This window comes from Amborella trichopoda, chromosome 4, assembly GCF_054954075.1.
Source record: "Amborella trichopoda isolate Santa Cruz 75 chromosome 4, AtrichopodaSantaCruz75HAP2 v2.0, whole genome shotgun sequence".
Classification (NCBI taxonomy): domain Eukaryota; kingdom Viridiplantae; phylum Streptophyta; class Magnoliopsida; order Amborellales; family Amborellaceae; genus Amborella; species Amborella trichopoda.
Genome location: NC_142339.1, coordinates 5245454 through 5315477, shown reverse-complemented (window position 1 = coordinate 5315477; position 70024 = coordinate 5245454). Strand labels below are relative to the sequence as shown.

At 34.4% G+C, this 70024-nt stretch overlaps 2 protein-coding genes and 1 pseudogene across 6 annotated transcripts; all 3 read right to left on the bottom strand.

Annotated features, from left to right (window-relative positions):
• Nucleotides 1–13878: 13878 nt before the first annotated feature.
• Nucleotides 13879–18007, bottom strand: LOC105421066 (transmembrane 9 superfamily member 3-like; annotated as a pseudogene).
• A 7725-nt stretch (nt 18008–25732) lies between these two features.
• On the bottom strand, nt 25733–30404 carry LOC18439252 (transmembrane 9 superfamily member 3). 2 transcript variants are annotated; one of them, XM_006849421.4, is made up of 7 exons: nt 30034–30404; nt 29176–29216; nt 28504–29080; nt 27942–28082; nt 27488–27644; nt 26917–27401; nt 25733–26272 (listed from the first exon to the last, which is right to left on the bottom strand). In XM_006849421.4, exons 1-7 carry the CDS (start codon nt 30183–30185, stop codon nt 26053–26055), a joined length of 1773 nt encoding a protein of 590 aa, XP_006849484.1. In that variant the 5' UTR covers nt 30186–30404; the 3' UTR covers nt 25733–26052. The 2 variants fall into 2 exon arrangements, with proteins under 2 accessions (XP_006849484.1, XP_011625258.2); XM_011626956.3 differs by lacking the exon at nt 29176–29216.
• Nucleotides 30405–35227: 4823 nt separating this feature from the next.
• Nucleotides 35228–41795, bottom strand: LOC18439253 (transmembrane 9 superfamily member 2). Of its 4 annotated transcripts, none has more exons than XM_011626957.3 (9): nt 41584–41795; nt 41145–41324; nt 40298–40338; nt 39513–40107; nt 39275–39412; nt 38839–38995; nt 38265–38749; nt 35852–36115; nt 35228–35689 (listed from the first exon to the last, which is right to left on the bottom strand). In XM_011626957.3, the coding sequence occupies exons 2-8, from the start codon at nt 41294–41296 to the stop codon at nt 35896–35898; spliced, it is 1788 nt and encodes a 595-aa protein (XP_011625259.1). In that variant the 5' UTR covers nt 41297–41324; nt 41584–41795; the 3' UTR covers nt 35228–35689; nt 35852–35895. The 4 variants fall into 4 exon arrangements, with proteins under 4 accessions (XP_011625259.1, XP_006849485.2, XP_011625260.1 ...); XM_006849422.4 differs by having other exon boundaries at nt 35228–35536; XM_011626958.3 differs by having other exon boundaries at nt 35228–35530.
• Nucleotides 41796–70024: the final 28229 nt, after the last annotated feature.

The window sequence follows — 70024 nt, the reverse complement described above, 5'->3', positions numbered from 1 at the left end:
AACAGATTAAGATAAACACATCAACTTATAAATAACATGTATTGGAATACTTACATAAAATCAGATACACCAGCACACCAACACACTCTAAAACTTGTACAAGATACACCAGCATTCTAAAACTTTTACAATCTTTTTAGAGAATAGAGAGTAGGAAAGAAAGCTAAACTAACTTCAAACTTAAACACATTCCAAGAGATGCCTTCTTCAAAGGATAAATCCTCTATTTATCATCTCGAACTTCAAATTTTATTCATCCCAGTTTTCTTAAACACTGATGTCGGTCCATTGATTTCCTGCCACGTGGAAAAACGATGGTAGTGGATGTCGGTAATGTCGATCATACTTGCTACGTGGAAAGGTAGGAATAGTGATAGATGGCGTTGGTGGCAGCATCTTAGTGGGGACATCTGTCCTTTGGTGTGACAAAAAGGTGTCGACAGCATCTTAGTAGGGACACCTATCAGTATAGTAGGGACATCGATCTTTTGTTTTGTCTTAAAGGTGTCAGTACGATTAGTGGGCCTCGTGTCCTTGATAGAGTGGAGTCGGGCTGGCCCAATCGTCTGCTTTATGTTTGATGGATTGGGGTAGCATCCCCGAACTGTCATCACCGTTCAGGTTTCCTTCTTCTTCACTGACTGACATTGAGTCTTCTTCGAACATTGATAATAGTTTTTCTTTGAGTTCTTCTTTAGACAAATTTGGATTTTCAGTCTGTAAAAGCCTTAAATATGAGGTTGTACCTGTTGGCTGGTTAAGCCCATGTGTATTGACTTTAATTTTGATGATTTTAATGATTTCGGGAACTAAATCTTTAATATCAAAATTGTCCCACCATTTTATTTGTATTATTCATTCAAAATGGGGGATATAATCCCAACTTTCATCATCTTCAGTAACAGTATAAGACCATCTGAAGATCCAAGGGATCTCATATAAGATGGTAAATCAGACTAGGATCTTCATTTTACACCAGTTTCTGTTAGCTGCTTCAAATTTTGACAGCGAGTATTTCTAAAATACCTTAGCTTAAGAGGATCGAATCCCCAATCTTTATAGGCCAATATTCTTTTTATTCGGATTTTTTAGTAGGCCACAATGTCAGCCCTCTATATTTTCGGAAGACTTCTATTGATCCTTTTTCTTTAAGGATCGTTTCATAGAACATTTGATACTTAAATTCGTCTCTAGGATGCATATGATTTATTAGGTAGATTTTTGCAATCTCATCTGGATTAAGATGTATATAAATATTATCTATTGGTAAGATGGGAAGATAAGATTTTTCCCTACATTCAGATGACTGAATTAAGTCTTCACTTGTATTTGGACTGTTTTCTTTGTAAGCGGTTTATCTTGAGGTTTCACCGCTCGATTTCATTTGGATTTTTCCCCTGGATTTCCTGCAAAAACTCTCGTATTAAGAAATCTAGTAAAGAATTTGTATTACTTGAGATATGTTCAATGTTGAAGTCAAATGTTGCTAGGATAGCTTGCCATCTGGCAAATATTTGTTTTGAAACAAGTATTTTAACATCTTTTTCTATTACATCTTTTGCTGCCTTACAATCTGTTCTAATGAGAAATTTTTGATTAAAAATATCATCTTCAAACTTTAAGACACAGCAAACAATAGATAGAATTTTGTTTTTATTGTGGAATAATTCTTTTGGGCATTATTCTATTTTTTAGACATAAATCTAACTAATTGTTCTTTTGTTAAATTTAGCATTCTTTGTTTTAGAATTCCTCCAAATCCTAATTTAGAAGCATCAGTATCTATTATTTTGAACGCCTCAGGATGAAGGATTGCTAGGCATGGTAATTCTTTAGATTTTATCTTGATTTTCGAACTACTTGGGTATGTTCTTCTCCCCATTCTGGTAAAATTCTTTTGAGCCTATCATAAAGAATTGCACAGTCTTCGGCTAGGTTTTTATAAAAATCAGCAACATAATTAAGACTTTCAAGGAACCTTTGAAGTTTTGTTTTATCTTTAATTTCATCAGAAAAATGTTGAGCAACGCTTATTTCCCTGCCAATGGGAATAATTGATTGGTTATGGATATTATGTCCTAAAACTCTGATTTTGGTTTGAAATAATTGGATCTTTTTTCCGGACGAAACGAACCCTGCATTTTTTACTGCCTGCAAAAACTTTGTCAGATGTTTCCAGTGCTGATTTATATAATTAGAGAAAACTAAAATGTTGTCAATATAGACAATCATAAATTGAGTATAAGGCGTAAAAATATCATTCATAACATGCTGAAATTCGGAGGGAGCATTTTTTAATTCGAATGGCATCACATTTCATTCATAATGACCGAATGGTACAGTGAACGTTGTTTTATATCTATCATTTTTTGAGATCTGTATTTGCTAGAAGCCTGATTTCATATCAAATTTGGAAAATATTTGGGTTCAAAAAGTCTATTAAGCAAATCCCTTTTATTAAGGATTGGGTATCTTATCTATCTTAAGGCTTTGTTCAAAGGCTTATATTTGATGACAAGTCCGGGCACTCCTCTTTCCTTTTTCTGAAGCCTTTTCCACATAAAATGCTAGGTAACTCCAAGGAGAATATGAGTTTCTGATTAATTTCTTTCTCTCCAAGAGTCTACTATTCATTTGAATTGGTCGAGATTTTGTAGGAATAAATTTTTCATTGAAATCAAGTTCATAAGGTAATTTAACAATATGTTTTTTTTTCCTCAAAAAACATTTGGAATATCAGCACAAATTTCTTTTTCAAGTTTATTTCTAAACTGCATGATTTTCTCTTGGATAACGAGGCTATGAATCTTTTCATTTATTTGTTTGGTTATGATCTCTTGGTTAAGTGTATTGAGTAGAGATTCTTTATTCTTTCTTAAAACCATAACTTGATTAATTTCTTTTAGTTTTGGTTTATCGATGAATTCAAACTTGACTTTATGACCCTAGATCTCAGATTCTATTCCTGAAGAGTCTAAAGATTTTATAGGATAAAGAAGACTCAGGAAAGGGGTTCCTAAAATTATATCATGAGCAAGACCTTTTATCATAATGAATGGCATTAGAAAGCAAGCCCCGTTATTACAAACAACAGCTTCAGAAAGTTTATAATTTATTAAAAGCCTCTTACCATTGGTAGTATTTAAGACTTGGCTAGTCATATCAAAGAATCTTGACGGGATAAGTCTCTCATTGATGCAATTAAGATCAGCACCTGAATCAATAAGAGCTATAGCAGAAAAACTGTATTCTTTGGACACAACAATTGTGATTTTGGTATACCATTTTTGAGTAATAACTTTATTTACCTTGTTAATGTAACTTAGTTGGTTAAGGTCAATTTTCTCAATTGTGTTAACAATCTTGTCTTCGTCCTGATTTTGTATATTTTCAAATTCATTTATTAGGTTCTCAGGTGATTGTGGATTTTCAAGAGTTTCTAGTATAGTTACTCTATTATTAAGAGCATGTAATTCTTCTTTTAAATTTCTTATTTCAAACCTTAGTTCGAAAATAATGGTTTCACGCTCAGAGAACACTTGTTTTTTATTAACTCTATCAATTATTTGTTTGAGGTCATAAGTGAGTTTAAAGACTTGACTTTCAGTCTTTTCTTTAGCAAGGTATTTAACAAGAGCATCCATTTTTTCAAGTGGGTTAATAATTTTATCAATTATATCTAGAACAAATTTTGTTCCTCAGTAAGCATATTGAGACTAAGACCTTGCATATTTAGCAAGGCTTTATAATGATCACTTACAGTCCTCTTCCGTCTTACTAGTATCAGAAGTTTCAGTATTGGTGTCCAAAACTTCATCTTCTGAGTCTGTCTCATAAATAGATAAGTCCTCATCAAAGGAATCTCCTATAAGGAGGATTTGCTCTAAATGTCTTATTAGTCCTTCATCAGAAATTTCAATAATTTTTGTTTTGTTTTACATCTATTTGCATAATGCCCATAACGGCCACACTTTTTACAAATAAGTATTTTTCTTTTTGGTTTATTATTCTTAGGTTCAGAATCTTCCTTACTTGAATTGAATGTTTTCCTTTTTTGTTTTCTATGATATTTTCTGTTTTTCTTATACTCACCTCTTTTTGAGACATTTTTATATTTTTTTGAGTGAGTTTTTTCAGGAAAGGGATGATAACCAAATTGTTCACAAAAGTCTCTCATTTCTCTTTTACCAGTGATCCTTTGTTTTTCAAGCTGTCTCTAAGCTTGAGGTCAATACAAAGTTCCAAACCGGTAGCACAAATCTCATTATCAAGTTGGCCTAGAGTATAATTCTCATAGGGAATTTTTTTTCCTCCATTAGCATTTTTTAGCTTGGTCTTAACTTTTTCTCTAAATAGAGGTGGGAGTCCATTCAAGAATTGAGACTCTAATGTATATCTCTGGCATCATTTTTGGCAAGTAATTGGATATGAAAAACATCTTTGTACAATCTGTACTGATAAAGGCCGGGACATTTGAGATCTCCAAAAGTTCTCTGGTTCTTTCATTCCAGACAGAGGTATCTCCTATAAAGTGTAGGGCAATAATATATATTAGTGTATTGACACAATCATAGTCCTGAGAAGGTATTTCTTGTTTGAGACCTTGATTATAGACGATAGTAAGGGTCTGTTTTTTAGCATTCAGAACTGCATTTCTCTCATTCATCCCTTAGGTAAAAGTCCCACCATCCTTTTAGTTGCCCTGTAAATCCATTGATTATGGATCTAGCAATGTCAGGGTCCCCATTTCCATGGTTAGCGGATGCTTGAGCATACATAATCATATGCTTGATTAAACTCATCTTTTGATATTTTGACAAAGCATCTATGTTCCACTCAACTATAGATCTTCCGTCATATTGAACGGCATTTGGGAATATATCCTCTTCATATTGAAGATGGACAGGAGAAGGCCTAGGGCAATACATTTTTGATATAGCAGTAGGCCTAGTCTTTGTTCCATAATTTATCCTATTAATCTGGTCTGGTTGATCAGGGTTTCTAAACATATCATCAAGTTTAGGGATTTCTTCATTACTAATATCTCCAAGCATATTTGCAGCTAGACTTTTATCTTAATTTTTGCTACTTTTTCATCACTTATTTTAAGAGTAACAAGTCTGTTAACCAATTCATCGAAGACTTCATTCTCCTCTTTGAGGGTTGGTCCAAGTTCAAAAGTTTTATTAGAAAGAGGAATAGCAGGTTGGAATAGGACGGGTTTAAGTTTCTCTTTTTCCTCAAGAGGTTGGATTTGTGTTGAAGTAGATGGCCTATTATTTAGGCTTTCTTCTATTCTTGTAGTTTGTTGACCTATACTTTGTAATAATATATTAGTATAATTATTATGTTCAATCAGATGATTAAGACTCTCTAAATTTGCAGGTCTTTGTAACATCCCCTCATCTTTAGCGGTATAGGTTTGCTTATAAGGAACAACCCTAGATTTAGGTAAATCAACGGCTGCTTCAGGAGGATGGATACTTTCTTCATCTCCATTCGGAGTCTTATAAGTTTTATATATCTTTGTAAGGATGGCAATAGTTCAGGATTCCTAATTTTAGGAGTATACAAGTTAGCAAGAAATTCTTTTACCATTTGAGTCCATATAATATTTCAACCAGGTAAAAAACCTTATATTAATTTTGTTTTTTATCATAGTCCTGATATATTCATCATCAAGGAATTTTTTAAGGGGTTTGCTATGCTTAAGAAACCATTCTCTTATTTCTTTATTTTCTTCAGAGTAAAAATCTTGCCCTAAGAGTTTGTAGTTGATTTCGGATTTTTCAACTTCAAGCATATTAATAGACCCTTCAGGATATGGGAATTGTATCCCATGTCAGAAAAGTCGGTCCTTGTGAGCCATCAGAATCTTTATCATTCTGTGTTGAAGGGCTTTCTACCTTATAAGTAGGTTGGACAATTTGTTGGTTTTTAAGCTGATCAAGCCCTTCTACGACAACATCTTTATTATTTTTTCCCTTTGCAGCTTTTGTCTATGGCACAGAGGAGAAAGAGATTCTAGGGGGCTCATGCATCCTAGATGATTCAGAACTAAAGGACATTCTTGGAGGCTGCCTTGAGTTCTTGTTTTGATTAAGGAAAGTTCTAAGGAGATGATTGAATTGAATTTCTAGCTTTCCTTCAGCGTATTGGGTTATTTGGCTGGTTTCTTGATTTTGTACAGGCTTAGGAGGGACAGCACAGGGTAAGGACCATCTTTCAGGTAGATTTACCTGATCCCACGAAATAATTCTGGGGATGATTAAATTGTACTTTTCAACATTAGTCTGGAAAAGAATAGTCTGACCCTTAGAGTCAATCCTCATCACATTTGGACAGATAGTAGTCACAGCCTTATATCATACCCTATAGGTAACAGCTATATTTTGTGACCTAACATCCATATCAAAACCATTGGTTAAAAAGTTGAGAGTAAGGACTTTCAAAATATGGGGGTCGGTTAAGGAAACAGAGAATCCTGGGAAGCAGTTAAAATAAATTAGTCCTTCACAGAAACTAAATTCAACAGCTCCTAATAAGGAGTCCATAAATTGTCTATGTCTACTATCTCTTAAACATAAGATGATAGCAGTTTAAAGCCCAACCCTAGTTAAGGGTCTAATACCAACTTGAACAAGACCAATGTGTAAATAATTATATTTTCTGTGGTGTTCAGTAGAGGGTTTCAATCATCTTGGAACTTGTGATGTTGATATAATCGTGTATTGGATGTAGTATTGAACAAGGTTACAGGTCTTTTGCAGGAGCCTTAGCTGCTGTCTTAGCATGGACAAAATGATGCAGTAGTGTGGGAACTCGATGCGGGAGAAGTTTTTATGGTGAGATCCTTATACACGTGGTTGTTGGCTAATAGATATAGATGGTCAAGATTTGTTTTGAGTAAAATTTTGAAATGGCGAGTTCCGCATAAGGTGCAGGCTTTCTTTGATCACTATAGATGAACCGAATATTAATTATGTTTAATATAAAAGGTGTTAGCTAATGTAAGGTGCAGGCTTTCTTTGGTGACTATAGATGAACCGAATATTAACTATGTTTAACATAAGTGAGAGAGCGAAGGTGTTAGCTAATGTGTGCATGTTATGCAAAAATGATGAAGAGACTAGGGATCATCATTTTCCTTTCCTGTCATCATTTTCCTTTCCTGTCAGTATTCTTTTGGAAGTGTGGGAGTGGGGTTCAGGGTTGGTTGCTTACAGATTGTTCAGGCAGGGATAGCGGCGACTATAATTGAACGTACAAATTTCCCTTTATTAGCAAAGGTGGGTAAGTTGGGTTGAGGATTTTGAGTGCGGCAATGATTTGGAAATTTGGAAGGAGAGAAATAAAAGGGTCTTTGACAATGTTTATTGCGACATAGGGAGAGTTAACATGAAAGTATGGGTGACCTTTGCCCCATAGACTTTGGTTAGGAATGAATGTTGGAGTTTGTCTAAACCAAGGTTTAAAAAATCGGTCCCGATTTGGAATTGGATGATCCGAATCGGAAATTGCCCAAGACACCCCGGATTAGGCCAAAAAACAGAATTCATACAGTACCAAATAGTAGAATCACCAATGTTTTCGTGGAACCACCAATTCCGACCGATTCGCACGAAACCACCGATTCTTCACCGATTCCAGCCGATTCTTCACTGAGTCAAGCGAAAAAAAAAAGATAACCAATTTTTTCTTTAACGATTTTTTTTAAAAAAAATTGACACAAAAATTACCGATTCCGCCGATTCCCCACCAATTCCCCCAATTTGACATGGGTATTGGTGTGACCGATTCGAGTAACCGATAAATTTTTTTTAACCTTAGTCTAAACATAATTTAGGGTTTAACTACCGAGAGGTTAGCCCTTAATTTGAGGGTAATGTTCCCAACATCTTTTCTTGAAACGCATGATTATAATCCTGTGTAACTTCGAGAGTAAAATCATCCATCTCATAAACCATCTTTCTTAGGATATGAAGTTTGATTTCATTTATGTTAAAAAGTACAAAAAAAAAAAAAAAAAAAGGTTTCTTATGAAATAGGGTTTTGCATTGGCAAAACGTTTATACATAGCTGAGGTTCTAAACAATCAAATTAGAACCCACCCCAAAAATTTCATGAAAAAAAGGTGGTTTTGATTCCCAAATATCCTCAACGTCCATAGGAAACGATTAATCTTTCAAGTTGAGGTAATACAAATTTACCAAAGTGAATTTGCCAACTTGGCAAGTACACTTTGGTTGAGACTTGAAAAAGAGATCACTACAAAGCACCACCAATTTAGGGGTGATCGAGCCAGGCTTCTTCGGATATTAGACAATACTTGGCTCCAAATCACTAGGGTCCAAGCCCGAGTCCCCCTCGGATATTAGACAATACTTGGCTACAAATCACTAGGGTCCAAGCCCGAGTCCCCCTCGGATATTAGACAATGCTTGGCTACAAATCACTAGGGTCCAAGCCCGAGTCCCCCAGACAAGGAATTAGAAAACTTCAAAATATTGGAAAACCAAAAGACTCAGGTACGAGTGACAACCCCCCGACCCAATGAAATCCAAATTCACCGGACTTGGACTTGAACCCGACCTAAATATTAAATTATCTATGTATTTAAAATACATTTCATATACTGGGATCAGAAAAATATTATCAGACCCAAACCAAGACAAAGTGTTTGGGTCCAAGATTTGGAACCGGACCAAGACCTGACCTGTCGGGCCCAATTTTTAGACCCATATCCGAACCCAAAACAGGTCTACCCCTCGGTCCCCGGTCGAGACCAGGTCCATTGCCAACCCTAGACTCGGGCAATTCCAGAGTTCCCAAAGTTCTTCCCACCAAAATCTTCACCTTCCCCATCCATTCCAACTCTGCCAAATCCTAAATGAGAAAGGGTATCATCCCTTAGTCTCACTATGAATGTCCAAACCAATGGTTTAAAAAGCGGATCGGTGACCCGGATCAGGCACCTCAAAAACCGATCCGGACCTGAAATCGGGTGAATCGGTCAGATTAAAGCTTCAAAAAAATCCGAAAAAATTATTAAAATTCATTATAAATATTGTTTTTTAGGAATTCAATAGAAAATGAGGGTACTCCATTAAGAATTTTCATTTTTTTCCATGAATATACGAATATTGATATATTCTTTCCATTTACCATGTAATTTTTGTCACACAAAAGGATAATATGTTGGGGTAGTTCATGTAGTCATATTTGTTGTTATTTGTTATTGCAAAATAACTCTATTGACAATAATATTTTCGTACATATCAATTACAAACGTACAGGATAATATAATACAAAATGCAAGCTCCAAACATGGCTACAACTCAATTATCAAGAACATACATTTTTTGCATTAAAAAATTAGTAATAAAATTGAAAAAATGCAGGATAATATAATTGTCATATATGTCACGATTTTTTTACAATGATATTCACTTTAATTCCTCACGATAATACAATTTAACAACATGTATTTTTTGCGTTCAAAATTTTAAAAATTGAAAATACATTTTTAATGCAAAACTACATAAAAAAATTTAATACAGTTTTGCATTAGAAAAATAATAACACGTATGTTTTTTGTATAAATATTCTATCAACATGCAATTTTTTCAACAAAAACTTTAACAATAAAAACTAAAAATATGGTTTAATACCTCATGATAATCAAAACCTGGTCACTATTTTCAGATCTTTTCGGAAAATCATGATTTTTAAAATAAAATCCATCATGTACAAAATTAAATAAATAAATAAAAACAATTCTTAAGCCACCTAACATAGGTTATTCCAACTCAAAATGCATTAACAACAGATTAAAAAAATACAGTTTTGCATTAAAAATATAATAACATGCATTTTTTCGCATAAATAATCTATCAACATACAATTTTTTCAACAAAAACTTTAACAAGAAAATTTAAAATATGGTTTAATACCTCATGATAATCTAAACCTTATCACGATTTTCACATCTTTTCGGAAAATCATCATTTTTCAAAAAATTCGATCATGGATAAAAAAAAAGTACAGCAAATTTTCATTAAATTCGATCATGGATTACAAAAAAAAATTCGATCATGGATTAAAAAAAAAATCACAAATTTTCAAAAAATTCGATCATGGATTACAAAAAATGCGATCATGGATTACAAAAGAAAAAAACAAAAAACAAAAAATTCGATCATGGATTACAAAAAAAAAGCAAAAAAACAATTCGATCATGGATTACAAAAAAAAAATTTGATAATGGGTTACAAAAAAAAAAAAAAAATTATGTTCTTCACAAAGCCATTTTACATCAGCCATTTTAACTAAAAAATCCGCTTCCAAGCGAATAAATTACATCCAATTGAGTACATTTTCTGATAAACAACAATATAAGGAAACAAAACCCTATTTTGAACACATTATCATCTATAAATCAAATCAAATCGATTAAAATGAGCAAAAAAAACAAAAAACGCAGTTCTTCACAAACAACAATCATTGAATCTAAAAAATGAAGCTCAAATTGAATAAATCAGATCAAATTGAGTACATCTGATTATAAACAAGACTACAACGATTAAAAACCCTAGAAATTTAACACATTAATTGTAATATATCATGAACAAAAAATCGAAAGGCGGAAAAAAAAAAAAAAAAACAGCAGAAATTTTTTTTCACAGACATCACTGTGTTCATCTAAAAAATCAAGCTGTAATTGAGCAAATTAAACAAAATTGAATATGTTCAATGATAAAAGACACAATAACGATTAAAAACCGTATAAATGTAACTCATTAATTTCAAAATATGTAGTGAAATTGATCATATGGCGGGAAAAAAAAAAAACCCAAAGTTCATACCTGGTTTCGTGAACCCGAGCCTTCAATCTCCAAATTACTTTGTTTTTCTCACAAATTCGTAACAGAATGTTTTGATGAACAATTTTACGATCAAAATGCTTACAAATATTCATAGATTCATGCCCTATTTGGCATGAAACACAAGGGAAGGCAGAAACCCTAAAAACCCAACTTTCATGATAAAAAAAAGCGAAATTTCTCCACCATTTAATCCATGAAAAGGCTGAAAAAAGTTGTCTAAAGCCTGCATATTCGATCACAGGGCAAAAAAACAAAAAAAATGATCAAAAAATGACAAATTTTGAAGAATCTCGTGAAGAACATTGTGCAGCCCGTGTTCTTCACGGGACTCACCGATTCCGTACAGTAAATCGGTGAGTCACTGTACAAAATCGCCCGGTTCTCTCTAAAACCGGGCGATTCCGTGTTTTTTGATCAATTCGGCACGTCCAGTGCCAATTCCCGAGTCGAACCGAGTCCGGTTCGACTCGGCATGTTTTTAATCACTTGTCCAAAGAATACCTGCCTCCCTGTGCCAACTTTGATGTGCCCAAATTTGCTGATTTTTTGGGATGGCGAGCCAATAAAATTTTCCAATGCCTTTGGTTATTGCAATTTTGGCATGAAATTGGTTTTATTTTTTATTTGTATCTAAAAAGGACTCGCCGATTCCGTATAATGAATCGGCGAGTCACTGTACAAAATCGCTCGGTTCTCTTTAGAACCGGACAAATCTTTATTTTTTGATCGATTCGACACGTCGAATGCCAATTCCCTAATCGAACCGAGTCCGATTCGATTCGACGTTTTTTTAATCACTCGTCCAAACAATACCTGCCTCACTGTGCCAACTTTGATGTGCCCAACTTTGCTGATTTTTGGGATGGCGAGCCAATAAAATTTTCCAATGCGTTTGGTTATTGCGACTTTTTAGATACACTTCTCTCTCTCTCTCTCTCTCTCTCTTAGAAGAAAAGGATTTTTCCTGGGGAGCACTACTGCAAGATTGTGGTTTCATGAAGGGCAAAAAGAGCTATGTTTCAATCTATTACCTCTAGAAAGAAGAATCGAAGGGTTTTCTTGGAGAGAACTGCAAGCTTCTTGTTCCATGAAAATGGAAGAAGAGGGGATACAAGAAGATTATTAATGAGCAATGTCTAAGAATGAAACAACTTTTCTCGAAATTGATTGATGAGGAAAATCAGGCGAAGCTCTATATGAATGTCTCAGTTTTCTTTTCAATTTGCAAATTTTCAATTTGCAAATTTTCAATTTCGTATCCTGATGTATTGGAGGAGCACGTAAAATTCAACAACCATTTACAATTTAGTGAGAAAAATTACATAAAAATTCATTTCTTCATATAACAAGAATCCGATCAACCCATTTTAGAGAGAAGAAAAGGAGTTGGATTAATTTTTCCATCGTATAATAGGAATCAAGACCGTCCATTTCATTGAGAGAGAGAGAGAAAGGGGCCGGTGTCATGGTTCCATCACGTAACGAGAGTCAGAAACCAGTAAGTTCTCTAATACACACTTGAAGAGTAGAGCGCTTCAGAACCCTAGTTTTCCAATGGCCCAAACCACTTTGCTTCCAAAGATTTCTAAAGCAATTTTTTTTATCTCAACCTGAATATTCTTATTTGGAGACTTTTATTAATGGATGGAACCTTGTGTTTTGTACCTGAAATTTTACATTTTCTACAAAGGCAAGGTCACAATTTCGTCCATTAAAGGAGGTTTCGTGCATCGGATTATTGATGGTATTTGTGTGGGGAGATCTGCATGAAGGTTGATAGGAAGCCATGTTGGGTTTCTTGGATTTGGCTGTTGGAGAAGAGAAGAGTTACGGATTACTTGGGTTGAGGAGGTTGATCTTGCAAAGAGGTGAGAGATCTCTTGTTCTCTCTCTTCCAGTACTATCAAACTGTTCATGTACATAATACGGTAAAATGGCAAGATTTTCAAATTCAGCTTAAGAAAACCTGTCATTTTTTTTGTTTGAGAGAACAACTTTAAATCTTGCATCTATAGGCCCTAAGTCATCTGTAGCAACTCGCTCTCTCACGCACCCAAGGCACATGCAGTTGTTTCAAAAAGTTCATTATGAACAATTCAAACAGAAGGAATAGTGGATTGGAATGCAATAAGTGAAGAGAAACCTCTTTCCAAAAATATATATATGGAATTTTCAGTGGAAATCTGAACATTATCTCAGTTAAGACATCCTCAACACCTGCAGCCAATATTAAGTTATTAGAAACTACAAATCTCGCAAAAAAGCAACAGCTAAAACCACAAACTATACACGTTGCCCCAATTCACCTACTTGTAAATTGTGTGACAATTATACCATTGTCTTGTCTGTGGTGCAATTTTGAAAAGAAATATTTTTAGGGATGACTTCTGCAATTTTTCTAAATGAAAAATAAATCATACTTAACCATAAAGGTAAGTTTCCAATAAGAGTAAAGGTTATGTTTTCATAAGAATATATGCTGAAGTCCATGGACATTCGAGACTTAAAAATAAACAGGGAATACGACAGTATAACCTTTTATATATAGAAAATGCATACAATGAGACCATCTACTTTTGATACAAGAAAGTCACAATTACCATTGATCGTTAGATTAGAAATCGGGTGGTTGAGGTTGTGTCATTGTTTGGGTACAAAGTCTAAAATAAAATCTCTTGAAAGTTGTGACACACATTCAACTATTAGATTTCACATCCAATGGTTAAATGATTGTGATCTCTTTGTACTAAAAATAAATGGTCTTATAGCATACAACCCTTATATATATATATATATATATATATATATATATATATATAAAAATTTCTCTTTTTGCTTTTTTTTTTTTTTTTCCTCCCCCCATTCCTGTTTCAATGTTTGCTCAAGAACTCTCTATGGAAAATGAATTTTTTCAAAATCTATCAATACCCTACATGACAAATTCCTGGGAATGAGATTTGACAATGTAGTTTCTGTTAATAAGGGAGGAAAAAACTCACATTTACAAACTCATATCTACAACCAAAACAAGAAAGATAGGTTATGAGAAGAAAAGTACCCGCCTTTAATATAATCATCGGATTATGCGAAGACCAGAGCTACTCGCACTTGATCGACCGGTATATGTGACGAACAAACAACAAAGATGCATAAAAACCCACAGTCCCGAGCACGAGAAAGAAACCATAACATATGCATGCCATGTACCCAAAGAAGAAGGATAACTGCATAAACCCTGACATATCTGTTTGTATATAGTAATACTAGAAACAGTAGCCAAAGATGAATAAGCCAGCCGAGCCCCCACAAAATACAGATCTTCAAATCATAGTGGACATGAGAAGTAATTAGTCCTCCATTCACCTTTATTCAAAAAAAAAAAAAAAGCAATTAGTCCTCCAAACCAAACTATAATAGATATGCATTACAATGAAGCATTACGCACTCCCAAGACAATTATTTGATGTTCTCATGGCCAATTTCAAATATCTAGGGCTTTTATTATGACACATGGAAATTTGCATATCAGACGGCCAAACCTCAGTTACGTATCACCAAAAATAAGCATTCATATGAGAAAAGGGAACCTTTTATAAACCAAGGACAAGCCAAGTAGATGCGACCAGCAGTTCACAGTTCTAAGAAATTCCATTCAGCACAGACTTGATGCAAATACTCCTTGTATTCTAACCTAAGCTTGGCCAGGAAGTTGTTCATACGGGCAAGAATGGGTTTAGTATGTGCATGGACCGCTGCTCTATGCTGTAAATACTCATCGACACTTTTTCCTTTTTATAAAGGTGACATGTATCATAAATACTCCTGCAACTCGAAAGACACCTAAAAAATCATGATGTGATAAATGGCACCACTGCCAACAAGGGACCAGTTTTTAGCTTTTAACATCACTAGGAAAGGAAGTTGCACATCCAAGGAAAAGAATTAGACCGTTGAATCAACCATAAAGTTGGGGCTGATCTTTCAATTCTGCCAGAAAAGCATTAGGAAAAAAAAAAAGAGAATTAATTCAACCAGATAAGCATTAGGAGAATATTCCTATTCTTTAGACTCAATATTTGTACTCTTTGGAATTCAATCAATATCCCAATAACAACTTCAAAAGCAAATATTCAAAATTTTCCATCAGAACCAGCAATAGTTAGGAGGACAAAGAAATATCCAGTTATTAATACCTGAAATGGTAATGCTTTCATTCTACATAGTGCAAATTCATGGGGGGCCCCCAAACCTATCTGCCCACTTCATTATAAGCAACAATTTGTAGTTCTAAGGGAAGAAAGCCAAATGTCATTCTAGAGGAACACATCTTCCATTATCATCTGGAGGTTCCAGAACGAAAAGAATAGGGGTTTGTTGGTCAGAAGCTCTTTGAAGAGTGAAAAGCAATGGCCGAATATCAGTCAGAGCAGAGATGCTCTCAAAAGGACTTTCAAGGAAGCACTAATAGGGGATGCTATAGACAATCATAAAAGCCTGCAGAGGGTATGAAATGGAATCTGAAAGGGGCTGCACTTGCAAGGTGCCGAGTTCGAATTTGATGAAAGAAAAAAATATGGAAGCACATTCACTAGGGGATCATGCTCTCTTAAGAAACAAACAACAAATAAAAAATTCATGCAGAATGTACATCAAATGTGTGTGAGCCAAATCCAAATCCCGAGAAGATAAAAAAGCAACATAACAACATTTAACATACACGAAAAATGAAGGTAAAATAAAGAGAGGAAAATAAACTCCATATACTAACAAATAACTCGTTGAATCCCTGAAGCAAATGCCTACTAATGTCACAAACAAATCCACATATTGGTAACAAATAAGTGATGGCCTTACCTCCACCACCATTTGTGGTCTTCTGCAGCCAGCTGAAAGTATGTCAACGCAATAGTAACGACTGCAGTGACAACAATAAGCATGATGAACGCTACAACGAGGATGCCATATGTATAGTAAATTCTATGACCCCATATGCTAGCAAATGTGTAATAGAGCTCCATATAGATGGCAGTGGAGGGCAAAACTCCAGCCAGGGCCATCTGTGGAATAGTTTGTCGATGCCACGACATAGGTGGAATCTCTCGTGGATATTTCGTAGTGCGGCAAGGAGCTTGAAATTCAGCCTTGCAATTTTTACCCAGAATCCCACTCGCAACAAGCAGGGGAGACATCACCAAGGACCATATGAGAATAATCACAACAATGGTACCAAATGGAAGTGCAGCAGTGGCATGATACACAATTGCAACAGTGTTTACGAAGCAAAATGTTAGAAATAAAGGTCCGGAAAACAGTCAACACGTCAGCAGGAGATTCCTCACCTGTGATATCAAAAAAAAAACATGGATCTGTGACTCATGGCCCAAAATGATTGCCCAAATAATTATGCAGTCTTGGACAAACTCATTTGATTTTCTCCTGTCTCACAGCTCAGCTTGAAAGGTGAAGTTCTAGAAATTACTTAAAAAAGAATGAAACTGACCATGTCTGCAATGAAATGGAAAATTAAAAGGCACATATCACAAAAGTAGACATGTACCCAGTTGGTTCCTTCAAGTTGACAATAGAAAGAGGTCGCAGTGTAGCCTGCAATGCCAGAAGTGAGTGCATATATGACAACAAGGCAAGTGGATAGAACTCCTCTGTTGTATGAATAGAACACACCAACAAGACCCAGGATAAGGATGAAGATCATACTGTTAAACCACAAACCAAAAAACCCAGAAAGGCTTAAAAAGGAATCAAACAGGCATTCTAATATAGAGAATCAAGCAAGTCAGCATCAAAGTGAATTACACAAGGTAAGCCAACAAGCAACATATTATTGTACATTCCCATGTGCCTTTGGAAATAGGGAAACTATCATAAAACGGTCAAAACCGCTTCAAAAAATCAATGTGGCAGTTAGATAAGCTAAGTTATCATCAACGTGATTTTTTTTTAATAATCATTTCACCCAGGTACCTTCTCAATCATTGTGCTAGAAAATGCCCACCCTTCACGGTTTGGAACCTTGACAAAGTGAGGCCATTTGGGAGGTTTGGCAACTTAAGTTACTGGAGGCAAATAACATAAATACCACTGCTTGTCTTGGGTCCAAACCCATAATAGGTTTTCACTAAAAAAGAGTTTTGTTTTGGGTTTGAATCCTAGAAGATGCAAGGGCATTTAAATATTTTGGCTCCGGTGACTTAATTGGGGCCAAATTACCAAAGTGCCCGCCACTTGTTCTGGGTTTGAAACCCCAAACAATATTACTTAATAATAAAAGCATGTCACAGGTTTGGAACCTAGAACAGGTTGGGGTATTTAGATCATTTGCCTCAAGTGACTTGAGTGAGTCAAATTACCTAATGTCCACACTTGCTCCAGAACTACATCAAGGGAAATTTGGGCCTTTTTTTAATAAAAACATTGAGGAGGTACTTGAATGAAGAATTTTAAAAAGGTAACCACTTCATTGGTAAAATTGTCGATTTAACCACATCAATGATTTTTTGAGGCGACGACACCATTTTAATGAATTTTCCCTTTAAAATATTAATGGCTATTTTGGCAACAGAAGTAGGTATACAAAGAAAGAGAAAAAAGAAAGGGGGAAGGTTGGCAAAGAGAGAAAAGCGAGGGGGAGGGTGGCCGGGAACGAGGGGGACCCTATGTTTCAAAAGTACTTACAAAAAGAGATGAGAGATAAACATCACATATGATAACCACATAAAACAAACTTACAGTTTGAAGAGTTGGGTGCCAGACTCAATAATAGCTGCAAACAAAGACTTATACTTGGGATATCTGAAGACATCCCCATGGATATTCTTCCAACCAGTGTCCTCTAGATCATCAGCATGCTCCTCATTGAGAGAGTATCTTTGAGATCACAAAACATAAGAAAGAAGATAGGTAAAGGAATGAAGCAGATAATTCAAGTACCAAACCAAAGAAGATCATTACTTAACAAAGTCATCCTTAAGAAATCGCATAAGAATGGTAGCAAGAATCCCACTTAAGAGGATGACAATAGCACATGTTTTTATAGTAGAGAACCATTGTATCTTGTTACGGTATGGCCCAAGTGAGTACGTATCCATCCTTCTTTCGAAAGGGATATCAGTTACCTTCCATTTCACAGTATATGTAAAGTCCACATCCATTTCCTTGTCCTCTGCGACATCCACTGAATTAGCTGGCTCATTTTGCAAAAATCTTTATATATATATATATATATATATATATATATTGTGATCACTTTATATATATATATATACAAAAATATATTTTTTGTGATGAATATGAGAAAAATATTTTTTTCTTTTTAATGTTATATATTTTTTATGAACTTCTTGGATTGTTTTTAATGTCATATTTTTTTTTACAAAAATATGTTTTTTTTTTTTTGTGACGAATATGCCAAAAAAAATATTTATTTCCTTTTAATGTTATATCTTTTTGGTGAGCTTGTGAGATTCCTTGTAATGTTATATATTTTTTTTATAAAAGTATATTTTTTTGTTCTACTTTCTTCTTCAGTGTGGAAATGTGGAGTGAGTTTGTGTTGACTGAATAGTATCAAAACATTCACGTTTTTTGGTTAAGTTCGTATCTTTTTCCAGGTTGGCACAATTATATTCATCACAAATTTCCAGCCACATCTAGTTTAGACTTTGGAATAGTTACGAACTCGATATATAACATTTCATTAGGCTAGACTTTATATGTACCGATATATTTATCGCAACACTACTTATTGTTATTAAGTGATAATCTATTGAATTACTGTAGAAGTCTTGTGAATTTGCTGGAATTTTCTATTGCTCTATTGAAGCCCTGAATTGTCTGCACCTTATGATGTTGATGCAACTTGATCCAAATGACTAATATATGACCAGTCTAGAAGATGAAAAGAAAAAGAAAAAAAAGCTCATATATAATCTAATCTAAGTCTTTCTATTTTTTTTATTTTTTAAAATATTTTGGGGGTTTTTTACCTTTTTTTAAATAAATAAAAAATCTACTTGATCGGTTAGTCCGGTTAACCTCCCCGGTTAGTCCGGTTTCGGTTCGAACTGCTCCTAGGCTCATGACCAGTTAACCGTTCTGGTTCGATTTTGCAAACACTAGCTTATCCATAGATTTAACATTAAGAAAAAAAAAATAGATTTCAATGTTAAGAAGTCATTTGTAATTTTATGGATTGCAAATGAGTGCCCCATTGAAGAGAGGAGGGGCAGCATATCCAGGCCCAGTAAATATAGCAAAGCTTAAGCACATCTGCACATGTAAGCTAAAGTAATATATCACTTCAGTTTATTGATCAAGACTAAAATCCGCAACATAAACCAAAAGGAACTGCTAATTAACAACACACTGCCATGTTCACTGCCATCACAAGAACAAGAAAAAAAAAGAAAAAGGAAAATAAGGAAACCTGTCAATTCATTTAACTTATTTATTTTCAAATAGTTAAAACCAGTGCTCAAAAACTTGGACTCAGGCCTGAAATTGCAGCGGTCCCAAGCCCAAGTAATCCGGTGAGTCCTTTTAACGTAAAAATTTAGGGTAAGGAGGGAGACTCAGGAGCAATTCTGAGGTTTTCCTCCAGAATCACGAGGGTGACAACTCGAGCTGTCGACTTTTTAAACATTGGATAAAACAAAATAATGTAATTGCAGCAGAAGTAACGATTGTCCAGTCCCCCACATATTATAAGTTTCAAAGAAGAGTAAAACTTCCTGAATATGGTTTGAATGCTAGAAAGCTTGGTGATAACTTTAACTTATATTTTCATCTTTAGTTATAAATTTAAAGCTTCAAAAATAGTGTAGATCGACGGATCTATGAAAACTTGAAAATTTTGAAAATTGACGGTCCAAAAAATGTGTTACTAGATGCACCAATTCCAAACTTGAAATCCATTTTTTTCTTATGTCCATGCATCTTGATGTCAAGATGATCAATTTGATGATATTTGTGCATCAAAACAACCTCTTCTAGTGAAAGTTTTGAGGTAGGCTCTAACTTGATTGTGTAGAGCCTAAGCTCTATATAAACTTTCCCCTTTTTTAAAAAGGTGTGATTTGTGTAAGGTTGCAACTTTAAACAAATCAATTAAGGCTCATTTCCAAATTTTATCATAACAAGTAATTTCGACATAAAAAAATCTTAAAAATATCTCAAAATCTATTTTCATATCTCTCTATAAAATTTTAAACTTCAAAAATAGTTAAAATCAAGAAGATCTATAAACATATGAAAATCGTGAAAATGGACGGCCTAGATAATGTGTTGCAAGATGCACTATTTCTAGGATTCAAATTTGTATTTTTTAATATTCATACATCTCGATATCGAGATGATCAATTAGAGGGCTTTTCAACATTAAAACAACATTTTTCGATGGATTTTTCAGGTGCATCTTTAACTCTATATTTTAAGGATGCAACCATATATAAACTTTTTCCTTTTTAAAAAAGATTTCAAAATGTAAAAAATAAAAAATAAAAAACTACATCCATACCCAACCATTTTTTTTAGGATCAGGTTTCTATGCGGGCCTCTTGATAAATTTATTTTTGAGATGGATTTTAAAACTTAATTTTTAAGGACATATAATCTCTAACATGGTGATCATGAATATGAAAAAATAAATAAACTTTAAAAACTAAAAATAATAATTCTAATAAGTAAACATTTGGACAGTTGGTTTCTATTGTTTTTAGATGGAACACATACATGCATCCATCTTTAAGATAGATGCTTTACATTTTCTGGACCGCATATATCGAAATGCAATCCAGCCCACATGAAACAATTTTCCCTTTTTCTAACCCCAAAATACTCTTCACAGCCCCAGCAGAATCATGATGCCCAAGAACTCGCCCACCAAGCTCTTTTTGGGCATCACGACCCTAACAAAGCTACTATGCACCATCAACAACCTAAGAGCCTGATGCACCATCACGGCCCATGATGCCAGGCCCCACATTGGGTGCCTTGGATGCACTCAAGGCATCCAAGAAAAGGACATGACGGCTCTAACAGATCCGTGATGCTCAAGGAAAAAGCTCAGCGGGGAAGCCTTGAGCATCGTGGCCATGTTAGGTTTAAAAAAAATTATTAGGTACGGCGTATGGACATAAGTTTTAAAAAAAAATAGTATTTTTTAATCTTTGAAATATATAAAGATATTTTTTATAACTTCCCATCTTCTTGGACCAATTGATGATACACCCAAGCTGCCAAATTTATGTATAACAGTAAAAGTGAGACATCTATTACACTTAGTTCACCCTTCCAAATTTATGTTAGTGATGGATTTAGATGCGAAGTTGACTGTGGATTCAAAGTTTGATATTATGTGGCTACTACTATCATGAATTCGAAGAAATTCATTTCTTTTGTGTTTGGCATCATACATTTCAATTTTCCTTAATCATGAGATTTGCATAGTTTTCGAGCTCTGGATTCATTGATTGGAGAGAAATATGAAGTTAAATGATTTGATATGCATTTCAAGTCGAATATTTGTTTTGCGTGAAAATATTTTTTGTGAAATATTTTCATATTTTCATATAAAAGAATTCACATATGTTATTAGGTGTAGGAATATTTTCACACAAACTGATCCCTATGTATCTTTTTACACCAATTGGCAACTAAATGATGTGAAAATATTCTCACACACCTAACCACATGAGAGAAAAATTTCACATGAAAATATTTTCATGTGAACCAAAAATTCCCTAGAAAATTTAGAAACATGCATGACACAACGGTCTCATCAAATACCTTTTCTACAATCCCTAATCTATGCTATTAACTACTAATTGAGTTGACATGTGTACTTGTCTAGGGCTTCAAACCAACCGGGGTTAGCTTTGGTCAACCCTAACCCAAGCCTAACAATTTGCAACGCTAGGCTCAATTCCTACCAAGAGTAGGGGCTACTCTTCCCAATGACTCACCCAAAAAAAACCCATGCCTACCAATTGAAGTTCGATGAAACGATGTGAAGCCCGGTCCAAAATCCTCCATAAACAAGTCCAATTCAGACAAGGTTTAGAGACATGCCAACTCAATTAAATCCAGGAGTTTGGATCCAAGCGATGTTATTAGACCCCTTACTTTTTTAGCTTGGTGTCATGTCAACATTGAGACAAGTCTCGAAACTTAAAGACACATGATCAATACTTTAACCAGCAAGTCGAATTATGTCATCAACTTTCAATACAGGTCAACACTTTTATAGAAGTGTCTTGTAATTTATTATAATGAAAATCATATGAACACTTTATAGAAGTGTCTTGCAATTTATTACAATGAAAATCCCAAAGTTCGTCATGATAGAGTGAACGGATATTTCCTGTGCCCTGAAATCAACGATAAAATCTTGACAATTTAACCCTTTTCTTTCACTAGCATTTATGATCCTATAAATATAAGAAATGAAAATCACAGTGTATGCAAGAATTCATAGCATTTTAAACTTCTAAAGAGAGGTACAAGAAATCCTTTTTTCCTTGGGCCTGTAGAATATTATCTATTTTATCATTATGGGTTTATCACCATCCCATCAATAGGTTGGATGGTGATAGAGAGTAGTGGTTCCCACCAAGGGTTTAATTAATTGAGTCATGTCTCCGGTCTCCATTACCCCTTTACTCATTGATTGCATGGAGATAAACGGTATTGTCAATGTCAGTATCATGATTATATGGGATTATATTGTATTTTTCTCCTTTATTCCATTTTTCTTTTTTTAAGTTTGTGTGGAGCTTAATACTTCCACATTTTTTAACAACTATTACTCTATATAATTTTTGAGATGGATGAATAGAAATATAAAAAATGATAGAATTCAAAATAATATCTTCGAGAGAATATAGATGTAGTTTTAATAGGCACTAAGATGATGGCAAGTTGACTTAGATGAGCTGACAATATGTAAAGTAGACCCAATACTGTACTGGTTAGGAGGTGGACTTTGTTTTCATGTAAAAAGCAAGAAGAGGGTCCAAAAAGATATAGATGAAAGTAGTGAGAAAAGATACGAGGTTTTATAGTCTTACTGAGAGTATGGCCCTTGTTAAAGTAGAATGACGGATCATGATTCGTGTAGCTGACTTCAAATAATTAAAATAAAACTCTGATGATAATTATTAATATAATTGTTTTATATATTTCCAAAAAAATTCAAGAATATTTAATAGCTGCACATTGATTAATGTAACACAGGTTGAACTACCGGCAATGCAGTAGACATTGCATATAGGAAGGAAATGTTACTTGTACAAAACTTGAACACCTTTTCCCTCAAAAGTTACAGGAAACAAAATTATATGCACTCAACCCCCTCCCTCCTTTGCCCTTTTTTCTTTTTCTGAATGTTTAAATCTCTCTCTCTCTCTCCAGATTATGATCAGTGCCAAACTTTACCTCAGGCAACCAACAAAAGCAATCTCTCTCTCTCTCTCTCTCTCTCTTCTCTCACCAAATTCTTAATTTCTTTTAAGTCGAAAGTGGCCAAACTGGTTGTGTAATAAGAATTAGCTCATCTAGAACAAAATTTCATACTCTTGGCATGATCATTCATTAAGTGTACACAGAGGTTGAAGCCATTAAGTGTACACAGAGGTTGAAGCCAAGATTGAGAAACATCCATCACTGATAAGAAATAGAATAATTAAATATAAAACAAACTGCAAGTTTGAATAAAAGAAAATCAGAAGAATAACTAATGATGTTCATTTGTAACTTAAAATACAAGTTCGAGTGAATGATCCGTATAAGTTGAAAATACGGAAAGTACAAATAACCCCCAATAATATACTTTTTATGCAACTTACCTCCAACTTAACTTTTCTCCCATATTTTTCTCCAAAATTTACTTTCTTAGCAAATACCCCCAAGTACAAAAAGACACATTTTTTTTATGAAAATGCCCTTTTCATACAAAAAAATTAATTTTGGCCGAACATTCACGTGGGCATACGTATAGTACCAAAGGCCACATGGGCTGCCAGACAGCCATGAGTCCATTGCCGGATCGCATTAAACTGAAAAAACATGACGAATCGCATTCATTCTCTGCCGGACCGCATTGTGTCCAAGCAAATGTGCCGGACTGCTTGTTCAATTTGTCAAACCGCACCCAGAAAAAAAAGTGCTGGAGCGTGGATTTGTTTTGCCGAACGACATTTTTGTCCAAAAACAACAATGTTAGACCACTTATTCAATTTGCCAGGCCACAAGTTTGACCAGAACGAAAGTGCCAGACCGCATATCTATGCTATCGGATCGCAGTTTTGACAAGAACGAAAAGTGTCGGATCGCTTGTTTAGACTGCCGGACCGCAGTTTTGACCAGGACAAAAAGTCTCGGACCGCTTGTTTTGACTGCTAGACCCAGTTTTGATTGGTAAACCACAGTTTTGACTGGACGAGGGAAAGAGGAGAGAGAGGTGTGGGTAAAAGTGTTAGAGTAGTTTAGTCTTTTTTTTGTTTTTCTTGGGTTGTGTGGGTATTTGCGAGGAAAATATGTTTTGGGGTAAAAAATGAGAGAAAAGGTTGGATTGGGGTAAGTTGCATAGGAAGTGTATACTTGGGCGATTTCTGTAATTTTGCCTCTAAAATACATGTGCTATTTTAGACTTTTTTTTTTTTTTTTTGGGGTAATTAGCATAAACAATATTCCTTTTCCATTAGTAGGGAAAGGAAGTAAAAAACCATTCATTCATTCTGGATTTTAATTGTTCCAAGATGGCAGCAGCCTGGGTTTCTCTCTTAGAAAGGTACAATTTCCAGATAAGGATCAGTTCAAACATGATTCCAAGTCTCAGAATCCCTTGGTTGCATCTCAAAACTCCTTTTTTTTTCTTTGTAGTCAACATTTTGCAATAGATCAACAATCTCACTCGTTGAGTCTCAAGAAACTACAATTTCAGGTGGTACTGTTCTAAAATTATACTTGAGTTTACTGTTTCTGGATATAATTTAAGCATATTTTGATGTATAAGAAAAAAAAGAATATTTTTACATGAAATAAAGAAAAAAAAAAAGGAGGATGAAAGGACAGACAAAAGAATCAATGTTAAAAAAAACAAGCCTCTTAGCTTCAATAAATTTTGAAATGGAAGAGAATATCCAGAAAGCAATGAGAGCTTCCCCTTCCAAATCTTAGAGAACTGAGAACCAGAAACCTTCAAATAAGGAGGGCTCCAAAAGATAGGATATCAAACTTCTCAAGGTGGCCATGCTTATCATTCAACATTGCCAATGGCATGTAGCATGCATCTCCTTCCACAATATGAAGACTCCTATTAATAAGATTAGCTCCACAAAAACTAAAATAATTTTAAAAAACTGTAACACAATAAAAATTTAAATTTTTAAGAAAAGAAAGTGTGCTTCTTATTTTATTTAAAACTAACAAACTTAAAATAAATAAAACATAAAATAAAAAGAAAAAACCTAATATTCAAATGTTTATCCTAATCTCACATATGCAAGGAAACTTTAGTGTGAGGGGAGTTTCCGAGAGATAAATATATGCAAGAATAATTTATTAGCACTCCAAAATTCCCTACATGGAGGAACATTTTTTCTTTAAATAAAAATAAAATATAACTAGGTATAGTATGAAGTATGAACTAAGGTGCCTAAATTGAGATTAACTTAAAATAATAAGCTTCTGTATGATACCTTTTATTCATTGATACGAGCTAATACAGTTCTATTCAGCAAGATCAAATTGAAACGCTCTCTCTTGTGGTAAATAAAAGAATCAAAGAATGAGTGAAAAAAGGGAACTCCAAAGGCATGACATGCTGATCATCAAATAAGTAAGGTAAGCTCTCATTCAGAAGAAAGGAGTTGCTAATAATACATACATTGCACTTTCTTAGTAAACCTAAGAATTCTCCCAGATAGAAGACAGCCACAAAGAACCTTTACCTGATAATAAAAGCTCGTCATCCCCAAACTAAGGTGATTAATAACAGAGGCCTCACCGAAGCCCTACTAATTCCAAGTTCTGAGTTATTGACCCAATAACAATTGTCTAGTATACTCAGCATTATTTATTTAGCCAAATCATTGGGTAAATGGGAGAAGAAAGTATGTGCATAGGCACCAAACAAAATCCAAAGAGTAAACTACTCACACTTAATTGACCCATATAAGTATCGCACAAGCACCAAAGATATATAGAAACCAACTGTTCCGAGCAAGAGGAAGATCCCATAGCATATGCAAGCCATGTATCCAAAGAACGAGGACGTTTGCATGAGCCCGGACATGTCTGTACGTGCAAAGTAATAATACAAGCACTGGCCAAAAATGAAAAGGCTAGTCGAACCCCCACGTAATACAGACCTGCAAAAGAAGCTCATGAGAAAGTACAAAGTGGCAAGGAAAAAGTAATTAAATTAATCCCCAGATATTTAAAAAAAAAAAACCATACTCAAAGGAACGAGTGGGTAAGTCTCTCCAGCCTTCTTTGATCTCTCAAGTTTCAAACAAGCCCATTGCAAAAAAAAAATTTGAAATCAAACATTGCTTCAATGAATATTTCTGAGCAAGGGTCTATCTAGACAACACGAGAGAAATTTGTTTCCAAGCTTCTAAGTTTTGTGGACTAATGGCCGCTATGGAAAAACAGGATCGCCCAAAAACTAAAAGCAAATGGAAATGTCGCCAGAGGAGAAAAACGCAAAAATTTATCCAAAGAAAGTTGGCTACAAAAAGATTCAACAAGTGTCATCCATGCTCTAGTGATAGAAGTAGCAAACTAGCACACATTACGCACGCATATACACACACAAACCATGTTAACGAACTTGTAGAAAATGGAAGGACTGGTAACCTCCTGCATATACTGTAAATTATATAAAAATAAGAAAGCAAGAAAAAGAAAAGTTCCCTAGATTTTGGTGAACAAGTGATCGAACCCAAATAGACACCAACATCACAAAAGAAGGCAATGACACCAATAAAAATAATTATGTTCATCGATTTACCTCCACCACCATTCATGGTCTTCTGCAGCCAACTGGAAGTATACCAATGCAATAGCAACGAACGCAGTGACAATAACAAGAACAACAAATACCATAAAGAGGACGCCATATGTATAATAAATCTTGTGACCCCACATGCTAGCTAATACAAGGAATAGCTCCATGTAGATGGCAATGAAGGGCAAAACTCCAGCTATCACCATTTGAGGAATAGTCTTTTGATACCATGGCAAAGGTGGAATCTCTCTTGGGCATTTTGTAGTGCGGCAAGGAGCTTGGAATTCAGTCTTGTTATTTTTACCAGCAATCCCTCCCAAAACGAGCAATGGAGACATCACAAAGGACCACATGAGAACAATCGCAACAATGGCACTAAATGGCAAAGCAGTTGCGAAGTTGTACACCAGAGCAACATTGTTAAGGAAGCAAAACATGAGGAACAAAGGGGCAGGAAAGAGGCACCCAGTCAACAAGAGGCATCTCACCTGTTAAAAAAAAAAAATCAGATAACATGGGATTGTGGAAAAAAATATGAGACCATTAGATATCACTTGTGAGAATGGATGCTCACCCAATTTGTTCCGTCAAGCTGGCAATAGAAGGAGGTTGCAGTGTAGCCTGCAATGCTGGATGTAAGTGCATATATAACAATCAAAGCAGTGGATAGAACTCCTTTGTTGTATGGATAGAAGACACCAACAAGACCCAGGATAAAGATGAAGATTGCACTGGTGGAAACATATGGAAATAACCCATTATAAACTAAATAAGCACATTGACATACATGATGAGCAATTCACCACCTAGGTTAATTTCACGAGGCAAAAAACCATAGAACTGCAGATCCTCCATTTTTCACTCCTTCAAATATTTTTCTTGAAAGATAAATAGAGTTCTCAACTAAGGGAAGAGAGAGAAAGAGAGTTTTTTTTTCTTTTTTGGTTGGGCAGGGGGTGGGGGGTTGGTGCTGCATGGAGAGAATTGGAAATTAGTATCAAGTAAGACACTTCTGAAAGTGAGCTTACAGCGCCAACAGTTGAGTGCCAGACCCAAGAATGGCAGCAAACCAAGACTTGTGCTTTGGATATCTAAAAACATCCCCATGAATATTCTTCCACCCAGTCTCTTCTTGTTCATAAACAGACTCCTCATCATCCAGGGAATATCTTTGAACACAGAAAACACAAGGAACACATAGTTAATAAAGCAATAAAGCAGATAATTTATCATACAAAAAACAAAACAAAGAGCCATGGCTTATAGAACCTGTCTGATAGTCATGTAGGAGTCGATCAACTCAGAAATATTGGCTTGTACAGGGCAAACTTGCCCACTCCCTCTAGAAATCCGATATATTCGGAGATCTTGAGAGATTTGTTCTTGTTTTTACCTAACATGAATTTTAGAGACTAGCTTCTCACATGGTGAAAACAAAATACAATATAATTCTCTCTCTGTAAACTTTTAATTCTCTTCTTCTCCGTTGGGTGTGTGTCAGAGACCATTGTTATTACATATAATTATCCATTGCATGAGTCAGCAAAAATAAAAAAACAAAAAATAAACCAAACTGAAGAAGATACTGACCTCACAATGTCTTTCTTAAGCAACCCAAAGATAAAGCTAGAAAATAAACCAACGAAGATAAGAACATTCAAACACGGATCTAGGGCCAAAAACCAATTACTCCTGCCATGGTGGGTCGAAAAGAACATCACATACTTCTCCATCCTTTCTTTGAAAGAAATATCAGTTTCTCTCCATTTCACAGAATACTTGAACTCCATATCAATTTCCTTGTCCTCCGTGATATCCAGTGTGTCAGACGAGTTGATCCAAACATTTATCTCAATAACACGATTATTGTTGTAAAGTATGTCAAAGTTGATGTTTTTATATAGCAAATATTTAAACTCATCAGCTCTGTTACCCTCCTCAGTCCTCCCAAAAAAGCTCCAGATAGGCAAATCATCATAGTACATTTGAAAGTAGTAGTCCTTTAGGATCGCATTTCTAAACTGTGCAACCTCTCCTTTAGATAACTTCTTTCCACAAGCAATCTCAGATTCTTTATTAACCCGAAATTCAAGTTTATAAGGAGCATCAACCAAATGGTCACCATTCAAAAATTCTCCAAAAGTCTCTTTTTTCTCAGTTACATGCTCTGCATTTCAAGGAAGCAAAACTCTTTACTTGAAGGAGAAAAAAAAAAATCAAACCAGCAGAAATATAGAACACACAAGAGTTTTGCAAACAAACCTGGTGAACAGAAGGGCATATCATAATACCGATAAGTCTCACTGAAAGCAAAATAAACAAGATAGATTGTGTATGGCAACAAAGTCAGTATCTCCCAAATTAACTCCATTTCTCCAAATACCTAAATTTTATCCGCAAGTTTTGAAGGCCGGTAAACCCATCAAAAATTATGAGATTACACCTTCCTTCCCACAAAAAATACGACTGAGTATATAGATTTACTGAAATATATTACACAAAAAAGGACATTCCAATATTTAATAAAAAATCTAAAATTCATATCCGAATTCAATTTTTTGGTCTGATCATTTCACTTTGAGTGATGCAGAAATATGAAAATATTGATCCAATTCGAGAAACCTTAAATATTCAAGACACATTTAACTAAGGATTCAGGCACAAGCTTGACTACTATAACATTAAATACCAAGTTCAATCCTGCCGTTGAAATACCCAAAAAAATAAAAATAAATAAAAGACTATTTCTCAAATAACAAATAAAGCTCGTTAAGCCCGCTGCCTAGAAAATCATCCAAAATAAGAAAAAGAACACCAGCAAAGAAAAACAGTAAAAATGATAAACACAACTTCACAAAACCAATAAATAAACAGAAAGCCAGAAAGTGAATAAACAGAGTACCTGGAATCACCCATTGAAATCACACACACACAAAGGAACAGAAAAATAAAAACTACAAAACCTCAAAGAATTCAAATAACACGCACCAAATAGAAAAATCAAACTCCAAAAAAAATAAAAAAATAAAAAAAAATCAATGACTGGGTTAGCAAGACAAGCAAGTAATCCAATGAAAATAAGTAGAAAAAAAAAAAACTCAAAAAAAAGGAGTAGAATACCTGGGATTATGGGAAGGACCAATTTTGGTTGCATAAAGAGGAACAAAATCTCCATGTTTGTATCTTTGATCAAAAGCATCAGAGTACACAGTAACACCCATGCAAAGAAACAGAAGCAAAGGCAAAGAAGCCATGGCGATATTAGCTGCCATGAAGCCTATACACTGCCCTAAAAGAATACAGTCTAAGCATCCATGAAAGACTATTTCTTTCCCCAAAATGCAGTATAATTACCATGAAAACCTCTTCTTCCTGGTCATAAAATGCAGAAACCCTAATAAATCAGAAAACCTAGGGTTTTCCGAGGAAGAACCTAGGGTTTTCCGAGGAAGAGACAGCCATCATCTTTGTCTTTTCAATAGATACAACAGGAACAAAGCCGAGCCGGCTTCTTTCAAACACCAGTTAAACGCATTGCCGCGAAATTGTGGAGGGAGCAGCGATGGACCATTTCAGAATACGGTGCTCCCGCGGGAGAAAAATGTATAATTGTTCACCATTGTAATGTCGCGACAAGTCCCATGAAGTGCTCCCACAAATTTAAATGGGGGTAGTTGTTTGCTCTCATTAAAAAATGCAACATGAGATACATATAATGCATATTATCTCGCATTCTTTCGGGGTAATATTATAGGGTTTGTCTTACAAATACTTTCAATAAAAAGTAAAAATACTTTTAATATGATATGTTTTTTATTTTATTTTTTTATCAAAAAAAATGAAAAACTTATTTATCTTATCTTATATCAAAGGTGAATAGTCTCATTTTTTTTAACTTTTCCAAATGGACATGGGTTTCTTTTTAGATTTCAAACTCCAATGTTTGTACAATATGTCCGAACTACCCTGCTATCGCTCCGTAGCTCTTTCGCGAGGCAGAGTCATGGCGTTCCTTCGTTTCCTTCCTCATGCAGCCAAGCCATGAAATCAGCGTTTTAAAAAATGCCGAGTCGTACCAGACTCGCCCGATTCGACTCGAAAATAGTGAAAAAGGAACCGGATCGCCCAAAAATCGGAAATCGTTCGGTTCTAGAGAGAACCGGACGATTCTGTACAGTGAATCGCCGATTCACTGTACGGAATCGGCGAGTCCGAACAGTGAATCGGCGATTCCGTACGGAATTTTTTTTTTTTTTTTTTTTTTTTTTTTTTTTTTTTTTTTTTTTTTTTTTTTTTTTTTTTTTTTGTTTTTTGTAATCCATGATAGATTTTTTTGTAATCCATGATCGAATTTTTTGGTTTTTTGTAACCCATAATAGAATTTTTTGTAATCCATGATCGAAATGTTTGTTTTCTTTTCTTGTAATCCATGATCGATTTTTTTGTTTTTTTTTTTTTTTTTGTAACCCATGATAGAATTTTTTGTAATCCATGATCGAATGTTTTGTAATATATGATCGAAATGTTTGTTTTTTTTTTGTAATCCATGATCGAAATGTTTGTTTGTTTTTTTTTAATCCATGATTGAATTTTTTGTTTTTTGCTTTTTTTGTAACCCATGATAGAGTTTTTTGTAATCCATGATTGAATTTTTTGTAATCCATGATCGAACTATTTTTTTCTTTTTTTGTAATCCACAATTGAATTTTTTGTTTTTTTTGTTTTTTTTGTTTGTTTTTTTTTGTAATCCATGATCGAATTTTATGTAATCCATGATCGAATTTTATGTAATCCATGATCGAATTTTATGTAATCCATGATTGAATTTTTTGAAAATTTGTGATTTTTTTTGTTTAATCCATGATCGAATTTTTTTTTGTAATCCATGATAGAATTTTTTTGAAAATTTTTTTTTTTTTTTTAATCCATATTATTCAAAGAGAAAACGAGAGAGATGATGATTCTGAGGCCACCCTATCCCAGCCATATTATTCACATATCGAGTCCCAACAGCAACAGTGTAGGGATGAGCACGAAATACTGTAAATTAAATGCTGAATGGCGGTTCATGCAGGGAAAGAACATATCAATATTCGCATATTCCTTCAAAAACATGAAAATTCTTAATGGAGTACCCTCATTTTTTATTGAATTCCTAAAAACCAATATTTATAATGAATTTTAATAATTTTTTCGGATTTTTTTGAAGCTTTATTCTGACCGATTCACCCGATTCCGATCCGGATCGCCGATTTGCCGATCCGGATCGCCGATTCGCCGATCCGGATCGATTTTTGAAAAGCCCGATCCGGGTCACCGATCCAGTTTTTAAACCATTGCATGAAATACATGGAAACGAACAGTGAGAGAAATTTGTGTACGTCGGAAATCTATACTATTAGACTATTGCTCTTAGTCATTAAATGTCAAATTAGATAGTTAAGATACGTGATAAAGTGTGAGATTTTTCTAAAAAAACAAATTTGAATTTTGAGTTTACTTGATGACTTATTCAAAATTACCTAATTGTAATCAGACGGATAAGAAATGATTTTGACCTTCTTATATCAAAAACAAATAATCTATTTGTATATTTTTTTCCTTTTTATTTATGGAAGAAAGAGACGGAGACGGAGAGAGGGAAATTGTAGAGGTGGACCTGAAAAGAATAAGAAAGCTTCTTTGTGGCATTCGTCTAGAGATAAAATATATAGAAGACGGTGGGGATAGGGGTAGGATTATTATATGGAAAAAGTTAATATATGGTTGCAATTTTAAAATATAGAATCAAAGATGTACTTCAAAAATACATTAAAAATGTTGTTTTAATGTTGAAAAACCTTCTAATTGATCATCTCTACATAGAGATGTATGAATATGAAAAAAAAAAAAGATTTTGAGTCCCACGAATTGTCTCTTACAACATACTATTTAGATCTACAAGATTTTAATTTGTTTATAGATCTACTTGATTTTAACTATTTTTAGAGTTTAAAATTTTATAATAAGAGATAAAAATATATTTTCAGATAATCCTAAGAAGTTTTTACACCAAAAATTACATATTATGATAAAATTTGGAGATGCGGTTTAATTGGATTATTTAAAGTTGCAAACCAAACCCTTTAAGAAAACCTCATTGAAATATTCAAACCTTTGGTTCAATATTTCGTCTGAATCCCAACTTCAAATTTTCAGCATGGATAGTAAAAAGATTCAAAGATCAATCTTTGCCATCATTGAAATTATCCATATATGTACAAAGTCCAATCCCTATCATCTTGACCCTTTCACATTCTCAATTGGCACAGGTCCATATTATAACGTTTGGGAAAATATCTTCATAACTCATATTTTTATGTTTCATTTTTTCTTTAATAAATTCAATATTTTAAAGCATATCTTCTAATCCCCTAACCACTTGAAACCTATTTTTTAACCTTTCTCTCTCTTTAGAAGTTTGGGATGATGGCTTTTAGAAAAGATGTCTTTTTAGATTTGTTTCGCCTAAAAAAACATATTTAAATTAGCTCAAAGGTTAGAAGAAATAAAATCTACAAGTTTTATGTCCTAAAATATCTTTTAAACCCTTGAGTCTATTGTGAAATGAAACCTAAAAATAAAAGGTATGAAAATCTTTTCCCTATATATCTCTTCCCACAAAACACACAAAATTCAGTGTAAAATGCTAGATTTCGAGGTTATGGAGTTTAATTGTGAAATATTATTCGCTTCCCATCGGTTCGCTAGGTAAAACCGAAGGCTTCGGCCAAAGAATGAATTTGATAACATGGGAATAATTTGTCTACTTTACATTTTATACTATACAAGTAAAAAGCACCTTCGGAATAGAGCTCGGGTTTAATTGGTTAGCTCTTGAGCGTTTGCAACGCTATATCGTAAGCTCAATTCCAACTAAGGGAAAGGCCCCTCACTCCACCGACTCACCCAAAACCAAAAGTAAAAGCACTTTTAAATTTCGCCAAAAGAAGTAGTTCTAATGTCGAAAATTTTACGATGACATGAAAATTCATGTTTAGCCTTAATTATAAAATTAAAATTTTCAAAAATAGTACATACCAAACAAATCTATAAACACTTAAAAAATATTAAAAATGATAACTTGTTACAAAATAAACTATTAATCTGAATTTTTTTTATATATTTATACTTCTCAACTTGTTACAAAATAAACTATTAATCTGAACTTTTTTTATATATTTATACATCTCAACTTAGAGATGATTAATTGGGAAGTTCACCGACTTCTAAATATTTTGTGTGTACTAGATTTTGTTTAGGTGCACCTAACTTCAAGAGTGCAAGGTTGCAACCTTAAATAATTTTTTTCCTATACTTCTTAAGGGTTCTTAGTGCTGCTTGAAATAATTCCGAGGGAGGAGGATGCTATGAAAATTGATGCAAAATTGGGGGATCACCATATCATTTGCCCGAAAAAAGAAGCCCAAATCTAATCGAATTTGGATTGTTATTTCAACGGGTGATAATTCACCTAGATTTAAGGTCCTTAGGAGCTTTGAACGAAAACAAACTCAAACTTCGGAGTTCAAAGTTTTTACATTTTAAGAACCCCATACCTGGTTTCTCAGATAAAAAAGCACCAAGTATTGCATGCGCATCATTGTGGATTTCAAATTTAAATTTGCCGTGATACAAGTCTTCCACTGGTAGCTATGAAGTCCATGATAGAAGCAGGCAATCAACCACAAAACAAGGTGAAGCAATAGAAAAGAAATAACGAATCTCTAAGGACTGAACACGCTTTTGGGCAAGAGCATGAAAGGCTCTTTACTACGTACTTGGTTTGGTTGGGCTGTTGAAGTTGTGCTTACGACTGAACTTACACAGAAAAAAGCCCTTCTTGTTGAAACATGTGATGCAATGCATTGCATGTAAATGCGAAAAAACTACAGGTTAAAAAACAAACCAACGAATGCAAGCAAGAAAAAAGATGCACGTTAGCATGGTTCTTTTTTGCTAGGCTGGAAGGGGTTCACAAAAACCCTGTCGATTATTTAAATATGAGTACAACTATATAACTCTTTGGTATATAGTCCAATTGCGAGTACGAGTACAAGAGATCATGTCATGATGCCTTCTCCTATATTTGAATTAATTTTTGGGGATTCTATGAGGTTGCTACTGATTTGCATTTCATTTACATTTTAGGTCCAAAATGCTCAAAATCATTATATATCACTCCAATATCTCACAATAATTTCATAGGAAAATGTAGAAAGCGATCAATATCATCATATATCACTCCAATATCTCACAATGATTTCACAAGAAATTGTAGAAAGGGGCCAATATTTCATTCAGAACCATTCAAACAAACAAATACTCTATAACAAGGCAAGGGGTAAAGAAAATTGTTCTCCAGCAATAAAATAACAGTCCTTGTGATTGCAAAAATAACAGACTTCCTAATATAATACAGAACTAAGTTGGAAGAAAGCTGCGAATTTCTCGGATAAAAGACGCAGGAAACAGCTGAGGATTTCTCTCACCATATAACAACCCTTCTTCTTCCCCAATCTGCCAATGGGCTTGCATTGTCAATACCCCAGCTTCTGGTAAAAGTGTAAAACTTCTCCTGAAACTACAATAGGTAGAATAAGAATGAAGTACCCCCACATGTACTAAGAGAACGTACGTCATATACTGAAGGTGTATGCTACATGGTACACCGTAGAGATCCACAGACCATTCCAGATTAGCTAATCCTGGGTGAATGCTCCAATGGGCCCTACAACTATTAATCTCCACCGGGGTTAATCTCCCAACGGAGAATCATGTAATATGAACTACTATCGCATGGTAAACTTCAACCCAATTATCAAAAGCGATGAAAGAAGAATGCCCAATTTATAAACATGGCAAGAACACAAAAGAGGTGCAAAAGGAAGGAGAATACCTGCCCCCTCAGTAAAAACACGAGGTGGATTGTGGAGAATGATTCTATTCGCACTTGATTGAGCGATATATGTGGCGAACAAACAGCAAGGAAGCCCGGAACCCCACAGTTCCAAGCATGAGAAAGAAACCATAACAGATGCAAGCCATGTACCCAAAAAAGAAGGAAGTTTGCATGAATCCAGACATATCTGATCGCACGTAGTAGTAATACAAGCAGTAACCAAATATGAAAAAGCCAGTCGAGCCCCCGTACAACAAAGACCTGCAATTTATTCACAGTGATAAGTTGTTGTGAACTGAAGATGGACAGTCATTAATTTCTCAAAAGTGATCCACAAGAACAAATTCTAAAGAATTCAGAGCCTCAAAGTGGTTTTGATTTTTTAAATCAGTGGGAGAGTGAGGTACGCATTTGGAGAGGTATGGCTTCAATTGGCTCCAAACCCAAAGGCATTAGACAGGAGGTATCATGATAGCAAGGCTTTGTGATGGAAAAGTATGTTTAAGCAAGGCAGTTAACAATCGATTTGTGCAGGATACAAAGAACTCAAGATATTTACAGTTGGAATATAGGAGTAGGGTAATGGAAAGAGATTTTAGCCTAAAAAGGTACCATGAATGGCTTCCTGCAAAGACGTTCTTGAACATCTTTAGGCAAACCCTCAAGTAGCCAAGTGAGAGATATTGACCAGCTAATCTAGGACTTCATGGAAGAAAGGAATGATCAATTTACAAGGAGCTTAAAGCTTATCGCTGTCGATACAACAATGCACTGGTCTAAGATGCACTAACCCACAAAAAGGAACTCAAGCATGGTCCTTAAGGGGAAGTCTTAATAAATTGTTAATATGGTCTTTCTAGAAAAGGAAGAAAATAGGAGAGTGCAACTGCAACTTCTACTAGAGAAGCTTTAGGCAATCTTAATGATTTGGATGTCCAGCAATTAAATGTAAAACCCTAAATAGAAAGCACCATAAAACCATGGTGTAGCAAAAGAGCTGCCTAAGTGAGAAACATGAGAAAACATTGCATGCCCTGACAATGTATACTTTCTACACAACAATAATTACACTTTCTACACAACAATAATTCATATTGTTTATTCGCATCTAGCACCCAACTCCCCTCTCACTCCCCTCCCCTCCACTACCCTACCCTACCAGCCAGCCTACCTGATTCACTATAAGAAATATTCTTTACTAAAAAGAGTAATACACTAACATAACATACTGAATTCTAATGGAATTACACCTTCCAATCATTTAGAATGAAAGAGCAGGCTAGTATTTAAGACTTGAAAATGTTTACTTGTAAAGTCTTCAGCAGTTAAACTGAAAAGGGAAATCCTAAGATGGGTTCATAGCAGAGGTGTTCAACAGTATTATAAATCTTTGATAATGCATGGAACATACCATAATAGTCATTTTAGGGCTTTAAGAGATCAAATAGATGTGAAAGATTTGGTATCAACGTGCTATCCAGCCCAAATTCTACAAAAATATAAGAAAACACTCTCCTCAGGGTCCAGGTAATAAGGACCCTTCATGTTATATTGGTCATTCCAGAACTCTGGCATTATAAAGGCATAAGGAGCACCTCACTTTGCTGAGTATAAGGAGCACCTCACTCCACCACAAGAAATTGAAAATGCAATGGTTAATGTGTTTAAAAGGCTCAAGGAAACCAATAACATCCATGGAATGAGCCATTTATTTAGTAAGTACAGAATTATACAAATCTCGTAACAACTAACAAGCACCCAATGATGAATCATTTATGTACAGAAAAAATATGAAATGCGCCTGCCATAAAAAAGGGGGCAAAGCATCAAATTAAAAAATTTGAAAACAAGTCGGCTAACATGGGGGTGAGCTTAAGCAAGTTCTTGTACCATAGGACAACTTCCAGATTTCCCTTAGAAAGTTCTGGTTTGATTCAGCCAGTCAAGTAACCCAAACATGAAACATACGTAGAGCTGCATAATTCAAAGAGCTTACCATGTATTTTTTTCTTCAATAAGAAAATTGCGATGCCTATTAATGCATCTAGTTAGCGTACATATCAGTAACAAGTGTCAGCAAACTTACAAAACAAGAGAAGTAAGAGAATCTGACTAAGAGAAATCACACTTGTTACAAAAGACACGAGACCTCTAATCAAATAACCTTAGAGAATAAATAGACAATATATATGGAATCAACAAAAAGTAGCAAGGCATTAGTAAATAAATTGCACAAAAAAGAAGTGAAAATGTCAAGCATATATCAGTAATATCTTTCTCAAAAACAGCAGGCTATGCTTATCACACTAAAAGTTCAAGAAAGTATAAATGGTTGGATTGGTAATGCATACCAACACAATAAAGAGCATTCCAAAAACAACAGTAAAAATGTAGAAAGGTATACTCTTACCTCCACCACCATTCATGGTCTTCTGCAGCCAGCTGAAAGTATGTCAATGCTACTGTAATGAATGCCGTGACAATGATGAGAATGATGAAGACTATAAAGAGGATGCTGTATATGGTGTAAATCTTGTGACCCCACACGCTGGCAAATATGTAGTGTAGCTCAATGTAGATAGCACTGAACGGCAAAAATCCAGCCATAGCCATCTGAGGAATGGTTCCTCGATACCATGGCAAAGGAGGAATCTCTCTTGGATATTTTGTAGTGCGACAAGGAGCTTGGAATTCAGCCTTGCTATTTTTACCAGCAATCCCACCCAAAACAAGTAAGGGAGATGTCACCAAAGACCATATGAGAACAATCACAACAATGGTACCAAAGGGAAGTGCAGCAGTGGCACTATACACAATAGCAACAGTGTTTAAGAAGCAAAATGTTAGGAACAAAGGCCCACAAAAGAGGCATCCAGTCAACAAAAGGTTCCTCACCTGTAATATCCAGCAAGAGAAAAGCAAATCAAGACCCCATAAAAAGAACATAAAATTACAAGCCATATATCACAAATACAGATGCATACCCAATTCGTTCCCTCAAGTTGAGAATAGAAAGATGTTGCAGTGTAGCCTGCAATGCCGGAAGTAAGTGCATAAATGACCACAAGAGCAGTGAACAGCGCTCCTCTATTGTATGGATAAAACACACCAACCAGAGACAGGATAAAGATGAACATTGCACTGGCAGGAAACCAATGAATCCAAATGATTATAGATAAACCAAGCACTCCAATAATGTGTATGATTAAGAAAAAGCATAAGGGGGAATTTGTCAGGGCAATGCTACAGTTCCACTAAGTCTACACAGGGCCCATGGGTGTATGTGCACTTGCCGGCCCTGTGAGGGGGGAGTGGAAGAGAGACTCAGTATTAACAAAGAAAGAACGAAGAAAGAAACATTTTTTATAATTGTATGAGAAAGAAACATTAAATAAAATTAACTACAGAAAATGAGCTTACAGTGCCAAAAGTTGAGTGCCACACCCAAGGATGGCAACAAACAAAGACTTGTGCTTCGGATACCTAAAAACATCCCCGTGAATATACTTCCAACCAGTCTCCTCTTGGTCATCAGCCACGTCCTCATCATGGGAGTACCTTCCATGTCACACAAAGCACAGAAAACAAAGAGTCAAGAAAACAAATGCATTGCTTATCCACGTGCACAGAAACCTACATAAGCAAATGAGATCCTTACTTGACAAAGTCATTCTTCAGGACCCGCATGAGAATTGTAGCTAAAAACCCAGTTAAGAGGAGTACAGTAACACACGAATTTAAAATTGAGAACCAATGTATCTCCAAATGGTGGGGTAAGGCCGAAGTTTTCGAATACTTCCCCATCCTCTTTTCAAAAGGGGTATCTGTTTCTTTCCATTTTACAGAGTAGGTAAGTTCAAGATCAATCCCCTTATCCTCAGTGACATCCACTAAATGATTGGGTTCACCCTGAATGGCCTGAACACTTATCTCAATAATTCGGTCCTTGTTGTAAATTGCTTCAAAATGGATGTGTTTATAAAGCAAGTATCTAAACTCCGGCACATCCGCTTTGATATCCTTCTCAATCTTCCCAACAAATCCCCAAAGAGGAAGGTCATCATAAATCATCTGAAAATAATAATCCTTTATAACTGCATTCCTAAAACTAGCAACTTCATCCCTTGATAACCTCTTCTTACAAACAACATCAGAATCTTTATCAACCCGAAAGTCAAGTTTGTAGGCAGCCTCAACCAAACGGTCGCCATTTAGAACTTCTCCAAGGGCTTCTTTTTTCTCAGTCAAATGAGCTGGAATTCAAGATGCCAAAATGATTGCATAAGATCATGCAAACATTGATCAATCAATACACATAAGCAAAGAAAAAGTAAAAAAGCTAAAAAAAAGTTAAAAAAAAAAAAAAAAACACCAGATACAAATATAGCATAGGAAATTATACCACCTTTATAAAATTTCCAAATAATTATGCAAGATACTGACCTGGAGGACAGAAGGGGAGATCAAAGTAGCGGTATGTCTCACTGAAACCAGGAAATTAACAAGTAATAAGAATATAATCAAGTTAAAGAAATGGTAAATTAAATCAGATCCAAGACATGCAAAACCCATAATATGATGCAAATCAACAAAAGAAAAAATAAAATGCAATTCTAGATACATAAACTCATAGAAAAATTTAAGTAGTGGACTATGAGACCACATCTTCCAGTCCAGACTCAGCATATAATGATCATCAGAAAATTGAATGCAGGGCTATCCTTTTTTCTTATTTTTTGCATAGAACAATCTATTTCCTGCTAAAAATGTCAAAAATATGATGCTCACTCGATTTTCATTCGAATATATTTCTCGTATCAAAGCATTTAGTAACATGTGAAACCCAAATACATAAATAAAAAAACATAAGTATTTGAAATGTAATTCTCCACTGCTATAATTATACTTGAGTGTAGGACACCGATATGAAATTATCAAAAAAAGAAAAGCAACGTGAAGAAAAATATGAAACACCTAAAATGACACAAGGATTAGAACCCTTGACCTCACTCACCCAAACCGACATGTCTATGACTAAAACAATATGTCTACCACATCCACCATTTATATTCTCAAAATAACAGGATGAAACACTAAATCTCATAGATCAAGAAAAAAAAAATGGAAAAAATACCCAAAACAAAATCAAACAAAACGTGAAACCCTAATTTCAATGTCTTAGAAATAAGGGAATCGAAAGATCCAGCAGCAAAAACAAATAACAATCAATAAAAATCAAAACCCTAGAAACCACAGAATCAAAATCAATAGAATCGAGAAAGAAGTGTACCTAGGATTATGAAATGGGCCTACTTTGTTGACATAAAGAGGGACGGGATCTCCAGGCTTGTATTTGTGATTCGAAGCATCAGATTGCACGGTGACCCCACTGCACAAGAACAGCAGCAGAAGAAAACCAGCAATAGCCATCTTCGCATCCATGAAAACCCCCACCAAACCTTCTCTTGCCCTAAAATCCAAAGTAAAACCCTCAATAAACCATTCGTTGCCTCAAATGCAGAATAAAAGTTCTTCAAATGAGTTTTTCAAAATGTAGAGTAAAGCCCTTAAAATGAACTTCGTCCTGCACTAAAATAGAAAGGAAACCCCTTCAACTGAACCTACTCTTGCCCTGAAAAACAAGCAGTAGAACTTCGTCTCGTGCCCTAAAATGGATAAACAAACCCTAGCTGAAAAACCTTGATTAGGAGGGTCAAAGGGGAACGTACCCTGCAATTAAAGGGACATTAAGGGGCGCTTTGAGGTGAGATGAAGTCCAGACTTTAAAGCAGGTGCTTGCGGGAGGGAGGGAGGGAGGGAGGGAGAGAGAGAGAGAAGACTTCAGAGAAACAGAGAAGAGACTTGAACACCGGTTCAGAGAAAAATGACCATAATAGCCCTGATTAAATACCGATTAAAAATTGGATCTCTCGGTTTCAACGAGGAAGAATGACTATAATACCCATGATTAAATCCATATTATAATTAAAAGGGTGAGGTTTGTACATAGCCTAGGCTCTAAACAATCAAATTAGAGCCTACATCAAAAATTTCGCTAGAAAGGATTGTTTTGATATCCAAATATCTTCAAATTGATCACCGTGACATCAAAATGCAAGGGTATGAGAAAAAAATGGATTTTAAGTTTTAAAAATAGTGTATTTTATAATGCATTTTTGGATCGTCAATACTTATGATTTTCAAGTTTTTGTGGATTTGTTGATATATATTATTTTTTAAAATTTAAACTTTATAAATAAAGATAAAAATATATTTTAAGATTATCACAAAGATTTTCAGTATTGAAACCCCATTTCTCGATACTATTTGAAGGTAGGTTTTAATTTGATTGTTTAGAGCCTGCTCCTTTATTTAAAAAGGAAAATTGTTTCATGCAGGCTGGACCGCATGACTACATGTACGGCCTAAAAAGTGTAAAGCATCCATCTTAAAGATGGATGCACGTAGATGTTCCATTTAAAAATAATGGAAACTAATGGCCCAAATGTTTTTTTATTATAATTATTATATCTATTTTTAAATTTTTTTATTTTTTATATTCGTGATCTCCATGTTAAAGATTACATGTCCTTAAAATTTAAGTCCAAAACTCCATCTCAAAAATAATTTTATTAATAAGCCTTCATTTCTACATATACAGGTTTGGCCGGATAGAAACCAGGTCCATTTAGAAGTTTTAAACCTAAAGCACGCTTAGAGAGAAAGAGTTTAGATTAGCATGAATCTCTCTCTTTGAAACGTGAAAGAGAGAAATGAAGGAAAGGAGCTCATGCTTAATTGGTCGGCGCTTGACGATTTGTAATGGTATATTTTAGGCTAAACTCCTACTAAGGTAAACGCCCTCTCTCTAGTGACTCACCCGAAGAAAGAAAGAGAAAAATAAGTAAATAATTATAATACCATGACTAAATATTGATTAAAATTAATCTTTTATATCGTTTAACCCCGATATACATTAATTATAATACCATGACTAAATATTGATTAAAATTAATCTTTTATAACGTTTAAACCCGATATACATTTTTCATTATTCAAATTACTTTTTTTTTTTTTTTTTTTTTTCCAGTGACCCATTCATTGAAACCTTAGAAAATCTCCCTCTTTCCATCTCGTTTCTTCCCCAAAGAACTTCTTTCTTTCCTTAATCTTTCTCTCACAACTTCCCTTGAATCTTCATATCTCTCTTCTCTTGAAGCTTACAAGTACGTAAACAAGTAAGGAGGGAGATTAAACTCTCTAATCTTTTAACTCAAAGGGGCTTTATGGGTTTTTAATAAATATCGGGGGTTATTTGGAATTATGATTTTAGATATGGAAGTATCTGTTTCCTGCCTTCTTTATTTTATATCATCTTATAACCCATGAGATGTGACCTGGTCTATATGAGCATATAAGATCTATGATTATGTGGCATCACTGTCCATGAATAATTGGACGGTGATGAATGCCAAAAGCCCGAAAGGTTGGTCCCCTCTATAACCATCACGGCCCATCAATAGCTTGAATGGTGGATGGCATCCATGACCGTATCATTTCCTGTGGTGTATGGAATGAAGAGTAATTAGTGTACACTAAACACAGAAAATGATGGTTGGTGCAAATGGGGCATATGAATACTTATTGCACCCACTTGAAGTGACAAAAGAACGTGTTAAAAATGAGAGTTTTTTAAACGGAAATAAATATAAGAGGTTATGATCGTACATTCCCTTTGATGACGATTATTTCTATTTACCAAAATATTGTAAACCTAAGGGCCTATGTAATAAGATATTTTACTTTTTCTCAAAATTTACTCCCAAAAGTAAATATAAAATTAAGAGATATTAGTACAAATATACCTTAATTTTTGTCTTAATTTTAAGTAAATATAAAATTAAGAGAAATTATCACAAATATACCTTAATTTTTATCTATTTAAAAAATAAAACCTCAATTTATCTCGCCCACACTATTTTCTTCAATTTTGAGTGTTTTTTTTACCAAAATCACATTTACGGTAGTCGTATTGCGGTGAAGCCAATTACGGTACTTTAATTACCATAAAAATTAATCCATATTATACAGCATTTTAAGTATTACAAAAATAACCAAGATTATACCGCATTTTAAGTATCGTAAAAGCTAACCCATGTTATACTATTTTTTCATTTTTATATTTATCTCTTTTATCTTTCTAACTTTTTTTATGTTTATCTCTTGTTTCTCTCTCTAATTCTTTTTAATATTTATCTTTTATTTCTCTTTCTAAATCTTTTCTCTCACTAACTATCTTTCTCTCTCTACTTACTTCATCAACTCAACAAACACGAAACCAATCTGACTCCTTCTAATTTTCATAGGGGATGGTAACGTACGTACAGGTTGTTATACAAATCTCCTTGGAGAGAAAAAGAGAGTTAAAGAGATAAAGAAAAGATATAAAAGAATTAGAGAGAAAGAAGAGATAAATATTAAAAAGAATGAGAGAAAAAAAGAAGAGACAATTATTAAAAAAAATTAAATAGAGAAAGAAGGAATAAACAAAAAAAAAATTAGAGAGATGTAAGAGATAAATATAAACATGATGAAAGAGATAAATATAAACATTAGAAAAAGGTTTACGGCATAATATGAATTAAGTTTACGGTAATTAAAATACTATTAGTTTTTTCGGTACATAAAATGTCGTAAAGCATGGGTTAGTACTTAAAATGCTTCTACGATATGCTGTATAACATTTTAGTTTTTAGGGTACTTTAAGTACTCTAATTGTGCTTCACGTTAATACGATTCCATTAAGGTTATTTTGGTAAAAAAAAGAGCCAAAATTGAAGAAAAATGGTGTGGGCAAGGTTTATAAAAGTCAAAGATTTTTTTTCTAAATATACAAAAATTAAAGTATATTTATGATAATTTTTCTAAAATTAATAATATATAAGGGTATGGTTTACATAAAGTGCCCATCTTATACTATATAAATTAGATATACCTTTAAAGTTTACCAGAAGATGGAGTTTCGGTGTCAAAAACCTTATAATAGCTTGAAAATCCATATTCAACTTTGACTATGAAATTTAAAATTCAAAAAATAGCGTAGATCGAGTAGTACTATAAACACTTGAAAATCTAAAAAATAAACAGGCCACATAACTTGTGATAACATGCATTATTTTTACGACTTGAAATTATTTTTTTCCTCTATATATATATATATATATATATATATATATATATATATATATATATATATATATATATATATATATATATATATATATATGGTGCGGTTTCTATAAAGTTGCAACATTAAACAATCCAATTAAGGTGCACCTCCAAATTTTATTATAACATGTAATTTTGTTATAAAATATTATTAAGATTATCTTAAAATCTATTTTCATATCTAATTAGAAAGTTTTAAACTCCAAAAATGGTTAAAATCAAGGAGATCTATAAACATATGAAAATCTTGAAAATGGACGGTCTAGATAATGTGTTACAAGATGCACTATTTATGAGACTCATTATATATATATATTCATACATCTTGATGTCGAGATGATCAAATAGAGGCCGATAGATTTTTGAGGTGCATTTGTAATTCTACATTTTAAGGTTGTAACTTTATATAAATTTTCCTCTTTCTCTCTCTCTATATATATTTATATATATATATATATCGAGACGATTAATTGTGAGTTTAATTAGATATCTAGATCCTGCCCCTTAAGAACTAAAATTAGTGAGTTTAATTTTTTTTAAGATGTCATTCATCTAGTGGTGATGAGACGATCTACAAAATCTAGTATTAAACCTACGTTAAATAGACACGGACAAGTGTGTCCATTTGTTATACGGATGCCTATGTCAGAAACATGAACTGTGAAACATGTCATCCAAACACGACATATCTATACAATATATAGGTTTATGTTTGTATGAGAGTATGTATGTGTATTAAAAATTGGGTGTAAGTTTCCATCAACATTCGCAAATGAAATTGATTCTTTTTGCTCGTCATGCTTTTTTATGATGCCAAAGATGGTATGCACCACCGAACAATTATAACAAAATACTCAAGTACAACCGAGTATCAAGAAAATTGGGTTTAGGTTCCATGACCAAATGCTTTTTACTTGGACAATGCAAGTACTGCAAACAATCAAAAAGAAATATATTAATAAACTAAATTAAGATAGATTATAATACATACTATCAGTGACAAATTTAGATTCAAATAAGAACAATTGTTTTATGCAGGCTGTACCACATTTATACAATATACGCTAAAGAAGTATAAAGCATACATTTCAAATGCAAATAGGTGGTCCATTTAAAGAAAAATTGTTTCATACAGGCTGGACCGCATGACTACATATGTGGTCCAAAAAATGTAAAGCATCCATCTTAAAGATGGATGCAAGTAGGTATTCCATCTAAAAACAATAGAAACTAACGGTCCAAATATTTTCTTACTATAATTATTATTTATAGTTTAATTTTATTTTTTTTTATATTCATGATCTCCATATTAGAGATTATATGTGTTTAAGAATTAAGTAAAAAATCCATCTCTAAAATAGATTTATTAATAGTCCCGCATTTCTACATATGCGGACTTCGCTGTACAGAAACTAGACCCCATCCAAAAACAATTGTAACCAACCATCCAAATATTTTCTTAATATAATTATTATTTCTACTTTTCCACATTTATTTATTTTTTCATATTCATGATTATATATTCTCTAAAAATTAGGAGCAAATTACATTTAAAATATATATTTATTGCCAAGCCCACATTCGCACATGCGTGGACTTGACCGCATGCTAACCGCCTCCTTCAAATAAAAACAATACAATTATTCTTTTCCATAATTGTACATCCCATCCTACGTAAACGAAGTCCTCATAAAAAAAAATTAATGGAAAATAATTTGCTGTGTCATAGAGTTTTTTTTTTAGAAAAATTCAACAATATTATTAGAAATTCAAAGACAATACAACAAAGCTATGAAATTACATCCTTAGAGGTAAGCATCTCAACAAGAGAAATACCAGACTTTTGCAAGATTATCAGCCATAACATTTGCCTCCTAAAACACATGAATAAAGGAGAAAGAAAAGGGCTGCGAGATATCCAAAATCTGAAGTAAAATGAACGTAGCTTCTTCTCCTTGTTACACCTGTTGATGATGTTCAAGTAATCCCCTTCAATAATTCAACTAAATTTTTTGCACATAAAAGCTTAAGACCCTAAAGAAGTGCAAAGATTTCAGCATAGTTTGCAGTTTTCTCACCCAAAGGGTCAGCATAAGAAAACAAAACATTATCATCCCAATCCCTCACAACTTTACCAAGGCCCGCAAGGCCAGGATTCCCTAAAGAACTCCCAACCCAATTCAATTTCAAGACCCCTCTTGACGGTGTAGACTATCTACCCTTAGGCCTACATTTTTGAAAACCCAGCTGGAAAAGGTTAAATAAATTATTCCTAACATCCACTTCCACTATATCTCTCCCCACTTTAGAAATCAATAAAAACTCCCAAATAAAATGCAGGATTTTGTCCATCACTTTCTCAAGGCAAACAAGTTCCCTAAAAAGCTCTTCTGTTTCTTTCTTTCCAAACTTTCCACAGAATTACTCCCTTAACAATTTGCCAAATCACCATACCAGTTTGTGGCAGTGAAGGAATAGATAAGGCACACAAAATACCTTTAATGTCTGGAAGTAAGACCAAATGCACACGGATATGTCCAAAAAAACATCGCCAAATTCTACCAACAAAAAGGCCATGAAGAAATATATGAGCACATGTTTCACCATCACCTTTACAAAGCATACAAATATTTGGCAGAATCTTACCTCTCTGTATAAGGTTATCAGTGGCCAATACCTTATCCTGTACAGCCAACCAAAGGAAAACTTGAACCTTAAGAGGTATAGGCCACTTCCAAATCATAGCAATGAACGGCATGGACCACCTCCACCTATCATAGAAAAGTGAATGGTACATTGATCTAATTGAATACTCCCCATCTTTGGCTAAATCTCATACCACCTCATCTCTAGAGGAGGACCTATAATCCATAGACTGGGATTGCGACTTCTTTACTCATCGACCAGACTTTCGTGACTCGCTAATGAACCCTTGCTTAGACTGTAGGTCATGATAAACTAGGTCGGTTCGATAAAGCAAGTGTGATCTGTAGTCCACAGTTGAAAGTGTAGTATCCCGTGATCATTGATTGAATTCCTGAACCATATGGATCCACTTCCCATCATATTAATATAATTGTGTTCATTTTATTATTAAATTATTTTATATTATTATTTGAATTTTTGTATGTCATTTGATATTTTATTTCTTATTTTTGGACTTATAAAAATGAAGTTATTAATTTACAAAGTTATAATATTTTAAAATTCATTTTATTTAAATTTTAAAATATTTATTAAAAAAAACACATGGGAGTGCATAATGCCCATGGGCCCACCATGTGGGTATTAGGTGGGGCCCCACATGCCATACATGGGTGGCACGCCCCACCCTTGGATACCTTATCTTGTTGCTTTGTCTTCGAGTTTGTTAAATATGGTAAGTACATCTTGTAGTATGTGGTCAAATATTGATTAAGAAATATTGACCATATCTTATCTTGATTATTGAAGGAATATCTTGACTTGATATTATTGAAATATTCTTATGGAAAATATGAGATGGAATATGTAATTTATGGTATGCACTATATCTTTAATGGATTTAATTTATTTAAATATATTCATGGGAAAATAGTTTAAGGAAAAGGACATAATGGTTCGTACACCTTCTATAATGTTGATGGCCCATCTATGGAATGGATGGCTCAGATCTCTCATCACACAAGTCACCTTGATCAACGGTCCATATTCAATCTCAGGAAAGAAACATACTATGGGAAACCCTAAAAAAACCCTAGACCTAAATTTCACTATAAATAGGAGTGCTCTCCTCCCATCTCAATACACCTCTCTCTCTCCCATAAACTCTCTCTCTCTCTTCCCTAGCGGCCATGCCCCTCTTTCTACTCTCTTATTTTTCTCTCTCTACTCTCTCTCTCTCTCTCCTAAAAAGGACCCTAGGGGGCATGTCCCAACATAGAGAATCTCTCTCTCTCTCCTAAAAAAGACCCTAGGGGGCACGCCCCAACATAGAGTCTCTCTCTCTCTCATGATCTAATAAAAGGGTTTGAGCCTAATTATTTTGGAGTTAGAGTTTTGTAGATATTTAATGGTGGTTACTTAGTTTGGCTGAAATTAGTTTTCTCAGTTCGAGATTGAACCTGGACCGATGATCCCTCGCCATTGGATGTGGTGACTCGGTGTGGGATGTAAAAAGCCCGGTTGAGATAATCTTCGGCATCTTTTCTTTTAATTGTGTGTTCTTTTATTTTATATGAATGACATCAAGTAGTTGAGATTTATTTTATTGATGTGTTATTTAGTTTTAGAATTTCTATTGTTTGTAATAAGACCACATGAGGGTGATCTTGTTCCCAAAATTATAAGGGGTGATTATTATTAAAAATAAATAAAAAATTGTATTTCCCCGGCATAAGATTACATAGGCATTTCTTTCAGCTACTCCTTCCAACCCACATCTTGAACTTATCCTCCCCATATTTTGCGGCAACAACTTTATACCACAACTGATCTTTGAATTTTAAACTTCTCCACCACCACTTACATAACAGAGCCTGATTGACCAACTTGATTTTCCTTAACCCCAAACCCCCTTCCTTCTTATGTGTACACACCTGATCTCATCGAAGAAAATGGAACTTTATGGAATCTCCAATTGAACCCCCACAAAATCAATTTTACGAGCAACCGAAACTGGGATATGCAAAATAGACATCTGGTAAATAGGAAGATTAGACAAACAAGTTTTAATTAATGTAATCCTACCTCCCAAAGAGAGATATTTATACTTCTATAAATCAAGCTTGATTTGAATCCTTTGAATCACTCTGTTCCAAATAACTAAAGGCAACCGACTGTCAGAAATGGACAAGCCAAGGTACATATAAATGGCTCTGTTATAGAGTTTCTATGACTGCATATATCCCATCTTGGGTAAAACAAAGTTCTCTAGCTTTATTGAATATACTAATCAAACAGTAAATGAGATGTTAGAAGAAGAAATGAGATGAGATTCACAACTTGCAGAAGAGAAAAAAAAAAACTAGCAGATTTACTTAGGTGGTGAGAATTGACCGGATCTGGATCTAAAATATGGATTTTGGATCCTATTTGAATCCGGGTATGGATTCAAAATTTGGATCCAGACCGAAAAGCCTAGTCCGAACTAAAATTCGGATCCAGGTGCAAATGGACTTAATTTGGATCCGACCTGGATCCAGATCTGGATCCGGTTGGATCCAGATCTGGATCCAACCTGGTTTTTTTAAATAGGAAATTTTTATTTTATATATATAATTTTTTTAAAATAATATATATATAGTAATCCGGATTTAGTTTTGATGTATGCTATTCAGATCCAAACCATATCCAAATATCTAGGATCCAGTTTGGATATGGATCTGACTCGAATCTAAAGTATACTATTCAAGTCTGGATCCAGATCTAGTCGAATCTAGCCCCGATCCGACCCGTTCTAACCCACGTGAAAAAAAAAAAAGAAAAAAAAAAAGTGGAAAGGATAGTTCTACTTTAAGAATGGTTGAGTTAAACTCCATATGAAAAAAAAAATTTGAGATAACTTTTCATAGAAATAGTGTTTCTAAATAGGAAACACTACATTCTCAAGTTGATGCTTGTCTCAAAATACCGGAACAGCATTGGACACTCATGGCCATGTTAGATCGGTTTCTAGAGGTTGTGACACGTGTGGCCAAACCCCTGACATGTGTTCGATTTTTCATAGAATTAACAGAAGAAAATTTTTATATAAAGTTGCAACCTTGTACTGTTGAAATAAAATGCACCTCAAAAATTCAAGAGAAGAGAGTCTTCCGATATTGGAGAACCTTTAAATTGATTTTTTTTTTTTTGACAATGAGAACCTTCAAATTGTTTATTAGTACTAAAAGCAAATAGTTTTTATAATACTAAAAGTAAATGATCTCTTTATATATTTTTTCTTTTATATATTCTATGGGGCGTAGATATCTATACATCTTATTGAAACATATAGAAAATTAACGTTGACTAACCCAGGGGCATGTTGATTTGATTAAAATATGAGGCAATAAAAAAAAAAGACTAACCAAATAATACAAATATTATTCAAGTGAACGTCGATAGTTTAGGAGGCATTTCAATTAGGTTGCTCTTTTATGAAGCTATTTCCATGTGGTCTTTTGCCTGCTTCCAAGCAAAATGCTGTTGCTTTAGAAGCAAAATAAGGCATAAAAATGTGATGGAAATATTCTCAACAACTGATAGGCAGGAATAAAATGCTTAAGAACTAGTTTCTTTTCTTGATGACAAATTCTTATTCTTAAAGGCCTTTGATATACGAAATTTTTACTTTTAAGGGAGTCAAATACCAGCACTATATCCAGCAAGGGCCACACAAACAAGAAAAAAAAAACAGAAATAGACTGTCCGAATTGCTAAGGGAACGGGAATCACAATATAGGGATTCGTATTCCATCCAAGATCTCTAGCTGAAATCACGAGATCGATGTTTTGGAGCAGATCCGTGACTTTTCTTACAAGGTTCCAACAACTATGTATTAGAGTGTGTACTCGGTCATGGTGGTACCACCCCTACATCCTAGTCACCATGTTGTGGTTTTCATTTCTACTGACACCATCCGCTAATACATTTAAAAACTAACTTCTAAACTATTTAAAAAAACAGGTAGGTACTTGTCTACCCCATGAAAAAAAAAAAAAAATTCATGAGTACCAACATAATTAGGTCACTCCCACTATTTTCAGTCCTACAAACTTTGTGATAGAGGCATTATATTAGGTTGCCTTTGTTTCGAATTCATGCTCTGGTGGAGGTTAAACGAAAAATACCCCAAGGAATGGACTCACTTGGTTTGTTTTCTTGGGCATTTACTACAAATTTCGTGCTCATTATCGATTTTTTTGTTTTGGAATCTCTTCTCTTTTTTGGGTAGATATAATGATGCTTTTTTGTATAACATGTAGTCGGCATTAATGAGTAAATTTTGGATAATTTACTCTCGTGTTCTCTAAAGTAACTTCATTGTAAAAAAAACTCAATCAATTTTTTTTCCGTTTTGGATATTGTTAGGATACTCCTACGCATAGAGTATTTTCATAATGTATTCCACATTTTTTGACACTTATTACACTTGCTTTGTAATACAAAAATTGGAGTATTTTCATAATGTATTCCACATATTTTGACGCTTATTACACTTGCTTTGTAATACAAAAATTGGAGTATTTTCATAATGTATTCCACATTTTTGACGCTTATTACACTTGCTTTGTAATACAAAAATTCCATATAAAAGCATTTTTGGTAATTAAGATGGGAGAAGAGATTTATTTATACGAAACTAGTAGCAATATAATTATGATTAAAAACAATTAAGGCTATCTTTTTAGGTAATTCAATGAGGATAACGGCTCCCTATCCGTTTTTTAAATTGTTAGTGGTTTTTTAATATGTTAGATGAGAATAGAAGCCTAGACCTTAGTTAGGGTATAGGTGGTGTTACCACCTCAACTCCAACCCCATTCTCAAAAAATTAAGACTCTATGTGGATAATTTTACACTTCAGGTGAATAATGTCATTCTTCTACTTTAACATTAATTATTTAAAATACTTATAAACAAAAAAATTATCAAATTGTCGGATAATGGTAATAAGTGTCTAAAAATTTTGTGTACATTAAGTAATGTGTAGGAGTACCTTAACAAAACTCTGATTTTACTTTTCTTAAAATACCCTCCTTTGGACCTTCATGATCATAGTACAAAACAAATTTTTTACTATAACTTCAGGCCTTTATTGTCCAAAATCAAGTTTTTTTTACTGTGACTGTAAACCTTCAAGGTCTAAAGTTTGGATCTTTAAAGTTTGGACTTTGGATCTTGAAGGTTTGAAATCCAACAGTTTCTCAAATTTTTAAATCAAGTGGCTTCGGACATTGAAAGTGTGAAGTGAAGATTTCAAGTCTTATATTCAATTCCAAACCTAAAAGGGGAAAGTTTATATAGAGCTGAGGCTCTAAACAATCAAATTAGAGCCTACCACAAAAATTAACATAAGAGGTTGTTTTGATGCCCAAATATCCTTAAATTGGTCATCACGACATCAAGATGTATGGACTTGAGAAAAAAATGGATTTCAAGTTTTGAAAATAGCGTATTTTGTAACGCATTTTTAGACCGTCAATGTTCAAGATTTTCAAGTATTCATACATTTGTTGATCTATACTATTTTTGAAGCTTTGAATTTTATAAATAAAAATAAAAACATATTTTAAGACTATCATAATGATTTTCAGTATTAAAACCACATTTCTCGATACTATTTGAACGTAGGCTCCAATTTGATCGTTTAGGGCCTAGGCTCTATATAAACCGCACCCAACTTACAATGGTCTTTCCACTTTGAAGTGTAGGCATTGTGAAAACAATATAAATATAGGTGTGAATTGTAAAAAGCAAAAGTTTGGGGTGATCTTTATAATAACACCACTTTAGGGGGGACATGAGCATATGGATGTAAAGGGGTTGGAACCGTTCGAGCCAACAAGTTGAAGGTTGGACTAGGACCTGACTCTGACCTTGTAGGGTCCAAGTCAATCCCACCCAGACCTGATCCGTCAAGTTTGTGTGTGTTAGGGTCACACACACACACATATATATAAACTAAAACCATATTATATATTGTAAGGAAAATATAAAGTTGTAACATTAAAATGTTGAATTAAAGATGTGCATAAAAAATCTAACATAAAAGGTTGTTTTAATGTAGAAAAACAGTCAAATTGATAATCTCAATGTCAAGATGTATGAATATGAAAAAAAGAAAGATTTTGAGTTCCAGAACTAGTACATCTAGCAGCACATTGTCTAGACTGTCAATTTTCAATATTTTTATTTGTTTATAGATCTCCTTGATTTTTACTGATTTTGGAGTTTAAAATTTTATAATTAGATATGAAAATATTTTTCAAATAATCCTAATAATTTTTTACACCAAAATTATCTGTTATGATAAAATTTGGTGCTGCGTCTTAATTGGATCGTTCAAGATTGCAAATTTATATAAAGGGAAAAGTTTATATAAGGATGCAACCTTATAATGTAGAATTACGGATGCACCTCAAAAATCCATCGAAAAATGTAGTTTTAATGTTAAGAAACCCTTTGATTGATCATCTCAACATCGAGATGTATGACTATGAAAAATAAAAAGATTTTAAGTTTAAAAAATAGTGCATTTTACAACATATTATCTATACCGTCCATTTTCAAGATTTTCATATGTTTATAGATCTACTTGATTTTAACTATTTTTAAAATTTAAAATATTATAATTAAATATAAAATTAGATTTTGAGATAATCCTAAGAACATTTTAAATCAAAATTATATATCATGGTAAAATTTAAAGGTGCACCTTGCTTCTACACTACGGATGCATCAGTATGCCAACTGCACCCTTATATAAATCACATCCATTTTGTAATAAAAAATATATTTTTATATGTAGAAAATAACCAATTAGGTCTAGATTCGGTTTGGCCCGACCCAACCCAGTTAGGTCTACTGTTGAAAAGCTAAGGCCTCGAGAGTGTTATCAATCAAAATTACCAAAATACCTGTTTATGCTACCCACTGTGTGTCACGCTCATGCCGTGCGATTCGCTGCGCGGCCTGATGGGCCCGAGGCAGTTGAACCATGTTTAAATCTCTTTTTGATCGGGATGTTTAGGTAAAAAAAAATCCAGAATATTATGGAAAACTCCCTAAAAATAACTTGAATATTAGTTCAACTATTTTCTACCGTGACCCTCACTAAAACCTATAAATACCCCTACCCCCCCCCCCCCTCAAAATCCCTAAAAAATCATTAGAAAACCCCTAGAAAAATCCTATAATATATTAGGATATTTCATAAAAACAATTAGGAAAATAATCAAGATAATTAGAAGAATACTGTAGAAATTCCTAGAAAATTAGAAAATTTTAAAAAAATACCTAAAAATCGTAGAAAATCTTCAAAATTCATAAAAAATCATAAGAAATCCCAAACCCTTAGAGAACCATAGAAACACAACTCCTCCTTTTGGAAATAATTAGGGAAATCTCATACATAGGATCCTTGATCTTTCTTCAACCCTAGAAACATCCAATATGGGAAATCTAAGCCTAATCATTGTAATTCCAGCAACAAAAGCATTCATGAAAGGAGATGGTGGCACAAAAATGACCAGATTCGGGCCTGAAAATCTGGGTTTCGGGTTCCCAAGATAAGTAGTCTACCTTATTCTTTTAAATTCATTCTTTTTTTGGTTTTTAGATTATTTTTCTGTAATTTTCAATCTATTTTCATTCTTGAGAAAGTTAGAATTTTGAAGTTTTTTAAGGTCTATTAAATGAAATCTAGAGTTGCGTTGCCCATAGATTTAAAGGAGAACCGGATTTGCAAGATTTGGGATGCTTCTAATTAAAGCATCCCCCACTCTCTCTATTAATTTAAAAATTTCTCTCCTTTTGTAAGAAATTCGAGTTGATCTCGCTTAGAGATGGATTCAAATTCACGTGTAGTCAGTCTTTGGCAAACCTTGAGTGTGGGTGTGCACTTCAATGGCTCACCCGATCTAAAGCTCTGGTCCAACCCTAATGACCAAGGTCTTTTATTTTATTTATTTATTTATTTAATTTTTCTAAATTTATGTACGTACAATATGGGGGGGAGGGGAGGTGTCAATTTTAAAATGGGACAATAATTGTTCCAAATTACAGGCGGAACACCCCCCTAGTTGGCGTTTTTTTCCCAAGGTACCCCCTGTCGGGTAAACTGAAAGTGAGGTTTCTGCTTCAACACACGTATTTCTCTCTTGTTTCTCACTCTACAGTTTGTTCTCAGGAAAATTTCCTGAAATTTGCTTCTAATTGGTTTATATCTAGAGAGAGAAAGTGGATCAAAGAGGCATGTTGTGTCCGTGTGTTGCAGGTATTTCAGCCGCAAAACCATTCACAAGACCAGCAGCAACAACCCAAAAGTGCTTTGAGTTCCCTATTGAGATTGCTCAGTCCTTGCCTCCTCAACAACAGCGACAAGGAGTGGCAGCCCCGAAAGGGGGACACGAGAAGCTCGGGACGCCTCGCTGCTGCAGTAAAGACGTGGATCAGCAGAGATCGGCGGCAGCATCGGCTTCATTGTGTTGGCGAAAATTGGTGGAACGAGACCAACCCGAGATTAAAGAAGAAACATCGTGAGGCTGGTGATCGCAGAGCCTAAATTTTTTTTTGCCCTTTTGACAGAGAGTGAATAAATTATTTTTGCTCACATAACTCTATTTTTTTTGTCCTCGTGTTGCTCCGTTCTTTCTCTCTCTAGGTTCTCTTTTTATAGAGAAAAAAAAATAGCTTTAACAATAATATTTCCAACGAGTCTCTACGTCCATATAAATGTTGATTTATGTAAACGTTGGATCACCATAACATTTCTCCTACAATTGACTTCCCATCCCACAATTGTAAGTAAAGTCGCAAGGCCTTATGGCCACCACGAGCCAACTGAAAAAGCAGCGGAGAAAGTAGGTACACTGCAACTGCTTGTCGTCATCGAAAGTCATAGGCCGAAGATATGAACTCAAGGCCATTGTAAGTTTGGGCATCTGCCCTTTGTCTTTGTCTGTAAATCCAGTATCGGTTCCATGTAATTTCCCCATCAAACAAACAACCAACGTTATCTTTTGGATCTCAGAAAACACTGTGCATCTTCTTCTTAATCTCTACATCTCTTTAACTTGTTTTTAAGAGAGAAAAACAAGACTGCACTCTTTCTCTCTCATCTCCTCTATCTCTCTCTAAACTCTCCTCCACGGGAGTGATCGGCTTCGGTTTCATGGGGGCTCTTTTTGCTTAAAAGGCGCCAAAGAGCTGTCCAGTAATTTTAATACTTAGACAACTTTTTTTTTTGTTTAAAGTTTTAAACACAAAAAATCCACTTGTTCAGATTGACACTTGGAGCGTTAATGCACACAATGGAACCGTCAGGCAAATCTAGAGTGCAAGGGACGATGTGGTGGCATTTTGGAAGTGAAAAAATAAGGGAAAACATGGGCGGAAAGCAGATGTTTAAAAAAAACGGATCGGTGCTTACGATTGGGCACTTCAAAAACCCATTCGGATCGGCTAATCGATGATCCGGACTAGAAATTGGCTGAATTGATCCTATTAAGCTTTAAAAAAAATTCAAAAAATTTATAAAAATTCATTATAAATGTAATTTTTTAAGAATCCAATAAAAAATATGGGTATTACATTATTAACTTTCATTTTTAATCAATTTGTGAATAATTAAGATGTTCTTTTCCTATATAAACTTATGCTAACCATTAAATTTGCAACACATAAAACAAAAAACATAGAATTACCATAGATAAAGTATATAATCATTCATAGACTACAATAAATAACGGATTAAATAGATAAAAAATGGCCACTAAAATCTCGAATTGGCAGAAAAACCTAATCCACTAAAAAAAAAAAAAACCAAATTATTACAACCTATCTAACTATAGTATTATATATTGCAACGAAAATGGTTGGTTTATATATTATTATATAAATAATAGCCAATTTAAAATATTTTATAATATCATTTAATTTAAAATGTATCATTGACAACTGTAAGAAAAATAATACATTCGAATGCGCATCAATTTTTGAAATAACACTTCAAAATTTTAAAAATAAAATTTTTTAGAATTCTAGAATAAATTTAATAGAAGATATTGTTAGAGACAGAAAAATATTTCAAATGTGTATGAATCATATCTTAAAATTAATATTCCTAAATTTATATTAAAGCTTACCATATTATAAAAATAAAAATTATAATTAGATCAGTTATTCCTAGTTTGTATTAAAAAATATTTGTTGTATTAAGAAATATCTTTTATTTTTTTTTGACAAGAAATACTTCTTGTGTTTTTCTTTTACGAAAAAATATGATATTTTCTGTATTACTTTTTTCTATTTTTTGACAAGAAAAAAAAGGAGATGTTATGATACCTTTTTTTTTTTTGCTTGTTGTATTACTTTTTATATTTTTATTTCTTTTATCATATTATTTTCTTCATTTTAGTTTTTTTTTTTAAGACAAATATAAAAACCTATCTTCTTCTTCTTCTTTTCTTTCTTTTTTATGAAGACAAAATTTAGTTTTTTTTTTGAGACAAAAGTAAAAACCTATCTTTGTTTTATTTATGATATTATTATTATTATTATTATTATTATTATTATTATTATGATATTATTTTTTAAATTTTTTTTTATGAAGACAAAAAGTGAATTTTGCACAATAGCGTCCTAATTTTATGATATTATTTTTTTAAAAAAGTGAATTTTGCACAATAGCATGATATTATTTTTTTAAAAAAGTGAATTTTCCACAATAGCGTCCCCCTAGGATTCAAAAAACTTGGGACGTCTACTGCTGACCACAACAGTCCTTCACACGTTGTTGAAAAATTTTGAACAATAATTACCTATATTGTATAAATTTTCAATATAATATCGCTTAGCATAAGTCTCACATCGAAGAATTGGAGAAAGTCAATAAGATATAAATACCTTTACAAAAGCCTTAATGCCAGTGCAGTGCAGATAAAAGGTAACCTGAAATCATATTTTGAAAATAATGACCATAAGGACAATAGGTAAGGACTCGCCTTGTGATGTCACTAAGCGGCTGAAATCCGAGACGTCGGCCGACTGGAATCGCAATTTATGACGTAATAGCATTTTATGACGTAATAGGGCGAGCTGGAATCGAGATAATACTTCACAGAAGAATACGTAATAGGGGCGAGCTGAAATCGAGATAATACTTCACAGAAGAATACATAATAGGGGCGATTCACAGAGAATACGTAATAGGGGCGATTCACAGAAGAATACGTAATAGGGACGATTCACAGAAGAATATGTAATGGGGGGGATTCATAGAAGAAAACTTCACAGAATAATACGTAATAGGGGCGATTCACAGAAGAATACATAATAGGGACTATTCACAAACTTCACAGAAGAATACGTAATAGGGAAGAATACTTCACAGAAGAATACGTAATAGGGGCGATTCACAGAAGAATACGTAATAGGGGCGATTCACAAACTTTCACAGAAGAATACGTAATAGGGGCGATTCACAGACTTTCACAAAAGAATACGTAATAGGGGCGATTCACAGACTTTCAAAGAAGAATACGTAATAGGGGCGATTCACAGACTTCACAGAAGAATACGTAATAGGGGCACTTCACAGAAGAATACGTAATAGGGGCGATTCACAGAAGAATACTTCAAAGAATAATACGTACTTTATAGAAGAATACGTAATAGGGGTGATTCACAAAAAAATACGTAATAGGGGTGATTCACATAAGGATACGTAATAGGGGCGATTCATAGAAGAATACGTAATAGGGGTACAAGAATACGTACTTCACAAAAGAATACGTAATAGGGGGGATTCACAAAAGAATACGTAATAAGGGCGATTCACAGAAGAATACACAATAGGGGCAGGAGAATATGTAATAGGGGTACTAGGGGCAGAAGAATACGTAATAGGGGTACTTCACAGAAGAATACGCAATAGGGGCGATTCACAGAAGAATACGTAATAGGGGTACTTCACAGAAGAATACGTAATAGAGGCGATTCACAGAAGAATACGTAATAAGGACGATTCATAGAAGAATACGTAATAAGGGCGATTCACAGAAGAATACATAATAGGGGCGATTCATAAAAGAATACGTAATAGGAGCGATAAGAATACATAATAAAGGCGATAAGAATATGTAATAGGGGTGATTCACAGAAGAATACGTAATAGGGCAATTTATGGCGTAATAGGGGCGAACTGGAATCGTGATAGAATACGTAATAGGGGCTAGTTGGAATCACGATAGAATACAATACGTAATAGGGGCGAGCTGGAATCGCGATAGAATACGTAATAGGGGCCAACTGGAATCACGATAGAATACAATACGTAATAGCGGCGAGCTAGAATCGCGATAGAATACGTAATAGGGGCAATTCACAGAAGATTCACAGAAGAATTCGTAATAGGGGCGATTCACAAAAGAATACGTAATAGGGCCGATAGAATACGTAATAGGGGCGATAGAATACGTAATAGGGGCGATTCACAGAAGAATACGTAATAGTGGCAATTTATGACGTAATAGGGGCGAGCTGAAATCGCGATAGAATACGTAATAGGGGCGAGCAGTAATCGCGATAGAATACGTAATAGAGGCGATTCATAGAATAATACTTTACAAAAGAATACGTAAAAGGGGTGATTCACAGAAGAATACTTCACAGAAGAAAACGTAATAGGGGCGATTCACAGAAGAATACGTAATAGGGGCGATTCACATAAGAATATGAAATAGGGGCAGAAGAATACGTAATAGGGGCGATTTACAGAAGAATACGTAATAGGTGCAATTTATGACGTAATAGGGGCGAGCTGGAATCACGATAGAATACGTAATAGGGGCGAGCTGGAATCGCGATACGATACGTAATAGGGGCGATTCACAGAAGAATACTTCACAGAAGGATACTTCACAGAAGAATACGTAATAGGGGCAATTCACAAAAGATAGGGGAGATAAAATACGTAATAGGGGCGATTCACAGAAGATAGGGGCAATAGAATACCTAATAGGGGCGATTCACAGAAGATAGGGGCGATATAATATGTAATAGGGGCGAGCTGATAGAATATGTAATAGGGGCGATTCACAGAAGAATACGTAATAGGGGCGATTCACAAAAGATAAGGGCGATTCACATAATACTTCACAGAAAAATACGTAATAGGGATGATTCACAGAAGATAGGGGCGATTCACAGAAGAATACATAATATGGGCAATTCTCAAAAGAATACGTAATAGGGGTGATTTATAGAAGAATACGTAATTAACAGCAGAATACGTAATCGCGGCAACTCACAAAAGAATACGTAATAGGGCCGATTCACAGAAGAATACGTAATAGGGGCGATTCACAGGAGAATACTTCACAGAAGAATACGTAATAGGGGCGATTCACAGAAGATAAGGGCGATTCACAGAAGAATACGTAAAAGGGGCGATTGACAGAAGAATACGTAATAGGGGTGATTCAGAGAAGAATACGTAATAGGGGTGATTCAGAGAAGAATACGTAATAGGGGAGATTCACAGAAGAATACGTAATAGGGGTGATTCACAGAAGAATACGTAATAGGGGCGACGATTCACAGAATACGTAATAGGGACGACGATTCACAGAAGAATACGTAATAGGGGTGGCGATTCACAGAAGAATACATAATAGGGGTGGCGATTCACAGACGAATACGTAATAGGGGCGGCGATTCACAGAAGAATACGTAATAGAGGCGGCGATTCACAGAAGAATACGTAATAGGAATACGTAATAGTGACGGCGATTCGCAGAAGAATACGTAATAGGAATATGTAATAGGGGCGGCGATTCACAGAAGAATACGTAATAGGGGCTGCGATTCACAAAAGAATACGTAATAGGGGCGATTCACAGAAGAATACGTAATAGGGGCGATTCACAGAAGAATACGTAATAGGGGCGAGGCGATTCACAGAAGAATACCTAACAGGGGCGAGGCGATTCATAGAAGAATGCATAATAGGGGCGGTGATTCACAGAAGAATACGTAATAGGGGCGATTCACAGAATAATATGTAATAGGGGTGATTCACAAAAGAATACGTAATAGGGGCGATTCACAGAAGAACATACGTCGACCGGCTGGAATCGCGAATTTTGACGTAATAGGGGTTGAATCGCGCTTTATGACGTGGCGATTCACAGAAGAATAGACGTCGGCCGGCTAGAATCACGATTCATGACGTAATAGGGGCGATTCACAGAGGAATATACGTCGACCGACTGGAATCGCGATTCACAAAAGAATATACATCGACCGGCTGGAATCGCGATTCACACGTCGACTGGCTGGAATCGCGACTCAATGAAGAATATACGTCAACCGGCTGAAATCGCGATTCACTAAAGAATATAGGTCAACCGGCTGGAATCGTAATTTATGACGTAATAGGGGCTGGAATCGCGATTTATGATGTGGCGATTCACAAAAGAATATACGTCGGCCGACTGGAATCGCGATTTATGACGTAATAAGGGCGATCCACAGAAGAATATGTAATAGGGGTGATTCACAGAAGAATATACGTCGATGTGACATACTAAGGGCGATTCACAGAAGAATATACGTCGCCCTGCTGGAATCGCGATTCACTGAAGAATATACGTCGACCGGCTGAAATCGCGATTTATGACATAATAGGGATTGGAATCACGATTTATGACATAATAGCTGGACTGACGATTTATGACGTAATAGGGGGGAATCAGATCTATGACATAATAGGGGTTTAGGGACGTCGGTCGGCTGGAATTGCGATTTATGACGTAATAGGGGTCACAAAAGATTATAAGTCGGCCGGCTAGAATCGAAACGCGATTTATGACGTAATAGGGGAGATTCACAATGCAATAGGGCGATTCACAGAAGAATATAGGGGCGGGAATCGCAATTTATGATGTACTAGGGGTCACAGAAGAATATATGTCGGCCGTCTGGAATCGAATCGCGATTTATGACGTAATAGGGGCGATTCACAGAAGAATATAGGGGCAGCGTCTGGCCGACGTCTAACCGTGATTTAGGGACGTCTGCGGCTGGAATCGCGATTTATGACGTAATAGGGGCGATTCATAGAAGAATATAGGGGCGATAACATAATAGGGGCGATTCACATAAGAATATAGGGTCGATTCACAGAAGAATCGTGGTCGATTCCCATGTCGACTCGGAGACTCGTCCTTTCACAAAAGAATCGTGTCTGATTCCCATGTCAACTCGAACGAGTCCGTTGCGACTCGCATGTGAATCGACACGGGAATCGGGCACCTTGACATGGGACACAGGGTACCCAATTCCCATGTTGTTCCCGGTTGACACGGGACACGGGGTCGACACGGGACACGGGGTGCCCGATTCCCATGTCGTTCCTGATCGACACGGGACACGGGGTGCCTGATTCCCATGTCGTTCCCAGTCGACTCAGAAAGAATCGACACGAGGTGCCCGATTCCCATGTCGTTCCCAGTCGACTCGGGATGCCCGATTCCTGTGTCGACTCGGACGAGTTCATTGCGACTCGCTGCTTTTTAAAACCCTAATGGAAAATATAAAAGCCAAAGATGTAATCCATTGGTAAAAACCAAACCCTGGTGGAAAATATAAAAGCCAAAGATTAATCCATTGGTAAAAGCCCCACCTATGATTAAGTTTAGGACCATGAATTTGGGGGATATAACCTCCTCAGCCCATAGATTAATGTCAATAATTTTTTTATTTGTTAATTGTACCATTTATGTATTAAAAAAATATAATGCCTCGGGATTTCAAAGAGTGAGATCTATGTGTTAGAAAACTCATATTTCAAATTTTTTCTTTTGAAAATAATCATCTAGTGATTCTTAGTTGATTCCCTAAATTTTAAATTATAGAAATCCTCCGAAGTAGTTCTTATGACTAAAGGAGTGAATATAAAGTATACGCCAGCAGGAGTATAGCATATATGACAATATAAAAATTAGGAAACACATTTTAACTAACAAAAAAAGAAAAGAAAAAGAGATATATATAGAAAGTTCCCAATAAATTAATCAACGTTGAAAATAGACAATTTAGATAACTTGTTACAAGATGCACTATTTTAAGACATTTTTTATTTTTATTTACATATCCATACGTCTTATAGGTCAAGATGATCAATTGGAGGGTTTTTCGATGTCGAAAAACTCTCTTTTAGAAGATTTTTGAGGTGCGCCTTACTTTAATAGTATACGGTTGTGCACCTTATTTTAATACTATAAGGGCCCGTTTGGATTCCTGGATTTTTCAATCATGGGAAAAATCAATCCTGGAATTGAGATTTACTGGAATTGACATTTTCTAGAATATGGTGTATGTGGTTTGGATTGCATCTGGTAGAAATTAAGGAAATGTAAATTCCCTGTTTGGATTGCTTGGAATATCTTTTTCTTGGAAATGCAAATCTCTCTCTCTCTCTCTCTCTCTCTCTCTCTCTCTCACAAATTTTTGAGATAGTCTATCTCTAAAATTTTAATTCACTCTCTTTCAAAAACTTAAAATTTAAAATAGTCTCTCTTAAAAATTTGATATAGCTTCTCTCTCTAAAAATTTTATATACTTTCTTGTAGACACCCCCTTCGAAATTATGCCTAAGGGAACTCGTAAAAACCTTGATTCTAAGCCTAAAGGAGACCCAATATAATTTCTCCAAAACTATTCAATATCCCAAATTGAAGTAGAGTCTGAGAGCTTTCCAACGGTCAAAGAATCGCCTGAATCGAACCTACGGATAAAAATATCCAACATATGACAATTTAGTCCTTGTGAGACCTAAGTGTCGGGTAGGGGGCTTGGCCGTGAAGTGGCCCGGAAGGCCCAGGCATGGCTGTGAAGTGGCCCGGAAGGCCCAAGCGTGGCCTGATGATGCAGTGAAATGTGTTTTTTTAATTAGATAAGGCAAAAACATCAAGATAAATCCAAAAAATTCAAAAAAAATTTCAAAAAAATTAATAAAAATCACCAATTGAATCCAATAAATGCCTCACTCCATAACCCAATAGAAAATGGAAAAAAGAGAAAGAAACCCCTTATAAATTACTGAAATTAGAAAAATAGCCCAAAAATACCCAAAAATAGGAAAATCTATTAGAAAATATCTTAAAAATAGTTAAAAACCCCAAAAAAATCACAAAAAAATATCTGAATTCATATTCTACCTTTGGAGATCCCAAAACCCTTAGAAAACTAAGGAAATTATTTTCTTATCCTAATAAAATCCTAGGTAGACCCTACGTAAAATTCTCAGCTTTTCTCATTGCCTTAAGAACCCATTGATCTAGGGCAAAGAACCTTAGATCTACCAATTTCAGTAAGCAAAGATATCCAAAAAATGATATGGTGGCACTAATCGGAAGAGCGGCCTGATCCAAGCCCGAAACTCCGGGTTTCGATCCCTAGAGATAAGTATCACTTTCTTTGCTTAATTTACTTTGTTTTTCTTCATTTAATTCTCTGTTTTATTTTATTTTTTCAAAATTAAAATATTATTAGATTTAATTAAATTTAGAAGCATTTTTTAGGTCAAAATACATATTTGGAGCTGGCGCTGCCAGTGGACTAAAAAAAAGTCCGAATCTGTATAGATCTGAGATATTTTTGAGCCCATAATTCAAGCAACCCCACTTTATCTACCTTTTAAAAAATAACTCAGTTTTTCATAAGATTTGAGTAGATCTCATCCCAGCTATCGATGCAACTTAGAGTGTAAACATTTCTCCCTCTAAAACTTGATGTAGTCTCTATCTCTAAAATTTTGAGATAGTTTCTCTCTATAACATGATTGAGATAGTTTCACTCCTCTAAAATATGATATACTTTCTCTTTACAAAATTTTTGAGATAGTTTATCTCTCTAAACAATTTTAGGTAGTTTCTCTCCTCTAAAATATGATATAGTTTCCCTCTCTAAAATTTTAAGGTACTTTCTCGATCTAACACTTACAATTTGAGATAGTTTTTTTTTCTAAAAATTTTAAGATAGTTTTTGTCTCTAAGAAATTTTAGGTACTTTCTCACTCTAAAATTTGATATAGTTACTCTCCCTAAAATTTTAAGTGTATTCTCTCTCTAAATTTTAAAATTTGAGATTATTTCTTTCTAAAATTTTAAGGTAGTTTCTCTCTCTAAAATTTTAAGGTACTTTTTCTTTCTAAAATTTAAAATTTGAGATAGTTTCTTTCTAAAAATTTTAAGAGAGTTTCTCTCTCTAAGAAATTTTAGGTACTTTCTTACTCTAAAATTCGATATAGTTGCTCTCTCTAAAATTTTAAGTTGCTTTTTTTTATCTAAAACTTAATTTTTGAGATAGTTTATTTCTTTAAAATTTTAATATACTTTCTCTCTCTAGAACTTAAAATTTAAGATAGTTTCTCTATCTACATTTTTTAAAATAGTTTCTCTCTCTAAATATTTCTTGTACTTCCTCTATCTAAAATTTGATATAGTTTCTCTCTCCAAAGTTTTAAGATATTTTCTCTCTCTAAAATTTAAAATTTGAGATAGTTTCTTTCCCTAAAATTGTTTAGATATTTTCTCTATCTAAAATTTGATATAGTTTCTAATCTCTAAAATTTTAATATGCTCTCTCTCTCTCTAAAACTTAAAATTTGAGATAATTTATCTCTCTAAATATTTTGAGATATTTCCCTCTAAAAAATTTTAAGTAGTTCATCTCTAATATTTAATATAGTTTTTCACTCTAAAATTTAAGCTTTGAGATAGTTTCTCTCTCTAAAATTTTAACATGGCCTCCCTTAAACTTTAAATTTGAGATGGTTTCTATCTCTCTAAAATTTTAATGTAGTTTCTCTACCTAAGTTTTCTTTTTAGTAAATTGTCTCTCTCTAAAAATTTCGTATGTTTTCTCCCTCTAAACTTCGATATAGTTTCCCTCTATAAAATTTTAATATGTTTCTCTCTTTAAAATTGGATATAGTTTACCTCTCTAAAATTTTAACATTTTTGGTTTTTTAATACCAAAATGAATCATTTCCATGAAATGTCAATTTCACCTATTTTGGTGGAATTGAGACTTCCAAAATTTAGGCTTAAAATGAGCATTCAGGAATCCCACAAAAATCTCAATTCTAATGTAAATGTCAATTCTAAGTGAGCCACACACGATTGGCCCAGCTTTTCCAAGAAAAGTGACTTGTGGACATTTGAATCCAATGAACAAAATGGGACGTACGGTAATAAAAACTAAAGAAACAACTAAGAACACAAAGGTGTTTTATTGCTCTTATCGTTAAGAATTCTACCATCACCTCCCTGAGGGACATCAGGCCATTAGCTTTATTTCAAATCTCTATAAAATCATAGCTAAGGTGCTTGTTGAGAAACTTAAAGTTGTCCTACTTGACATTATCTCTAGTCCTCAATCTGCTTTCATTAAGGATAGGCTTATCACGGACTGTGTTCTAGTTGTGCGGGAGTACATTCACTCGAGGATCTTGAGTTGTGAAGCTGTAGTGGTCATTAAGTTAGATTTGAAAAAAAGCTTATGACAGATTAGAATGTAATGTTTTGTTAGAGATCATGAAAACCATGGGCTTTGGTGAGAAGTGGAGGAGCTGGATTGGTGGGTGTTTGTCTTCTTCTCATTTCTCTGTTCTTTTTAAGGGAAGTCCTTCTGGCTTCTTCCGTGCTACTAGGGGACTTCGTCAAGGTGATCCCCTATTTCTTTTTTTGTTCACCATTTATGCTGGGTGCTTCAGTAGGTTTTTATACAATGTAGTGGCTAAGGGTTACTTTCAGAGCTTTCAAATGCCCAATTATGGCCCATGTGTGTCTCACCTTCAGTATGCTGATGACACATTGCTCTTTTGTGAGGCTAAGACTGAGCAGACTGCTAATATTGCTAGCTTTTTGAACATTTGTGAAGTGGCCTGGCCTTAAGGTCAATTTTGCGAAGTCGGCTGTAATTGGTATTAACTGTGATGACTCCTTAGTAGCCCTAATTGCAACCACTATGGGGTGCAAAGTTGAGAACTTCCCTATCTTGTACTTGGGGTTGCCTATTTCAGATGGGAGGTTACCTTTGGCTGTAAGGGATAAAGTAATCGAAATAATTCAAGTTATGCTTGACCTATGGAAGTATAAATACCTCTCATTTGGAAGTAGGATTACCTTGATTAAAGCAGGCCTCTCGAATTTACCGATCTACCAAATGTCATTGCTGCAGATTCCTTGCAGGGTGGCCAAGAAGATTGAAACCTTGATGAGAAACTTTTTGTGGGGCTCTTTCGACAATTCTAAAAAGTTTCACCTCTTGCGTTGGGATCGGGTATGCACCCCAAGGATGGAAGGTGGACTAGGCTTAAGGCGGGTTACCTTGGTTAACCAAGCGCTTATGTCTAAGTAGTGGTGGAGAAGCTTGATCCTTAAAGACTAGTTGTGGTACAAAGTCGTTGCTGCAAAATACGGGGTTGATCGATTTCACATGTGGGTAGAAGGTAGAAGTGGTACACTGTCGATGTCTCCTCTCTGGAGACGCATTCATTCATGTAAGGCATTGATTCACATGGATGTCCGATGGGGCCTAGGTGATGATTGCAGCATCTCATGCTAACACCACAAGTGGGTTGGAGATGTGCCTTTGAAGCTTTTCTTACCCGATGTTTTTCAACGAACGGTTAATCCCAATGCTATTGTGGCTGATGTGTTTGTTCGTAAGGGTAGCGAGGCGTTTTGGGACATTTCTCTCCCCTATAGTAGGATTCCCGATGCTATTTTTCAGGAGTTCGTTGGGCTGCTTTCCCTGCTCCGTGAGGTTTATTGTCACACCCCAAGAATTTACAGTACTGTTATTCCTGAGATGTGACAGACACAACATATATACATCTATTGATAGGACAATTTTACAGTGGCGAGGTCTTACAAAGTAAATAAAAAAAGCTAGCACAACAACAGTATCTTCCAAAGTTGATCTTGACTAGCACTCAAAATGAAACCGCAGTTATCCTGAAAAATGTTTATCATAGTTTGATGAGTTTGGCTACTCAGTAAGTGATCATCATAATCCTAAAAATAATCATGATTGAAAGATATCAATATTTTCCAAAATGAGATCTATTAACAGAAATGCATCAACAGTTTCACTTTCAATAAATGCATAATTAAGTATAATCCGAATAATTGAAATGCATATAACACTTTAACGGTAGTGCATAATTCAAAAGATTTCACAAAATACCCTACTGGCGTCCCAAGTAGGTCACCTATATACCCCATCAGCGTCCTGATGGGTCCACTTAATCCCTATCGACGTCCCAGATAGGTCCACTTAATCCCTGCAGGTCCACTTATACCTCACCGGTGTACCGGATGAGTCCACTTAATCCCTACTGGCGTCCCAGATAGGTCCACTTATACCTCACCGGCGAACCGGATGAGTCCACTTGCATACTTAAATTATTTCTAAATCTCTTTAAACATTCGAAAGCAGCAATATCATGTACTCAACATATCACTGAAATCATTAATATGAATTTCACTTAAACCATTAATAACAGTCACTTTCTATAACATTTCAAAAATAACCAATCAAATATTTTGGGCTCAAATTTAGAAAGGTAGCAGTTTGTAAAGGCATTCTAGCATAATTGCCAATTTAATATGTATAGAAAAACTCTTATAGAAATTCAAGAATACGGAATTATCACAATTTATGGGATATCAATCCACAAATAAACATTTCACAATAATACTATAATCAATTGCAAAAATGTCAATTTTTAAATAATAAGGCAGTCATTTGCACATGAATTTTACAATGTCTAAATATTCAAAACAGTAGAAAGAAATATCACAATTTTACTAAAAGCAGAAATATCATATTTATTTCTAACAATAAACAAGAAAAATAAATAAATTTATTTTTCTAATTTATAGCATTCAAAATTTCTAACATAGATAAAATATCACATTTTTTATCAAAAAGATTATTTTTCAAGATAATGAGGTCACGTGCGCATAAAATTTATCGCGCCTAAAATTCATGATAATAAGCAGAAATAATTATTTCATTTTATTTTTAAAAAGAATGGATTATTTTTCGAGACAATGAGGTCACTTACACACAAAACTGATAAAATAAAGATCCTAGACGGAAATATCACTGTTTATTAAAAATAGACTATTTTTCAGAAAGACGATGTCACTTACCCACAAATACTTGAGAAGGAGCTTCCG

Excerpts from the sequence above, each read along its gene's own strand:
- LOC18439253 (XM_011626957.3), bottom strand. The coding sequence starts at position 41,296 with ATGGATGCGAAGATGGCTATTGCTGGTTTTCTTCTGCTGCTGTTCTTG. Across the intron at positions 40,339-41,144 it reads GGCCCATTTCATAATCCTAG|TGAGACATACCGCTACTTTG; the intron begins GTACACTTCTTT and ends TCCTGGTTTCAG. Across the intron at positions 36,116-38,264 it reads GACCATGAATGGTGGTGGAG|GTCTTTGTTGTACGGGGGCT; the intron begins GTAAGAGTATAC and ends AATAAATTGCAG.
- LOC18439252 (XM_006849421.4), bottom strand. The coding sequence starts at position 30,185 with ATGGCAGCTAATATCGCCATGGCTTCTTTGCCTTTGCTTCTGTTTCTT. Across the intron at positions 29,217-30,033 it reads GGTCCTTCCCATAATCCCAG|TGAGACTTATCGGTATTATG; the intron begins GTATTCTACTCC and ends TTTTGCTTTCAG. Across the intron at positions 27,645-27,941 it reads GGCACTCAACTGTTGGCGCT|TGCAATCTTCATCTTTATCC; the intron begins GTAAGCTCACTT and ends TGTTTCCACCAG.